The sequence below is a fragment of the Anomalospiza imberbis genome, chromosome 4 (genome assembly GCF_031753505.1).
Source record: "Anomalospiza imberbis isolate Cuckoo-Finch-1a 21T00152 chromosome 4, ASM3175350v1, whole genome shotgun sequence".
NCBI lineage: Eukaryota > Metazoa > Chordata > Aves > Passeriformes > Viduidae > Anomalospiza > Anomalospiza imberbis.
This window is the reverse complement of record NC_089684.1, coordinates 19584903-19656991: the sequence shown is the minus strand read 5'-3', so window position 1 is coordinate 19656991 and position 72089 is coordinate 19584903. Positions and strand designations below refer to the sequence as shown.

Genomic DNA, 72089 nt, shown 5'->3' with positions numbered 1-72089 from the left:
GACTGTGAAGTAGAGAGGACCCCACACCCTCACCTCTCTCTCTTAAACTGTGTTGTTACATGTCACTTAAGCTCATCTTCCAGCTATGTCTTCAGATATATATTTTTCAAAACTATATACTATATATACTTCTGTGTCTACATCTGGTCATCATGTGTACTTCTATCTATTTTGTTATACAAAATGAGCATTTTCTGCCAGAAAAACCCTGTTATTTTTATTAATCTCTAATGACAAATGAAAGCGCGTATTTTAAAAAGTCTTCTTTATAAGGCAAGAAATTGTATTTTCTTTTGTTCATTGCTAGAACCAATCTATTCTGACAGATCTGTGACACAGATAGAAAGCAGAAGCATCTCGAGTACTGACTTCTACATTTATTTTCTCAAAGCAAGGGCAAAGAAGCTAAACATTTAAAATGCATGCATTCCTCTGAAAGCTTTAAACCTATTAGGGCACATGCACGGCAACTTTGCACACAGATTGCCCCCAAAGTAAGTCTTGATTTTAGGACTAAGCCAACCTGGCATGCGAGAGAGGTTGCTGTCGATCTTTTATACTAATTTTGGATTAATTGTGATCTACAGCACTGCGTAAACATGCTAACCTAGTACTTCAGCTTCACCACAGCTAAACATTAATCCTTCTTAATGCTCTAAGTCAACTTTTAGTCCTTAGCAGAATTTACCTTAATCTCTGGCTAGGAAGCTAACTGATTTACAAAACATAATCCAAGAGCTCCAGAATCTTAAGGAAAATATGTAGACAAGCAATTAATCTACGCAGAATAATATGCTTCCGTGGTATCCTTCCTAAGGCAGAACTGGGAGTAATTCTTCAAAGATATCAAGGCCTGTAGTATAAAGGTGTCTTTCCTTTTTAAAGAAAACACATATATATAAAGGAAAAGCATGTTTCCTTTTTAAAGATAAAACACTTATATAAACTCAATTCTCCACATTGATTTTCTTACTTTTTTCACATCCCTTTATGAATGTTATTGATTGTTATGAAATGTTAATTTGGATGCACTTTTATATGCAATATACATTACTCAATATGGACAAACAAGTCTGTGGTGCTGAAATATTTAAATTTTATAATCTTTACCTCAATTTTGTGTAGCTTTATAGTGACGCTCTAAAAATCAGCTCACTTCAGAGAGCTTTGGTGGTAATTTGGAGAATGGTGGTTTTCTTGTGTTACTTTGGTTTTGGAGAGGGGGTGTTGGATAGCTGGGGAATGTCTGTGGGGTAGCTTTATGGCTAGGAGTATCTGAGGAAACCATGTGTTGAGAGGATGTTTTGCAACAGAGCTGGGAGAACTCCTGGATGAGGACCAGTTAACACTCCAGACTGCCATCACCCAAAATGTCAAGAGTCAAAAAGGGAAGGATGCAGAGTTCCATACAAAGAATATGGAAGAACTCAATTTGGTGTTTGTAAGACTCTTGCATATATATTATGCATTTCAAAGGTTGGTCTGCTCTGTAGCCTGTCTACTTACTAAAAATCAGAGTTGTCTTCAGTCCTTGCTGAGAGTCTCTGGTTATGGTACATCAGTGTCTGGAACTGCTTGATTGCTTTTCACTGCGCTCTCACACTTTAATTTCTCCCATTATCTTTATTTGCTTGTATATTTATTTTCCTCAGTCATGAAGTTTTTTTTCTTTTTAAGTTAATTTCCTAGCTTGACTACTTTTTCTGAATCACAGAGCTTTTGCTAAAAAGCCGAGGAACTGGATCTGTTCTAAGGAGGTCAGGGAAGAAGATGTAGTGACAACCAACACCTCACCCTCACTTACTAAAGCATTACCAAAATAAATGAGGCATGTTCATGCTTTGTGAATATCTTCTTAGAACATGAAGGAGAAATTTTTGCTGTGTGCTATTTTGTTCTTGACAGCTTTAATTCTCCAGACTTCTGACCTCCACCTAACAGTGAGAATCCAGTTTTCACTGAGATTTGTGTAAAATTTGGATTTTCCATAGCAAGTTTCAGGGCAATTTTTGAGGAGTGGAGTAGGGACTGCCGTGTCCACAGTGATGTGGATTTGTGATTCTGTCTTGTTGAGGTCCAAGCAGCCTGAAGACTGTTCTGCGCTATTCCTGCTGAGCTAGATATGTCCCTGAGAGAACAAGCCGCTGCGCAATGCAACCTCTCCTCCGGCTCAGCGGCTGCAGGAAGGTGCTGTGAGAGCGTCACCAGCCGTCAGGAGGGTGCTGAGCTGGGAGTCCCAGCAGCAGGGCCTGTATGAGTAGCTGTTTAACACATGCCAGCAAGCAGCAGGAAGGGTGCTGGCCACAGGAGCTGCCCCTCGGGGTTCAAGTTACTGAACTAAGCTGGCAATGGCCAGGACCTATATTTAAGTCTGGAATCTGTACCAGTGCAGTGGAAAGCTCATGTACACACCATCCTCAGGTAACCTCTCTGCCCTTTGCCCTGAGAAAGCCTCCTGATTGCTTTTCAGGGTCCAGCAGCGAGCAGCTCTCCTCCCATGTGGTGCAAAGCATACGGATAACTTTCACCTCTTTACACACTACGTGCCCCAGAGGGAGTCTCTTAAAAAGCCCCTCAAGAGCCGCCTGTCCATGGGCCCAGCACACCTTGTCCCTTATGGCTCTGAGCGAAGAGGTGCTCCCAGGGACCCTCCATGCCCCACCATCACCTCAGCACAGCCTCAGGCAGGGCAGCCACTGGCTGACACTTTCCCATGGGTGCAAGGGGATAAAAAGAAACAGAAAAGAGTTGTAGTTCACTGCCTTTAAATCCAAAGGGGAAATCAGGGTGTCTCAGGGATTTTGATTTAACTGGATGCAAAACTTCAGACCACTTTCTTTGGGTCAGTTTGTGACAGATTTTAGTGTTTTGACACTTCTACTCTCTAGTCTCCTTATTGACTGAGTTTCCAAGGAGCAGGATTTTCTGTAAAATTCTGTAAAAGACTCTGTAAAATCTGGGCTGATCAAAGTATTTAAAATACATGTATGTTGTGTCACAGCAGCATCTTTCTTGTGTCAGATATTTACACTTTGCTTTAGCCTGTTCTCTGATTGGCTAGCACACCTAACAGGAAAGGAAAAATATGTAATTTTAGGGAAATTCTGTTAAGGCTGAGCACAAATGGACTGGGATTCTTTTAACTATACCAGCTTGTCTTAAAGTGGTGTAAAATCTATGCTGATAATTCACAATTCTGTTTTTACCAAAGCTCTAAGTTTTCAAACAAAGGAAGCCAGATTGTTAAAGTTCAAGATTTGATAAGTTGCTCTCCTAATGTTTTGGAGTCTTACCCAAAATGTTATAACTTTGACATAAAATTGGCAGGAGAGTAATCCATTTCCAAAACAGTGTCTTGAATTCATTCATTTTTCAAAAAGGGGTTTCTGACCTACATTTGCTTGTCCGCACTTTTAAAATAGCTGTAATCTGATTTTGTTGTTTTGGTAATTTTTTTTCACTCTTTACAAGCTGGGCCAAGCACTCAACTGCTAAACAGAGCAAATATTTATCTGCAGGGCAGATATGCATAGTGGAAAGAACTGGTCTTAAAATGCATTGCTTTAGAAAATGAAGCTGTAGATAGAAGCTATCAACATTATATGATTCACAGATTATTGTGGGCATTTTTTTTTCTTTATGTATCATAATATTTGGAACTTCTTGCACTCTTGATGGAATCACCTGCCACGGTTTGTATGGCACAGATGACTTCATTCACTCATTGCAAATTACTGAAATAGATTTTGGAAGAGACCTCATTCAGCCTTTGGAAGGGAGATATGATGCCTGAAAATGCAGGCACTCAGGATCAGGTGTTTAGATAGACAAATTCTTTCCTTCTTGAACAGAAGCTAGAGTTGGGAGACATTGCATGAAGCCAGACAGGGAGAAAATTACTCTCTCTGGTCCTAGAAATAGGAGACATTCGGGGGGCAAGGTAGGTCTGGGAAACAGGTGCATTGAATGAAAGGAGTCTGAGAGGAAATTTCATCCCTATATGTTTACAGGGTGTTTTTTTGTCTGGAAGGTGATTTTGTTTCATGAGTGGGTCCAAGGAAAGTCTAGGAATTCAGGATAGCCCAAAGCAACAGGGCTTTGTTGATTAACAACTGCCTGATTTATTCCTGGATACGTTACTCGTGCTTATATCTGACTGCTGAAATTCATTAATTGTATCACTTATTGCACTAATTTATGTTCTCCGAGACCCGAGGAACCCGCAGCATGTTAAATGCCCACATGGCTCCAATGATTGGGATGACTGAAGGGTTGTTTATTTTCCCCTCTTGGGTTTGTGTTGCAGTTGTCACGCTGTTTGCCAACACGAACCAATTTCTGTGTGCTGCTGCACACACAAATTCAGAGCCCTTTGAAGGAAGGAGGGCAGAGATGACATTTAGGATGTTATGGTCTTGTTTGAGATTTGGAGGCATTTTATGCCTCCACAAGCACTTTATTCTGAGGGAAGTGAAAGGCTCACAGCTAAGAAAGGCTCATTTAAACTTCCTAGTAGCGATGCTACTTATTAATTAACTCTGTTTTGTTTTAATTCAGTTGGAGCTTCTTAGCCTGAGAAGTGCCAAGTGAGGCCCCACAAGTTTTCCTTCCTCTACATTAAGTGACCCTTGAGAAGAGGTGCAGAAATGGATCTGACTCCTACCACCTCATAATCTTGGTAGCTGTAAATCCTTTCGTCATGTACTGAAGGTTTATCAGAAACAGCATGGAAGTTCAGGTTCTTTTAATAGATACTTGTTATTGAGACAACATAATCAGCCATAATGATTTTTTCTCTTCTTTCTTTCTTTAACTTTTTTTAGGACCACTGATGAGTCTATAATAAACCACGTCATCTTTAGGATTTTTTAGGAACTAAGCTGGGCCTCTTTGGGGCATTTGATTTTTTGCTATGTGAGTGCAGCAACTTGCATACAGTATGATGCAAAAAAAAAATTATCTATTTCTAGAACTTTAATAAAGTTTCTAGGCCATGTTTCTTCAGACCATTTAAAGGGTTAAAAAAAAAGAGAGTAAAAAAAGTGAATGCAGCATGCTGTGCCCCTAGGTTTAGGTTAGGACCCTGAATGGTTACTAATTACATTATATTTTATTAGTTTTCACAGGTGACAAATCTTGACCCTAAAACTAAATACAGTTAATAATCATACTTAAAATTATGCCTGTAACATATAAATCTTAATCATAGTATCACTTCAGAACTGGAGGTTGCTAGGAAATAAACCCTTTGCTTGTACCTAAATGCTATGGGATATGTAACCTACAGGGAATGGTTGCTTAAGGCAGAGAAAGAATAGCATTGGTACCTTTTTGACAGGCAAATGCATTTTATGATGTATAACCCAGCTTGGTGTAATCATGTTGATGTGCAAATCATATGGTGGATGGAAAAGGGTGACATGTGAGTCACAGAAGCAGATGTAAGTGCTTGATCTGTTGTGCATCTGCAAGCCTTTATGTCATCTTCCCAAAGTCCTTCCATGTCAATAGGTATTGCTAAATGTCACTTCTTAAAGGGATCTTGTAATATTTGTATTTTTGACAGGTGTGCATGATTTAAAACATGGTTTTAAAATATTTTTTTTCCATTTAAGAATATATTTAATGTGGATTGTGAATATGAGAATATTGCATCTGCAAATAGTGATCTTCCCCTTCTTTAAAGGATGTCTTAAAATGCAAAAAAAGCAGAAGTATTTTCTTCCTTGAGGAAATAAAAACATATATGAAAAGAATATGTACTGTTTAAAGTTGTTTTGGTAATGTCTGTGTTTTAGAACTATGTGATGTTAGCAATAGTAGTTTAAAGTTTTTTCTTTTTTCATGGTAACAGTCGTCCCAGAATGATGGGAGGAAGACACATCAAGATATAATGTAAAGTATTCAATATTTTCTAACTTTAGCAGAAACATTGAGGTCATCCAACCCCTGTTTTATTTGATTTGAAGGTAATTTCATGATGAAACTCTTCTTACTGCAGATGTTTGTGAAAATACCTTGCCACTCTATTTTTGGTGTTCCCAGAAAGGCTTATTTGCTGTGATAGTCATACCAAAAATCTTCCAGGAAGGCCAAATACAAAAAGCATTAAAGAACTGCAAATACATGTGACAAATAGGCTCCAGTGTGTAGTGCTACATCACACCACTGCTTGAGAGGTTGTGAGAACAGTAATCAGTTTTGTTTGAAAAGGTCTTTTATTTGTACAGAATGCAAAGCTACATCCAGTTACATGTCAGCTACATGGCAGTTGTGTAACTGGCGTACTTCTATTTTAGGTTAGATCAAGTGAAAATAAGTTGAATAAATTATGTATAAATAGTTTATAATATTTAGTTTTTCATATACATGCAGATGGAGAAAAATGTGTGTATACACAAGCAATTTGCTATGATTAGCTGACAAGCTGAGGCATGATACAACACTTAATAATGTCTAGTAAACCTCTAAATGATGTCAGTGTATCACAGAGCTCTTTTCATGATATTATCAGCAGTCATTAAAGTTATTTATTGCTGTCATCATGCATTTCTGTAACCCGTGGCAACTTGGCAGAAAATACATTGCTAGCACAGCTGATGATAGATTCAGTTTCAGATTTTGGATATGACAATCTGAACATATTAATGGTATTTTTATGCTTATTGGCAAACTGTGCTTCCCAAGGCATGCTGTATTTAAAATACAAAATATAAAAATAAATAAAGCATTTTCACACTGCCTGTTAGCAGCATCCACCCTTTAAAAAAGAATGATTAATCTGCAGATTTTGGGGTGGCCTGTTGAAAGGGAAAAATTCACAATCTATGTTTTACAGATACAGGAAAGTGAGAGACAGAGACATTTGCATGTCAAGTTGGCTGAGGGGAGACAGCATTCTCAAAGAGGAGTGCTCCTCTCTTTGAGTACAGCTGCTGGTGCTGCTACTCCTTCCTACACCTGCACATGCTGCTTTGAGGGGAACACCTGTAGCCTCAAGTCTTTAACTCTCCCATTTGCTAAAATTATGGTGTTAGGAAGTTGAATTGCTACAAACCTATTCCAGCATTAAACTATGATAATGTTGTTTTTCAGGAAACACATGGTATTTATTCAGAAAATCTGTTTAATGAAGGGAGAAAATGGAGATGAATAAATCTGTTTTGTCCACGAGTGTTTAACTCAGACTAGTTGGCTAAACAGGATGAATTCAGCTTGGTGTGTGGTATGTAGGCTGTTGCTCTTCTTCCACAGAAGCATTTATTCTTGAGGGCTTTTAAAATGTTTTTGTATTTAGCAATAAGTTAACAGTTATACAGGTTTAAAAGAAAAAAAGAAAGAAGAAGAAAAAAACAGATATAATTTAAATCATTGTCAGATACTTTTTTTTTATTTTTTGGGAGGGGGATTTTTTTTTATTTGCATGTTTGGGAGTTTTTTTGTTTTTTTTTTTTTTTTTTTTGGTTGGGTTTTTGTTTGTTTGTTTGTTTTAATTTTAGTCCTCTCTGGTGAGATTAGTGTACATCTTTTAGAGTTTGCTAGTTTTGGATATATGGCTTTGTGGGGAAACTGGTATCTAAATATATTCCCCTAGATAAATTTATTTTTCTTTCACCCTGACTATAGGGCAGGGGCAAATGTCTTGTTAACACTGCAGTAGTCATCCTGTACAGAAATGATATGGCAAAGATGTGGCCATGATGTATTTGAAGAGTTTGGTTCCTTCATGAGACAGGAGCTATGAAATGCCTGAGGAGAGCCCAAGTTCAAATGGAGTTTGGTATTTTCACCTGTGATTATGTCCTGCAGGGCTTTCAACTTCAAATTTCTTCCCCTCTCAGGCTGTGGGGTTGGTTGGTGCTGCAGGAGCAGGCGCAGGCAGGGGCAGGTCAGGGAGATGGGCATGTGCTGTGAGCTGGAAATGGGAAGGGTCTCCAAACAGTTAGTAAAGCAAAGGGCAGGTCATATCTGAAGTGCAGTTCCACAACCCTACCAAATAATTTGGCTTGATTTATGCTAAATGAAAGTGTAATTTATGCTTGAGCAACATGCTCATCTACTTAGAATAAATACAAATTATTCTAGCTTCTGAGTTTTGACATAGTTTTTGAAGTTTCCTAAAAGTTATTATGATCAGATGAACTTAATTACAGGGTACTTTACATATACTCATCTGGTAAATGTCATACAACAGACAGTCAAGGGGAAGGTATGCAGGATTTTCAGTCTCCCTCTTGTTATGCTCCTTTATGTTGCCACTTGAGCTTCAAGAGTGCCTGTCTGAGCTATTCCTCCTGTAAGAAAAAGAACAATCCATCTGTCTCTCCCTCGCCCCCTCCCCTCCCCGTGCAAAATTCCCCAAAAAAGCAGTGCAAAACTCATACTGTTGCCTGTTCAGAAAGGGAATGTCTGCCAGTTCACAAAAATAACTGCCTGAAGAAATCCCTGGAGTGGGCAGAGCACCACCTCTCCATTGCTCCAGCAGTAGCAGGGAGCCTCTCCCTTGGGTGGCAAGGATGCAGTGTGCATCTCCTCTCTGGCAGTGGCAGTTTAGCTGCCTCTCAGGACCTGGGGAAGACAAAGAGGCTGGGATGGGACACGTCTGAGAAATCAAAGGGTCTTGCAGAAAGCTTGGCTGGACTCCCATCCTGAGAGTAGAGCCATAGTCTCTGCCTGGGACATGCTGGCCATGGAAGGTGAAGCAACCTCTCTTGAGGTGTGCCTGGCTCCTCCCAGGGATACTTCCTTTAAAATGTTGTTCCAACATCTACGTTACTCTTTTCATTGTGGCTCAGTAAACTTTGTGTTGGAGCTTCTAAGAACTTAGAATTTAAGCAGATTTTCTTTTCCTTTGCACAGAGTGCAGTTCAGTGCATGCATATCTTGCTGCTTCAGACTGGTGGAAAAGTGGCCAAGTGGTTTCTTTAGAACTGAGTCAGTGCAATTTCCAGTGGTACTGTATACATTAGCAGTGATAAGGATATCCTTTAATCTATAGGGTCATCTCTTCCTACTGTAGTAAAATACTTTCAGTGTGCATAAAGTAAATTAAGTTCCTTCATACAAAAAGGGTCTGTCATGTAGGGGGCACACACCACCAAACACTAACATGTTCATATTTCTTTTCCAAGTGATGCTACATGAGGTATAGCAGTACATATTTTTTCCTCTTGCAGCATCTAATAACTAATTGTTATTAAAATTTTAGTATGTATTGATGCATTACACTATGCTACATACTATAATTGAAACTGTATTTTTAGGTTAAAAAAGTGTCATCTGGAACACACTGAAAAAATCTATTCCAAAAGAATGTTCCAGAAATTGCTAAATTACCACTGTTTGTAGAAGTGTCATCACTCACAGGAAGAGTAATTGTTTTCTTGGAAAATTTCTGCAACTGAGACGACTGTTGAGACAACACTGGTAATAATTTCTTTTGCTGCCTTTCACAGAAAGGTAGCAATGTGCAACACTTTTTCTCTTGGCAGATTTTATCAGACTTCATGGAAAGTCCTGCTTTTTATTTTCTTTTTTTTTCTTTTTTTTTTTATTTTAAATTAAAAAACATCCTGACTAAATTGTGCCATCTAGTTAATAAGTAACAAGTGGCTCTAATAAGTCTGCTGTCATGTTTTTATTTACAGTGTATGCAAAATTAAGAGGAAGGGGGGAACAAATCTGGAGTGAATTTTCATCACCCATAATGGTTTTTGCTAAGAAAACAGTCTTTTAATGTAAACAACATCTGTATTTTTCATGCTATCTTTCTAAATAATACTTCTGTAAATAACTTGCCCCCACAGTAGGGCAACAGTTAGATTCCTTAATCTCTCAGTCATCCAGGGCTCTGTGCAGAATGCAGACTTCTAGCATATTTAAACATACATCTCTCAAACTTTTGATATCTTTCCCTCACGGCAGGATTTCAAAAGGTGGATGACTGCAAAATGCACTCTCATTCTCTGTGTTAGTGCTTTAACATTAGCCTGACTTTAATAGGCTGGGATGATTTCAGCTTATAAATCTTCAACTGGAGGATAAAGTTCAAGTAGATAAAATCAAACAGATGTTGGTGGGAGGATTTCTTCATGACCCATAAAAGTGCTATCATCAAAGCCTAGAATCATTTGTTTTGAATTATTACATTGTTATCAAAAGGACTGTAGCAGTCTGTTTGTTGAGAAATTGGATCTGTTTATCTGAAAACAGAACAAAGATGCCAAGCTAAGACATCCCTGGGAAAGTGTGGGTTAGCTGATGGCTGACACGGTAGGGTAGCTGTGAGACATTTTGATTGACAGCTGTCTAAATAACTGCCAGGCCTGGAAGCTCCTGTGTATGATTATATTATTGAAAATGGCATCTGATTAAATTTTTAAGTGATGTTTTTAAAAATTAAATATATTTTCCTTTGTTTTGAGTAAATGAAAGTTTTTAAAAATATTTTATTCCTTTTTTTTTGTAACACAGTGGTAAAACGAGTTTTACATTTCAGTAGTGATTTGAAGTCATGACTGAAAAGTGTTGAAGACTTTGTTGAAGTGACATTTCATGCTTTTACTTAGACTTAAGCACTATGCTGTTAAACAAGTTGCACCTGCATAAATGAAAAAAACATGTTCTTTTTATTACTCACTGAACAGCCTTTAGTCATAATTTATTCTTTAAAAAATTGGCACGTAAGGGACTTATGTACCAGTGTTTGGAGTGAATCTAAGACCAGTGCTCAGATTTAAGTGGACAGCATGTAAAAGCATGAGAAAATCACATTTAAGATCCTGCAGCTACTACATATGCTCCCCTGTGTGTATGTGCATACACAGCACAGCTCAAGCTCCACAGACAACAAGGACTTTATAAGCACCTTCCCTTCAGAAAACTGCTGACTAAAAACTGAAATTTGTCAGAATATTTGAGGAAAATATTTTGCCTCATATATGTACACTCTGTATAGGAGGACTTGAACTTTGCTGTGGAGCCCTCAGTGGGGAGTGGGCTGCAGCATCTCATGGTCCTGCGAAGATGTTCTTCTCCACTGTGATTCTTTCAGGGACACAGCTTCAGTGTGCAAACACTGGATTTTGAGTTTTCTTTGATAGGTATTAAATCTGAGGGTGAGAGTAAATGCTGTGAACTGGTCAAAGAAACGGTCTCCACTTGAAGCCACAGTGAGAGGTTCAGCCCCATCTCCCCTGGAGGCCAGAGAATTGTGCAGAGAAGAAGGTGAATAGTTTTCCTTAAGTTTTTTTCCAGTCAGAATATTTGCAAGGTTTTTCTATTTTCAAAATAAAAGTCATAATAATGCCTGAAAGAAAGGCATAGATGTGAGCCATTGCTCAACATTGCAGTCTTCAGATTTTCCCAAATGCTTTTGCTGGTTGAATACCTACACCTAGGCTATTTGCTGGCACTTTAGGGTCCTCTCCATGTTGTGCACAGAGGTTGCAGTGCACCTGGCCAACTATGACATGAGGTGTACTCAGGGCAAGTATTAGGTCATGAACAGGCATAGGGAAAATGTACGCAAAAATCAGGCTTTTCCTAGGGGACTGCCTTCTGTTTCCATGGAGGGTCAGTGTCATGCACAAAACTTTTTTGACTCTAAAGTTTTTGAAGTCAGTTCTCAACTGGAAGAAGGCAAACCTTTGGGAAATGCATGTTATGACACTGCTTTTTCTTATTGCAATAAAATGCCTTGGCTTAGTGTGCTTTTAAATGGCTTTCATCTTCCTACATGTTTCAGTTGTGACAGTGACTGTGGCTCTGTTAATGCTGCATCTGATAAAAAACAAGGACAATGAGTTTGCTGAGATACTTGTGACCATGTAAGGTTAAGCAAAATTCTTTCTTGAATTCAAACCCTATGTTTAAATCTCCAGGTAATGTTGAACTCTAATTTGCAAAGATTATCAAGATACTTACCTAGTGTATTGGAGATTATTTTAATGTTAAAAAGTAATAGCATTTATGTATTGATATTTAGTTTTTTGTTTTTTTTTTTTTTTTTTTAACTTTATTTTGGCATATCTTTTCAGCTTCTATCCAGAAGGCTTAATTTTAGAGTTGCAGCCTTGTTTGATGGAAACTTGCAGGCAGACTTTGGCCCAATCCTGCAGTGGTTTTGCAGTCTACTATGTCTGTATAAAGTTTGCCAGGCTTCAGAAACAGCTTAAAGCAGTCCAATGGGGAAGTCATGTATGACACATTGTTGATTTTACTCTAAGTGTAGAGAGAAATAGTTCTCCCTTTGGTTTAATATTTTAAAATTCCACTTTTTTCTCTGCTTTGCTAACACTGAAAAGCTTACTATGTGTAAAATACTGAGTCCTCATGGTCCATTTCATTATCACTATGAAGGCAAGTTCTTTCTTTCTAACAGCCATTGAGTCCAAAGAAAGCACAATGTGTGCCTAGAGGTGGCCCCTTCAAAAATGAGTAGGTGAAGGAGACATGGTTGGGAGCAGTTTCTGATGAGTGGGGTGGGGAGATGATACAGATGGGTGGAGAAGCTTGTTGAGATCCAGGATGCACACAGGACCCTGTAGCAGCTCTTGAGACTTGGTTTGCTGGAGTCAGGAAGGGGTATGGGAAGGGCCTCTCTTGAGAAAAATTTGGAGAATGCTTTGGAGCATGTCAAGGAGGTCTTTCTGGTGTTGAGGAACTACCTAGCTGGCCAAGACCTGGACATAAGCACTTTTTGGTGAGTGAGGCAAACTTTTGAGGTGCTCCGTTTTAAGTTTTGACGACTTTGTAAGTGCTACGCTGACAGTGAGGGAAAGTGGTGTTACATCTTCTCTCCACATGGTTACTAGAAAACCGAGAGGCAAAGCAAGACTGCTGTGCCCTCCCTTATGGCAAGGGGTCCTTCACAGAAATTAGTCAGGCAATAATTGATTATTGAAGTTTATGTGGAAGCTAATGTGACCAAAAGCAAACTCATCCTACTTTATGATCTTTCATGTTTGGAAAATGTATAATGGGAGAATATAAAATCAGTTCTTGCAAATTGTATTTAAATGCTTTGTTTTCTCTGAGGTACTGAAAGTGCTGATGGTGCACGTGTTTTTGTGTTGAGTGAGGACCTTTTAGCACAAAGCTAATGTATGAAGCAGAGATGATCAGCAAACATTTATAACGCCTAACCTCCTTGTGATTGAAGATGCTTTCTTACTTGCACTGCCAAGTCTAGTAAATTACTACAGTTTAGGGAGCTACTTTATAGTTTATGAAAAAACATACATTTACAGATTTTGTTGGAAAGGAATCTTGAAAAAGCATTTTCAACCAAGGCAAAAACACCGCACATTGTGCAAAGGGTCGAGGACTGTTTACTCTGCCATGAGAATGCAGAGCTTAGTCTCCAAGACTTTCCTCAGGTTAAATTCAGACTTCGTCCTCATATCAATTGGGAGTGATCAAAGTCACATGAGACAAATCAATCCAGAAAACAGGTAAAATTTCCTGAATTTTTGTTTGATTGGGTATGTGGAGACTGAATTTTTGCCTTTGTTTGCTTAGGAAATCTGTTCGTTTAAAGACCAGTGGTTACAGAAGAAAGGGTTGGTTTTTTTCACTTGTAATGTGTGAGTAGTGTAAGAGAGCTGGAAGGCAGTCACATCACTTGACTTGTCTCTCTTTGTTCCTAAATTGTGTGTTCTAGTTGTCTTCTGATGAAAGTAAGATGAGAAGTTATTCTGTGGAAAATTCTCCCTGAGAAAGTAGAAGTACTCCTGATACTTCTAGCAGAGTCTGGGTTTTGGGGAAGACACACATAGGATCTGACTGTTTTAAGGCCCAAGATAAAAAATTAGTTGTCTGGGGACAAGGTGAAGGTGAGGGAAGGAATGCTGCTAAAGAATGTTGTGGCCTGAAGGAGAAAATGCCCGAGGAATAAGTTATTGTAAACTGATGAGTTTCCTTTATCTAAACACCCTCTCTTAAGGATCTCCTTCCTCAAACTAAGTGATGTTATGTCTCAAAAGCAAGTAAAAAACCTAGAAGAAACCAGGTGGCACTGTGTTCCTAAGCCCAGAAGTAATATATTTTATAGGTATTCACCTTTTGTTGCTATCAATACTGTGTAGTAAAGCTCTAGGACTTGAAAGAACTCTTTCTTTTATGAGGCACCATTCTGTTATATATGTGCTATGTGTACCACCTACTGCACAGTCTCTCTGTCTGTGGTATTTTGCCACTTTCACTATTTTAGTTGCGAAAGATGAAGGGACATCTTGAGAAACCACAAAAATTATTCATAGTGTGTCTGTGTTGGCCTTTCAGGTTTTCCCCACATTGAGTTTGTTCAAAAGATCAGAGAGCAACATCATGGGAGCATATGCAGAAATGCAGAGCTTATGAAACTCCCTCCCTCCCTTTCAGGCAACACACTGTTCTTGCTCTCTATTGAAAAAGGACTAACAGTAGGTGTTTTCTGTCTGACACACATGCAGTGTCAGTTGCTAATAGACAGTAGTGAGTAGCTCTTATCTGAATAATAAAATCAGGATAGAATATTTCAGCTGGAAGAGACATATAAAATAATAGTCTAGCCCAACTGCTCGAGAGACAAAAGACACCCACCTTCAGTGAACAGTATAATTAAACAACTTGCCTATAATGAGCTGCCCCTCATGCTTCTGTACATTAAGATACAGATTATTTTTGAATGCTGCATTAGTACTGTATCCTTTCAGTGGTCTTCAAAGCTCTGTGAATTGTCAAGGCAATAAGTAGGTTAAAAGTAAAGACAAGTTGTTGGTGCTAGTGGTGGCCAGGGATCAGGTGTCAACTGGGACAAGAAGGATGAAATCTGAGCAAACTTGCAGCTAATTTCAAAGCAAAAAATAAATCTCTAAATAATCTTAGAACCAGTAGAGTGTTCTGAGGATTTATTTCCTCTGTGTATCAGTCTCCCCTCTGCCCCCAGCTTCCTGTGCTGGTCTTGGTAGGAGACTGATGGCTCTTTGCCTGTGAGTTTTCTGTAAGACTTGGGGGTGTGGTGGGAAGAAGGGCTAGGGGTGGTACTGTGTGGAATTCTCTTCATGAAGAATGCTTGCTTAAGTGAGGGTGTATTGAAGGTGTTTTCTACCCTGTTTGGCTGATTTCTTCTTCCCCTGAATATGAGGTGGAAAGGAGTCAACTTTTGCAGATATGCAAAATCAGTGATTAAGGAGGTTGACCATGGAAAAATATACCTTATTCAAGTGTAGTCAAGAAACAGTTCAGAAGACCGTTCTGTTATGCTCTATGGCAAACCTGTGTGATGATCCTTAAATAAGGAATTAATCTGTGGCATTTTAGAGAAAAAGGATGAAATATGCAAGATTGCAAAGGAGAAGGATAAAGTGTATGTTAACTTTTTCAAGTGTTGTTAAGATGTGCAAAGTTAATGAGCTTACTCAAGTAAATGAAGAATGGAACCAGAGCAGCCTCTGTGGGAAATTTTTCAAATGACTCCTGAGAAGCTTGGAGAGAAAATCATTGTAATGAAACTAGTGGAGGACAGATGAAATGGGATATGAGAAATTGAGTTCCTCAGTGAGACTGAAGAATGGGTAGACAATGGGTAACAATAAAATTATGTTGTTATCTTTCACTTGGACTATAATATCAAAGCAATAATTCACAATCAAGAAGTAAATTTAGCAGCCAAGACTCCCCCAACAAGATTTTGTAAGCTTTATGCAAGACAAAAAACCAAATCAAAGAGCAGGAAAGCAACTTGGTGTGATACAGTGTCACAAACAAAATAATGCCTCGGAGATGGAAAATTGCATTCAGATTGCCAAAGGAAATTTTACACAGCTGAAGATTTCAGGTAATAGCACTGAGAAGTCATTAAATCTGCAGCAACTGATTTTTAAAGCAGCCTCATAAATTAAATGACACCATATTCAAAGTACACAATGCACTGTAGCTTTGCTTCTGAAACTTTTGAAAAAAACCAAAGATTTTTTTCTAAAAGTCTAGGATGCTTCCAGATACCCTAGGCTTCAAAACAGAGAATAATTATTCAGTCTGTCAAGCATCTGTCTTGGAGAGTAAGTGGAAAATTGGTGTGTCTATGCAAGATAAAAAGAGACAGTGGCATGCTAAAGGGTCGATGCTGTGAAAGTTTGATATTTGTACTAATAGTCATGGAGAAGACATTTTACATTCAGATAGATCTGAGCAATCGACTTGTTAGAGATCTCCTATCAAACACCTACACTTGATTAAATATTATAAAATATTCTCTCTACTCAGTTCCAAATGCTACTGGTAGAAGAGCAGTTACCAAACCGCACTGAACACTGGCAGAGAAATAAATATTCTATGTGGGATGAAACCTTCAGCAGAAAGATCCTATTGCCACCCATGAGGTTTACAAATAGGCATGTGTAGCAGCACCAAGGGTGATGACATTCTGATGTATAGGTGCTGAGACAGCAGGATAGAAGCTGTGGCACATCATACACACAGCCTCATATGTCTGCTAGTAAAAGCCAGGGGAGTAAATCTAGAACTGAAATAAAACAATGAAATTGTGAGTGACTGTAGGTTCATGTGTGGAACAGTTCTGACCTCCTAAGAGCTAAAACTTGACCTCCAAAAGGTAAAAGCAATACAGGAAAGCCCACTACTAAAGATATTAAATCAGTTCAGAGATTATTAGGGTTTATAAACTCAGACTGAATTTTTTTTCTAATAGGACTCAGATGTGTGTGAGTTCCTGTGGCAACTGCTAGGAAGAGACTCATGCTGGAAGCAAGTCCCTTCATATGACATGCTGTACCCCACATGCTAATGGCTGATGACCACATACACCAGAGTTTCAGGTTTATATTGTAGTTGATTCTCTCTACAAATAGGAGGATAACAGACATTTCTGACTTTGTTTATTTTTTTAATTAAGCCCATGTTATTCAAATTGGGTTATAAGATGTTCCATCAGCAATGGCAATGATTGTTCTGCAATATGCCTGCCCTTTGCACTGTGCAAAGGAGCCTATCATTTGGTGTGGCAGTGGCATATTTCACTTGCTGAAAATGCAGCAGCAGCCCATGTGAAGGAGCCCAGTAACCAGCAGGTGATCAGAGGCTCAGGCTAAGCCCAAGGTATAGGCATGCTGCTTGCCCTGGTGTTTCTTTGCTGGCTCCACTCTTGTTCCCATTACAAGATCCCTGCTGCCAAAGAGGGGACATGTGCTGTCAGGGCTGTTGAAGTGAGGGTGAGGTGAAGAGAGGATGGCCTTTCTGACAAAAGAAACTGTGCTTGTATTTTGAGTGAGGAAGAATGGAAATTCCTGCAGTTAATGGAAAAGTTTTCTATAATGTCATGTCATGGATTCTTCCCTGTCCTCATTCCCTCTTGCTGTTAGGAGAAGCAGAGGAGAGTGATGAGGTAGAGTGAGGGTTAGGATTTTTCTGTGCTGGTTTTGCAAGTGTACATGTTCCAGTGAGGTATCAGTGATAAGGTAGGCACATGTAAAACTGCTCATAGTTATTACAGCATCATGGCTGTTTCCTTCAGGGTTGCCTGGCTCTAGGGCAGGTCAGTGACAGTGAAAAACTGATGACATGGAGCAAACGCTCAGAGCAGATTAAAACAGTTTCAAAAAAACCTCCAAAAATGCTGTAAGTGGTGGCCTGTAGATTGCTTAAAACTGAGTGACTGTAGCTTCATGTGTGAAAGAGTTCTGACCTCCTAAGAATGATATTTTTTTTTTTTTTTTTTTTTTTAATAGTCTTGGTGGGATACTGTGGTTTTAAGTTTGATGCCTGCAGCCAAACAGGTGGTGGCCCAGTCAGGCCACCAAGGCCAGCTCCTCTTCTCTACCACAGCCACAGTTGCTACAGATCTCCCTGCCATGCTTCAAACAGGTGATGGGGATTTGCTTCCATGGAAAATAAATTGCCACTGTAGAGTGGTCCTCACGCAGAGGGTGTTGGGTAGCCAGCCACAGGAGTGACAGGTTTGAGTTTTTTTCCAAGATTAGTCTAATTTACCAAATGCACATATATATTAAGTTTTTAAGTTTTTTGGGGTTGTACTGAAAGGCTGGATTTTGGATGGTGTTTTTATGAAATGAAGGCAGGAGGCTGTCTGAGGACTTGCCAGTCGGTGCCTGAGTCTCCAGTTTTCCCTTACTAGAGGCCCAGCCTTTTTCCCCTGCAAGTCCCAGATCTGTTGTAACTGCTTCATTAAGCTGCTGTGTGTCACAGTGGTGACTGCACAAATTTAAATTGGCTGGTTTTGTCCACAAGGGTGTGAAACTGGAGGACCAGGAGAACCAGCTCCGCAGCTGTATTTTCCACGTGTTGAGTGGGGGCTGATATAAACAAAAAGTTTTTCCTTCGGGGTTTTGGCAGCTCTTGCCCAATCTGTTGGAGAAATGGTTATGACTACTTCTCTGCTCTCAGATGAGGTTGTTGAAAACTTACAGCCTCTCTGGGAATTTCAGCTTCTTTCCACAGACTAGTAATAAAATCCAGTTTTATGTAAAGTTTAATTGCAGACAATTTCAAGTGTCAAGAAGTCTGTCTTGGCAGATGTAAAAAGGTGAGGAAAAAACCCAAACCAAACAAAATGCACCCCACCTCCCTTTTTTTTTTTTTTGTCAAATCTAAATACTTATTCATTTTGACAATATCCACAGTTTTTACAATACTTGACTGTCTATTTTAAGAAACTGCTCACAGCAGATATTAGCTACAATTTACATCATAACTTTTTCTGCTGCTTTCTTTGCTTACTTTCTAAACAAATATTTTTCTAAAATGATAATAATTTAGCCTAAATTATTCATTTCAGTAGTTTTATTTGTGCTATTAACTTTTTTATTGGTTTATAGCCTATGTTTTTGTAATGTCTTTTAGTTAAATGGCAATTGCAAAAAAAGTGACAGATATATGTTAGAAAAAGCCCTTAGGTGGGGAGGAATAAAATATAAAGTCATACCAATAGAAGAATTAATGAAGCATCAGCATCATATTAGAAGTGATTAAATGAACCAAAATTAATAGAATTTTTTTTCAGACCCCCTGCCCTGTTTATTTTTTAAAAAAGTATACCAGTTTAAAAATGTTTCTGAATGAGATTTTGTTTTAGAAGGTATTTATAGAAAGCAAGTATCATAAAAATCACAGATGATCAAGAGGATAGTCATGCATAGTAATGGTTGTGGTTTTTTGTAAAATGTTTGCTTTTCTCATTACAAGTTGTAGCTCTGGATATTCATACTTTCAAGATTTTTATGTCTAGAAGCGGCTTTCACAACCACAGACTTGATCATCCAGATCAGAAGCAGAAATAGCAAGTAAACAGCAAATGTTTTTGAACAGGCGGCTAAAATGAAGTGAAAATGGAGAATAAGTATGTGGTAATTACAGCTGGTTACAGATAGCTTTTTGTCTGGTATCACATTAAGGAAAATAATGTTAAAGTGACATTTTTTATTGAATAAACTGGTCACTGGAAATGTTTCTCCTGCCTGTTCAATGAAACATAATTTAATAAGTGCTTTAGAAGAAAAATTGCTTCATTCTACTGCCAAACATATTACATTCAATTGACTTGATTAGAGTTTTGATGACAAGGTATCAGTGGAAGTGGTGGCTTGGACTTTGAATAACAGAACTTTCCAGGAAAGGTGGATCTATCCTGAAACTGATATAATTTGGCAACTGAGTAATATGGCTCTGAGACTTGACAGATAATATTTATTATATTCAGGATGAGACTAGAATGTCAGGATGTCTATTCTGGGAAGTGCTCAAGATAAAAGAGGAGCTGGATAGTGTAATGGTAAATTTGAATAAGGAACCATGCTTTATTTTAAAATTTGCTGCTAGTTTTTACTCTTGGACATAACTCTCTGTCCTGGTTTTCATGTGGTTTTCATTGTTTTGACAAATAATTATATTGCAATTGTAAATCTCAACCAATCTATCCATGAGGTACAAAAAAGGGGTAGTAAGGTTAAAACAATTACATTGCAATTACATAGTGATTGATTTTGTTAGAGAAGAATTTTTAGCTAAGGAAGCATCAGACAGCGGTATGGTAGGAGTACCATCAATGCAGTTGTGGTCAGTGCATATGCCTATGAATCTCCTCCTGCTGCAAAATTTGCAAATATGCCATCCCACCTCCAGTGCAGCATTGACCAGTTGGTGACTGGGGATATATGCACGTGACAAGGATGCAAGTTCTGGGTGGTTGTTATTGAAAGATGTGGCCTGTATTTTAATGTTAGTGGTCATAATTGCTCATTACTTAGAGCTTAGTTCTTACTGTGAAGCCTCACTGAGCCTTTGCATTTCTTTCAGTTAAGTACATTATAGAGAATTGAAGAGATTTGAAGCAAAATATCTTAAATTTCAAACTTCCTAGTAAATATTTTGACAAAGTATACCTGATAAATGGAGATGACCTTGAACAGAATATTTTTACCTTTATTATTTCATTGCTTTAATTTGAATTTAGAAAAGGAAATTCAGTGCCATGGTAATTGCTGTAGCTATCATATTTCACTGTCAGTGCCTGTGATCATAGTGGCTCACATGCTTTTCCTTAACTAGGCAATGTGATGTTCTAGCTAATAAAAATATTTTAAGTAATGTTACTTTTTTTAAATGGGAATATTTAAATCGCTGTTTACACAGGTCATTGACCTAATTGGATATTTTCTGAAATGTATTTAAATCCTGAATAATTCTGCCTTTTAAGATGGATAATAACTGCTACCCTTAACACTCCAATAGCATGTAAATTCTTAGCAGTTTCTTGATTTCCAGGAGCTACCATTTCTCCCAGAGATACTTCAGTTTCTCAGGTTATCACATGCCTTCTGAGGGTAGGTGGAGGCTGTGGACTTGGTTCCTGTTCCATCCATTTCTGCCTCACATTCCCATTCTTTCCCTCCTCTACAAGGGAAGGAGAATGCTTGTTCTCTTTGTGCTATCAAAATTTGGGCATTGACTTTGGAATTGCCTAATGTAAGGCAGGCTTTCCATAAGCAGCCTAGAGTAAATCAGGTAATCTGTTTGGTTAGAGGATATAGTTGCTGTTGTCAGTTGCTCAGAGCTTGCAAAAACCTCAGCAGCTGCTGTTGGGTCTTGAGGTAAAGCACTGAAGCGCGCATCTCTTCCCTGCTCTATTCTGATCCAGTACTTTCATGAGTCAAGCAATTTTGTTTGTAGGTTTTATTGATGCTCCGTAGTATTTATGGAGGTAGTGCTGGGAAGAGATATTGTCTTGGAAACCTTGTTTCCACCTGTTGTGGATTCACAAGGCTTAGGGGATACGGACTGTAGGTCTGCAGATGTTAGGTACAATACACCTGGGTAGGAGTTTAAAGGAGAGAAGCAATGTGGAAACAGGTCTTTGAATTGCTATTGTGACTCTCATGTTGAAAGTTATTTTTAATAAGAACAGCAGACTCTATTGTGGTGAGTTCTGCCCCAAGAAGTATTCAGGAGGTGACATGACCCGAGTCCTGCAGGGCTGGGCGCTCTGCCCTCGCTGGGCAAAAATAGATGGCAGAATGCACATGGTAAGCAATTCCCTTCTTCTTGCCAAAGTGCATGTTTTCATCCCTTGTGCAGTTTAAAAAGCATGGCATGGGCTGATGTGTCACCGTAGCAGTTTCCTAGGAGGTGTTTCCTTCTGTCTTGTTTCCTTTATAAAATTTTCAGTGTTTCATAAGAGTAGTTAGAGTTCATAATTGATTAGTTGTGTTTAATTATCTTTCATTTATATTGATGGGAGAGTGAGACACAATAACTTTCAGAAATGGGTTTTCTGTAATTTAGTCCCGTTTGCCCTTGTGCAGCATAAACAAGTACACTAGCAATAGTAAGTCTTGTTAATATTAAATGTAATTGTAAAGATGAATGAAAATCTAGTGGTTTCCATGAAAAACTCTGGAATAATTTATATGACATCATTTAGTAACAAAATTATTAATTAGTTTTATATCTAATTATGCTTGCCTCTAAAGAAGATCTTTCTACTTCAATCTCAAAAATTCTCCAGTGGAACTACACATTTGGGAAGATGGTAATTAATTTACATGCTATTTATATGATAGGAAAAAAGATGTAGAAGCTGGGTTTTCCTCCTATTTGTAATGAAAGAGGTAATTATAACAAGGAAAAAAGCCTACTCATTTTATTAATGTAAATGTATGTAAGCTGTTTTTTTTGTTAGCGATATTTTGGAAAGATTTTTAAACTGTACTGTATCTTTTTTGCCCTGAGCTGTAGCAACTGACTAGTACTGAAGATAGCCTGATCAGGGACTTTATCATGGTAATGAGCCAAAAAGTCACAACTCTCATGTAACAGAATACCTTCTGACAGAGGGCTCAATTCTGAGAAGCATCCAGCCTAATGATATGGTTGCTCGGTAGCGAGGGTGATCTGTGGCAGTAGGGATAACTCATATGAGGCACTGTGATCTCCTGGGATGTTTTAGTCCTTTCTTTGCTCTCCTGAGGGCATCTGCATGCTCTTGGGAGCATGGGTACTTGAGCTGGCACTTCTTATCTGCTTTCTTTAGCAGTCTTTAGGTCCTCCAGCACTCATGTTGTTCATGTTGCCAAAACAGATCTAGGGGTGTCTCTGCACACTTGTTTGGTTGTGGTGATAGCTTTGCCAACCCCCAGGGGGGTTTCTATCACCACAGGAAAGACTTTGTATTTGGGCACTGTTGAAGAGGAACCTCTATTGTTCCAGACCTTGTAATCATCTCAAATGGTGTTTGACTTCATACTTCAACACAAATAAGTATAGAAATTTTGTGAGATGTTTGGCATCTAGAATCTCCAGTCATAGCCTGCTGTGATTTCTCTTTCCTATGTACCTTCTTCTGTCTTGGTATCAGGCAGCTCAAGATTCAGATTCATATCAAGTAATGAGCATGCTGAAGTGCTGCTTTGCTTTGAAAGTCCTGGTTCTTTGTTTCTTCTGATCTCTCCATGTTGTCACACACACTTTTTCCCCCTTTATTTTTTGTTTGTGGTTTCTTTTGTTTGTTTATTTTCTGCCTCAAATGTGATACTCACTCAAGCCACTTGAAATCACCAACCTGGTAGAAAAGAAATAATCTGACAAAATCAATTATAAATTAGGGCAGTTGAGCCAAATGCATTTGTAGAGTCAGTGCCACATCCATTGCAAAAGGGTGAAATGAGAGGATTGGGAGCAGAGACAGAAAGATAGGGAAAACAAGGGGCAACAATCCTCTCTGTGACCACAGCTGTTTGCAAAGCTGCATTTCTTTCTTATTCCTTCCATTACTTCCTCTTACCTGGTCCAGCTCAGTCTCTGTCTAAAGGAGAAAACAGGAAGTTAGATATCTTCTTACTTGAAGGCTAGTATTCCTCTGTATTGTGATAATAAAATATGTTTTTCAACACCTTTGGACATTCTCTCATGGTAAACAGATGTGCCACCAGATTTCATGGATAAGTAAAATGGGTTGGACTTAAATTATGGAACTGTTTGCATGACATTTCACAGACGGCTTTGGACTTTCATTTGTACAAAAAGAAATGGGTTTTACAGAAATAAAGAATAATTGAAACAATATCTTCTATAATTTATTAGAATTAATATTTTAACAATTATAACATAAAAAATGCCTTTATCCAGAGCATAAATTGCTAGGTGTCCTGTTAAAAAGGAAAAAGGAAAAAAAGCTGGTACTGCTAATCTCCAAATAGTGACTTCTATATCTAACTCTCCTGCGACTTAACAAAAATGTAAAAAATGACCACTCCTATCTCATATCAAGCAGAGCCACATGCTGGAGCTAGGGTGTGAAGTCTCTGAAAGGTGACCACTTAGTGTTTTGAGTCTGTTGAACAGGAAAACTGGCAGCTCTGGATTTCATAATTTTTTTCTTAAATGTGAGTATATGTGACTTTATAGCCCATGAGTATAATTGACTGCAGGTTGGTGGGACCTTTCAATATTACAGTTTGAAATAGTTTGTGTATGTTGGAATATAGCACCACATAGACAACTGCTCTACATTGTTCCACTCTCTTTCCCGTATAGATCCAAAAGGAATTCAAATTGCTTATGTACTGTAATATGTGTGAGCTTCTAATTATATATGTCACTGTGCCATGACTCAGTAGCATATTTCCTGTATATGGCAAACAAAGCAAGGAAAACTGTGGAGGCTTTGGGAATTCAGTCAAACTGAATGCAAAATACTCCTTGAAATGAGTGCCTATTTTAACTGTGATGGATGACTTTTGACCTGAAGTGAATGAAGCCAAGTTTTTGTGTATCCTGTTCTTAAAGTGAGAAGTGCAGTTCACAAGTTCACATCAGACAAAACAGCAAAGTAAATGAGAAAAATTTTCTGAAAATCAAGATGTGTCCAAAGATGTGCAAATACTCAGAGTGGGGTGGAATAATACGGGTTATGTTGGTTGGTTTGTTTGATTATGTGTTTTTTTGGTTTGTTGGTTTTTGGGGTTGGTTTGTTGGTTTTCCATTTTCACAGGTTCCCCAAATCTCAAAGGAGTTATACCAAGATCATGTCTCTGGCAGACCAGATACATAAGCTTTCCCCAAAACAATGTACCTTGTTGGATATTGACTGCTCCATTTATATGTAGGAAGAAATATTTTGGGGTACCACCTATAGGTAGAATAGAAGAGGGAATAATTTTCCATGCCCAGAAGGTGAATAAAAAGCAATAAGAAAGAAGCTAGGCAGGTGATGAATAACATAAACTATTGATGGTCATGTTGGAGGTCAAGGAGAGGAAGAAGACAAAATAACTTGTGAAGTTAAGAAAGTGGCAAAATTTGTAGTAAGATTTTAAGAATCTGACTCTATTACACATAATTTCAGAGGCATGAAAGCCATTAAGGTCCAGCAATGGAACCTTGTTTTTCTTTCTTGCTCACTTTCGATGATATTTGTATTCAACAAAGCAAATAAAATAGAACCTTTCAAAATCCTTAATGAGAATTTTGAATAGAAATTTGAAGCACTTTCAAAATGTTTATTCAGTAGAAATGAAGTTCTGAAAAATATTTTGGAGTCCTACATTAGCTGTGAAAAATGTACACTTCATTTACAGTTCTATTTTTTGATAAAATGTTTGTCAAATTTTTTTTTATATTGCAGCATAAAATGTAGTCATTTAGTAATTAAAATACTATACATATTTGGGGTTCCAATAGTCAAAATATTGATAAAATTTCTAAGGCTCTGGCTGTAAAGAATATGAAAAATGGGCAATCTAGTGAATTTAATGGAAGAAATGCAACAGCACAAAACTTAGTGACCTTATAAAAATAATTTTCTTTTAGCAGAATGTTCAACTATAGTTACGTGGGAAAATATATATTTTTGAGTTTCAAAAAACCAATTTTGTTATGAAAGCTAGTTTCAATCTATGCTTTCACATTGTGCAGAATAAGGTAATTCATGTCGATGAAATGCTTCTGTTCTCAAAGTCAACAGTTAATTTTAACGTACTGATGCAGAGATATAGAGAGAGTATACATCAAAGTTTATATGTAAACACTCTTTCTAGTCACATAATAAATGTTTATTAAAGATATGCTTTGTGATATGTTTCTTATTTAAATCATCTGATATTTACTTTGTTCAGTTCTTAAGACACGTTAGTGTCTATCTCCTAGAAATTCTTACTAAGTAAGAAATTTGGTGAGTTTGATTGTGAGTGCAAGCTGTTGTCTTCTGTTATTGCTTCTCCAAGATTGTACTTTGATTTTGAAGGTACCCTTCATATTGTCTGCAGCTACTGGTTGCTTGGCACCTCTTTGGAACTTTTTAATATTGTTTAGCTTATATTAAAATCAGTGGCCCTTTCTTCCTGTGTTTTATTTGTTGGACTATTCTTTTCCTGCTGGTACTTCTTAGGTGTTTATAGTAAATAGACAGGTAAGTGAGACTGATTTTGGTGATAGAGGAAGTTGCAATTAACATGTTTGCCTTTTGTTGATTTATAAATGCTATGTACTTCTACATATCCAGCATTCTTTGATTCTTTGTGGATGTGACTTTAGAAAGTGGTATTATTAAAGGCATTTGTTATTGCAATTTTTTATGTGTGGGACATGAAATTATTAATTTATGCCAGAAAAAAAGATCTTCACAAATGAACTCTGTGTGTATGTGCAGGATTATACATGACTTGGTCAAACAATTTCTTCTTATCCAGTCAAAAGTTGATTGGACTATTAATAAAAAAGAAGTAATTTTAATTCTTTATTCAAAATCAAATTCACTTTTGCAGGTTGTGTAAATGAAAGCTTCTACTAAGAAAAATGTGACAAATGTGAATGAGTTTTTATGAAGGTCAGACTTGTGTGAAATGAGCTGCTTTTACAGTACATATGTTGGGAGGGAGGGGGGAAGAATAGAACAAAAGCAAAAAACCCTGAACTTTTAAGGGATGATTAGTCTCTTGTTTCAGAACCTGAAAGCTAATTCTGTCAGTGAAGAGAATTTTCTAATTTTTCTTAGAAGCTAGAAAAATATTTTTTCATATATCTGTTTAGGAAAGGAAGAGTTCATAAAATTCTTGTAAATTAGTAGTACATACATGAAATGTAATGGCAGTGCTGAGAATATTTGACTAGAGACAGTCTTTTCCTATACTTTGGTAGGGTGAATATGAGGAAGATAGAGAACAAAGGAAAAGCGAGACGTGGGAGGAGAGATTAAGGAAAAGAAAGAAAACAGTGTATTTTATCAGTTTTCTTTTCATGAGGAATAACATGAAAATGAATAAAATTGTAGCTCAAAAAATAATTTTTTTACATTGCTGCCTTTGAGAAGAATACCCAACATTATTAGAAATTAATTCTGATGTTATCTTTTGAAGGTCAAGTGAAATTGTTCTTCTGGAGATAGACTACAAACCAGGCATGTTATCTGTTCAGTTAGATGCAACATGCTCCACTAAAAAGAGTGAAAACTATTCAAATTTACTTGGAGGAAGAATATATGTCTTCATTTTATTACAACATTTCCAAGTGTAACAATATTAATCTCTAGTTTTATACCTCACTTAGTTCTGCAAAGGCACATTATAAGACTTAAGAAAACAAAGATTAGAAAATGGGAACATGATTTTCAGGTTTTTTTGCAAGTAGATTCAGCTGTTCATAGTTTTTTTCTTTTCACATATTTATAAAATGCAGTGTAATAACCTCCGATGAACATTCAGTACAGGGAGAGGAAATTGATAAATGAAATATTTTATCTCTAACAAAAATATTCCAAATCGTGTGTTGTAATATCTAATGCATTTAATTTCTGAAAATTATTCAACTGGGACTTGGGGCATTTTTTTTCTTTCTTTTGTCGTCCTCTCTGCAGCACTCCTCCCCATCTCTCCCTCCCACATTTTTAGGTGTATTGTATGGAAATTACATGTCTTCATAATTTTAAATCTTAGGGTTTTAAATTCACCTCTCAGACCTAATTAAGTTCATCATGTTTCTTTAGAGGTGCTGAACTGTGTCTCTCAGAGAAGGGGCTCAGCAGTGTTCAGCCCTTCTGCAAATAACATACTGGAAATGTAGGCACTTTTATTTTAGATAGTTAAATATTGATTCAGAAGGCTCATCTTAAGCCTTTTCATTTGGAAATATACCTTTTGATGGGCTTCTTAATTTCTAAATTCTGCTCTTTTATAGCTTGAGTGGACCACTGGTGGGACTAAACTGGTGGGACAAATGGTCAAGTGGATGTGATTAAGGAACTGCTGGCTGATATGCTTAAGATGCTGATTCTTTTCATATTTGATTAGTAAAAATGGAAGTTGTGCTACCAAAACATCAGCCTTTCCTTTGGTATATGCCAATGTTGTAGCATTTAAATTACTATATTAATGTAAGAACATTTGATATTACACAGCAAAAATTCTTGAATTATTGCATAAGTATAAAGAAAGTTTTTCAGTTTGTGGAAAGGATATTTTAAAAAATGGAATATGCTATTTGTATTGGGGGTTTCTAAAGGTTAAAGATAACTTTGGATCAGAATCTGTGTGAATAAAGAACACTCAAACTAGCTAGTTCTTGTTGACATAGCTTGGCTTTATACAGTGCCATTAAATGATTTGGAGCATACAAGGGTATAGAATAATATAACTGGTGAGTCCATGTACACACATCCCTGCCTTGCCTTTCCTGCTTCCCCCTCTGCAGTGATGCTGCACCCAGACCCCTGCCTGTGCTGGTGGTGAGCTGCCCTGCCTGGCCTGTGCCCTGCAGCTCCAGCTGCCATCACACAGGGATTAAATGGCACGGGTAATCGTGTGCCGACCCAGCAGATCTGCAGGGTGTTTGTGCGACTCGCAGAGGTCTAGGAAAGGGGCTGTGCATCTTGTAACTCTGTGGGATTTATGTTGCTGCATAAACTTCGAGCAGAGGCTGATTTTTAATGTCAGTGCAAGAAATCAGACTCTGTCATATGGAGACAAATATTTCTGTAACTCTTGGCTGTTTCTTAGCTCAGTCTACGAGTCTTCTGAAATAAAAATTGCAAAACTGCAATATGTTACTGTAATATTTGTTATATGATAGTCTGTAGTGGAGAATAATTTCCTCTTCTCATTCATTCATCATTTGAAAAAACCAAAACAAACAAAGAAAAACCACAAACAAAGGAAAACCCCACCAAAATTAATCTGAAGTTTATAATAAATGAAACAGATAAATGGAATAATAAAACCAGGACATAAGATTATTTTTAATAATATTCTAAAAAATCTGGTATTAAAGTTGCATAAGAAGAAACTGTTACAGTAGTCAGCTGTATTGTAAATATTTTTGTTCTCATTGATATATTTAATATAAATTAAGCCATAACATACGTTAATTTACATTGCAATTCAGTTGTCCATTACAATAGGCAATAATTTATATACAATAGAGAATAAATTATATTAAAATTTTTCTGATTGCTGATGTATTGAATTGATTTTTATTACTTGTTTCCCTGAAAAAAGTCCAATAATCTTATAGAACAATATAAGCATATGGAAAGTATTGTTTTTTAACTCTGTTGTTGTTTGTAGCTTTGGGGTTCATTTCTCTAAGTTGGTGTACCCATGCATAGCTAATTACATTTTATGTTAGTGCATATAGCATTTTTATTTTCTCTGTTCCTTTCTTGTAAATCCTTCTGTGACTTAACTGTCAATTCAGATTTCAAAGACCAACTTTATATTAAAGCCACAATTTAGCATTTGAAAATTATTTTTGAAACTTTGTGGCAAATTGAATCAAAATGACTTCTAGAATTCCTCCTTGCAAAGGCAAGGACAGTTGTGTTTGCCATAACTATGCAAATAAATGATCCTTTCGGCTGCCCAACATAATCTGGTTGTGTCTTTAGAAAAAAAAACAGCAAACAATCAAAAATGCACACAAAAGCTTGCCGAACAAACAAAAAACCTCCCCAAATACACCCTCAAGAAAACTGATAAGCAGTATAAAGCCTAACTGTCAGTTATTTTGGGACTCGCCAAGGATGTGCTACTGCTTTCAAGCATTTTGATGCATGTATCTCTCTACGTTTTTGGTTGGGGTTTTTTTTTGTTTGTTTGTTTTTGGGTTATTTCTTTTTTCTTCTTCTTCATGCTTTATGTGAAATATTCCATCCTTTATTTGAAAGGTGAATTAACTTATGGTATGGTATAGTATGAAGCTCTGAAAATCACATGGGAAGCCTTAAATGGAAAGGCTTAGTCTGTACTATGAAGATTCTCATGTCCTTATGTTGTCTCTTGTTTAAAATAGTTTCATTTATAATTGAATCTGCACATCCCATTTCCAGTTTCATTCTCAGCTTAGTGCTAACAAAGGGTTAAGAGTTTAAAGATGGACCTAAAATGTTGAACAGGGATGCTGATGCTAGAAGAGGGAAATTTGTTCTGGCATGAAAAGTATCTTCAAGATTCATTTTATCTAGCAGAAATTTCTCCCTCTGTCATTCCTAATAGTTGGGAAGTTTGCTAAGAGGGAAGGGGGAGCATATATGAGCAAGGGCCCCCTCTTCAAACTCCTGAGCAGCAGATGGATTTTCTGGAAATACTTAGATCATACCAATAAATAAAGACCAGCACATGGTCCTAAGAAACAATGTTTTTGCATATATGGTAAAACAAATAATAATCGAGTCTCAGAGTCACAGCTGCAGTGGCACAATGACTCATAGTCTCTGAAGTGTGGGATACTCCCTTTATAAAATGGAGTGGAATGAACTGCTCTTCAGATGCAAAATCTTCTCTAAGACCCACAACTGAGCTTTGAACAGAAATGTTTTGACTTGTCAGCAAAAAGTGGCTTACTTCAGAAGTAGAAAGAAGCAGGGAGCAGGATGAAAAAGCATACGAGCAAGATATGAATATAAAGTGAGTTCTCTCCCTCCCTCCAAATTTTTAAGCAAGAAATTGAGATTCCTGTTTTGGTGGTTTGATCCCCTTCTTATTCACCCATCTGTATTAAAAAAATAATAATATTTAAGAAGTTGCTATTTAGATGTATTTTAATGAAGGTTTTCCTTGGGGCATTGTTCATGTTCAATCTCTTCAAACGCAAACGCTATAGAAAAAAAAGCTGTTTTCTGTACTCAATAAAGATTTTTAAAGCAGACAATAAAATTACTACAGTTTAACTTGGTTTTTATACATAGATATTTTACTGTAGGACTACAGCATTTGAGAAAAAAGAAAAGTAGTTTTAATTAGAATTGCTACTGTTTAGCAGCAGTTGTTACATGATGGCCCTGCATTATAAACAAGGTATATAGAGAAGGAACATGAAGTTTTTGTACTGGTATAATTGTAAAAAAGGGTCTGCCGCTGAATGTGCAAATCCTTCTTTAAGTCACTTTTTACTAGTGCTTTAAATCCTTGTTACTTTATGCCTGCTTATTCTTTAAAGTATAGCAGTTAGTTAATAATACCAATATATCATACTCGGCTGCTCGCCAAGCTGCTGTGTATGAAGTCTAAGCAACTTAACAGGACGTCTGCTTCCAGGGGTGCAGGCATGGCAGCCAAGGGGAACCCACTCTGCTCTAGCAGTGGTCCCTGGGGTGTTGCACAGAACCAAGTGGTTTTTTCCCACAGTTTAGACTGGATGGAAGTAAATGGAGTCCTACATTTCTCTCTTTATTTTTTATTAGTTTGGGAAAAGAAAAAAAAAATAGAAAAGGCAAAAAAAAGAAAAAAAAAGCAGCTACTTTCATTTGCAATGGTGCAAATAATATGGCACAAATTATGTTTTGAAAATCTAAGTAAGGGAGAGATTTAAAAGCCCAAAGAGGATCACTGTATGGCTCTAGATATGCCTGGTGGAACTAGAAAGAAAGTTTTCCTGGAGGAGCCTGTAGAAGGAAGGGATTGTCTCTGTACCTGATATGCTTTTGCAGTGTCAGTCAGCAGGAGGGCCTGTGGAAGCCAGAGCCATGGGACTTGTTGAGATGGATGTGTTTGGTGGGCTGTACATTGTGATGTTGGCTGTGCTATGCCAAGTGTAATCCTTAAACATTGCTGTAATAATGTGCCTCAAGTACAGGAGACTGCAAAGCTGTGTCAATCGGGGCACTCTCTCACTCCTGCTTTCTGATCACCTCTGTAGAGTGGAGCAGCCAGTATTTCTGATGTTCTATTTGTTGTAGCCCCATGCGCTTGGAAACAGTTTTTTAATATTTTGAATTATATCCATTTGGGAAACCATAATTTTTTAAGAATTTGTTCTTCAAAGATATCCCACAGTTGTGGACATATTTCTGTTTGACTTTGTGCCAAATGAAGGAAAGGAAAAAATTTTGACATAGTACAAAGTAACATCCCAAAATACAAACAGAAGCAATTACAGCTCAAGATGAGTTTTATGGGAAAAATATATCCGTATGCAAATAAATGATAGCCAATAATGGCACAGTCGTGAAATTGCATGCACATACAGAGCCTCCCTTACACAGTGCATATTTCTGTGCTTTTGCTGAAAATTCAAGGCTTTTTATAGGTACTGCTTTAGTAGTGTGATTTTTCATTCAGATGCTAGCAAAATTTAAAGAATCTCTAAACTATTTTAAAAGAGAAGCAGTGCTGTATTGTTTAGCAATCCAAAACGTAGACATAAAAAATCTCACAAACATCAACTCTATGGAGAACATGAAATAAATCTAATGGAGTCACAAAGATGTCATAAGGATTCAGATTTACACTTTTGGTGAACTTGAGACTTTTCTACTACTTATAAAGAAAAATGTTCCTAGACTGGAGCAGCGTTGCTTTTCTTAATAATGATACATTAAGATCATTATTATTGTATCTTTCTTACAAGACAGAATACTGTTTTCTCAATTCCAAAATATTCAGAACTTGTCAGAACTGTGTGTATAAAAATGTATTTTAAAAATCTATAGATCTATTTTTTTTTTTAAATTCTGTTTTCAAAACTGAAAGCATAATTCTGAGTTTAAATACTTTGGCCAAGTAGCAATGTTGTTTCTACACAGAATGTCTCTCTTGTTTCAAGAGTAAAAATGCAGTGTCTCTCTGTCTGGTCCTGTGCAACATGAAGCCTACTACTGGCCAGCACATAATTTTAGAATTTTAGGTGCCTATACTTGTAGCCCTGATGCAGCTGCTATGGATGTGTTTAATCTTTTCATAAGCTCATGCACATAAAAAAAATAAGAAGTCAGAAAACTGGATGCTATAAAACAACACTGAAAGAAGCACTCATGTTTTTAGTTTCTTAAACCATATCTTGATAAAATATTTAGTAAGGTGAACTGTGTCATGGGCAAATGCTGTGTGGGCATCTTGTTTTAATTCTGGTCTGCACTCACTAGCTCTGCAGGCTTGCATTTGATCTCTGAGCCAAGATAAAGCTCACAATGAAAACCAAACAGGGCAAATAAACAGAAATGCCTGCCTTGGTAAAGGGTGTCAAACAGAAGTATTCCACTAGGTCCTCAGTGTGTGCCACCAGGCACTGTTATTCTCACAGCCATGGTTCTGAGACAGCGTCCTTAGGCAGGAGTGACGAATTGTGGTAGCGGAGGAGACGTGGCTGCTGAACTCCAGGGAAAGTTGAGAGAGGCGGCTGCGGGGGCTCGGGAGAGGCACGGCTGCCCAGGGCACCACTGCCACTGCTGTGCTGCAAGTGTAGCTTCATTTGTAGTTTGGTTTAGGTTACCATGGCAGGCAAGGACGGACATAAAACAAATGGATTTTCATTACCTGTTCCCAAGTGCAACTTTTACGTGCCTTACCCATCTGAGTCTTGGGGTTTTATGTGCCGCTTCTGTAAAAATGTTTTTCTTAATTAATAATCCCTAAGAAACTGGTCATTATCAGTGCTTATGAGTACTTTGAAACTTAGGTACATCAGAGAATTATTTCCTCAAAGAGATGAGAGTTTGGGAGATGTTGCTTTTTTAATAGTTTCCAACTCTGTTTGTTAGAGCTAGAGTTGGACACCACTAGAACATTTGTTCAGGATAATCTGTGGCCTCAGACTGCTTTCCATCACTGAGGAAACATGAGAGACTAAGTTCTGCGAACTCTAACCTTCCCCTTGTCTCCCTGTCTGAAAGGATGAGGGAACACATTTCAGAGTACAGTCGTTTAAATATTTAGTAGTGACTTTACTGCTTACTGCTCTTCATTTCAAAGGGGTTAGCCCCAGAAATAAGCACAGCTGCTGCATACTTCAGGAGTAAGTGTTTTCAGGATGGCGTCTTAACACAGCATTTGTACAGGACTTGTATGGTATTAACAATTTTAGGTCCTGAACCTGCAAACACTTATGTGTTTCAGTGACTTTACTCTTGAGAACAGTCTAGCAGTACTCACATGAGTGTGATTATAGACACCAGTAAGTGCTCACAAGATCCTGGCATTAGTTTTCAAAGGGATTGTAAACTCTGTGGACCATTGCAGAAATATATATGCTGCAGTGACCTGCGAAATTATCACATATATATTTAACTATATGAAGTAAATGATGCATTCCTTGTACTCAGTTCTGTGAATGCTTAAAAGAGTAGATTTACTCATGCAAGTAAACCAAAGCAAATGTAATAAATGATACAGGATTGCTTACAACAGTAAAGCTGGACATATGTTTATGTGTTTGTAGGTCTGTCCTGCACACTTTACTGTTAAAAGATGTAATTTTATTCCATGTGTGGATTCACAAATGCAGTGCTCTGGATTCAAATACCATAAGAAAAATAAACAGATGAGTTTGCAGGGTGAAATAGAATCAACCAAAAATCTCTGCTGAAAAGGTGTCTGGTAACTGCAGTGAAGGTGATCACTAGAAAAATTAGGAATTTTGATTTTGTTTTTGATTTTTAAAAAATGAATGCGTATAAAATGTTTAAACATTAAATTATCTCACTGGACCAAAAATGGTCCAATGACATTATTAGTTCCTGCTTTTTTTTCTTCCCTGACTTCTGTTGGATTCGGGTGAATCCCACAGAATGTTACTTAAAAATGGTAATATGTTGTGTAGTTATGATTTCAATAGGAAATAATCAGCATTTCATGTTTCTGAGCCCTTAAAGATAAGAAAAATCAAGAAAAGGCAGTATCCCTGTGTTATTTAGTATATAAGCCAGATAATATAGAAGGCAACAAAACAAAGAGATCTTTAAGGTTTTTCTCTAATAGAAGTAACAGACACAATTCCATTGAAGCAGCTTAAATATTTCCATTGTGCTTTAAAAAGCGTTCTTGTGAGTTTGTCCCATTTGCTAGAGGACACAGAATGGATATACTGTGTCTGTTCAGCTGCAAACTAGGCTTTTGCTTTGCAGAGCCACCTGAACTTAAAATACCAATGTCTGAGAACTGAGTAATTCATTCTACTGTTTAAGAAAGTTGTGCTAACATATTAAGCATTTAAATATCAGGAATGGTTTTTTGAGCTATTATTAGAGAGTTACATGGGGACTGCTATTATGCTTTGTAGTTGCTATGGAAACTTTTTAATACCAGCAGTTTGGGAACAAGAAATTGGAAGTAATTTTTGCATTCCTAAATCCAGTTTCCTAATAATAAAAGAGACATATGTGGATTATCAGATTGTTACCAAAGCTTTCCACAAGATCTTAAGTTTATTAATCTACAGAAGCAGTAGAAAAAAATTATACTAATAAACTTTTACAAAGAAACAGGAAGAAATAATGATAACTATTTTTTCATCTTTTGGAAACTAATAAATTCAAACACCAGGATTTTAATATATTCTCACAAAAATGCATAGCTGATCAAAAAGTGGGTTTTGTAGAAACACCAAACAGCTTCTAAATTATTTTAATAAAAAGGTGAGATAATTATGACTAAAACCCACTAATTATTATGTGAAACATATATGCTTTTAAAGTATTTAATTTATCTTCTTTGTTCACTTCATGTAATCTTGTTGCAATAAAAAACATTTATTAATATGATGAAGATTTTATACTCATTTGGCAGCCTGATGACAGGGGTCTTTTATCTGTGGATTTCATGTGATAACATACCTAGAAAGATTGAAAAATGCTAAAACAGTTTTGAGAACAAAAATACTTGAGCTGGCTAATATTTTTTAGCATTAGGAGGTAAACTAAACCCACTGCAAAGTAATAATGGTTTTAATTTGTTTGAGAAATTGTTTTAAAAGTGGTGTTTTCCTGTAGAGTATTTAATTGATTCTTATGCATTAATGTTTTTGTTGTCAATTTCTAGTGATAAGATATTAGGAAACAAGATTTGAAGGGAGGCTTTTTTTAATTTAAATTTGAAAAATTGTCTCCCAATGTAAATTTATTACTAAAATTGTTCTTTTTTTGTTTATCCAGTTTCGTAAATGTTTGATTTATTCCTGGTAAAGTAACTTAATTTTGGCACACAAAGTCTAACTACTTAAAAAAATTTTATGGCATTGCTACTCCTCTCTTTGAAATTAATGGCTTTCTTAAGAATGATAATTGGAATTTTTAAAAAGTGACATCAGAAATAAAACGTTGACAAATGTAACCTGCATAGGTACTGAAAATTTTCTTAGCATATTTAATTTTAATAATATACTTTTGTTTCAAGCTAGTTTAAATGTCACCTGGAGGCTTTGTGTTTGAGGAGGCACCTAATATTTTATGAAATTAATGTTCAAAGTTGCCATAGCATAAAAATTTGAATTTAAATATTGATTAGATCTCTTCATTTTGCTTTCCTGCTTGTGAACTTGTCAATTGATTTCCACAGGGATACGAAAAATAGGTTTTAGACAGAGATAATCCACTATAATCCCAAAACAGAAATCAGAGGACAAAATGGTCACAGCAATAAATTATTCTTTTAAACATTCTTGTTACCTTGATTCCTCCAAAATTTTCCAAATCCCCTGCTTAAGGTCACAGGAAATATGAACCTCAACAAGAACTTAAAATAAGGAGGTTGATAATACATTTTTAAAAATTATCGGTTATTTAAAATAACATTATTTAATTATATTAATTACCATTTATTCTTTTAAATTGCTAGTCATATTTATAGTAATGACATTTTTTACTCTATCTCCATTGCATGGAAATTCTGTTTTCATTGATTAGATAAAGCTTTACAACATTGCATAAAGTTCAAAGTTGGCTCCAGTCATTTCACATCAATCTATACAAAAACATGTGTTCTCATAGACAGGTGGGCACAGACCAACTTCTGTGAATGGAGTCCTGCACTTGGAATTTTAAGGTGGGGCAGACTGACCTTCGTGAATGTTTTTTTGTGATTTTCCCCATCCTCGTTACTTCTGTTAGTCTAGAGTTAGAAAAGTTAATCTTTATGCATCATGCATATTCTGTCTTCCATGGATATATGATGACCGACGTTTGTTTGTAAAATAAACTGTTTTGCACCAACTACCATCTATTTAAGGAAGTCAATATTGTACACACATCATGCTCTAATATGACCACAGAGATGCAAATGACATTTTAGGAAAGAAGAGTAAAGATTTAGGAACAGGAAGTTGGTATAGTAAATACAGGCATTTTTGCAGTTGCCTTAAATATGCACATTAGTGATGATGGTAGGACTCATGTTTAAAGGGTTTGCAATATAATTTCTTGCTAGTAATCAATATATTTGGTAGAGGGAATTTGTAATTTTTGACATTATATAGATACTTTATGGACTAATAATAATTTGCAGTTGCAATTGCAACTATCATCCAGAAAAATTCCTGTTTAATTAGAGCATAAGTTACAAGTAGAAATTTCTGTTCAATAATATTACTTCAAGAAATTAGGATATAGTACAGTAAGAACATTTCACTGTACACTAATTTAAGACACGTAGTGAATCATGCAGCACACAAAATCTGGAATTTGAATTTTGCAAGTGTTTTAAATTTAGCTTTATTTCAGTGTAATTATTCAAATACTGTTAAAGCACACACCAAACTGGCTATGACACAAAATATTTTGTTAGAGAATGTGTGAATTGTAAGGATTCTGGCTGAAAGGAGGATTCAAAATCAATATGTTCTTGGAAGGGAGGTAAATTTGAGCCAAGCTGACCTCTCTTTGCAGCTAATGTACAAGCTAGGAATTATTAGTGTTCACTCAGTGAAAAGTTTTAATGCAAGCTGAAAATACTTATTTTAGAGCAAACATGGAAAATTGAAGGACTAGCCTTACCTATTTGATTAAATGCAAAAATGAGACTGCACGTAGGATTTTGTTGTGCTGTGATAGAACTTATTTTACCAGTCACTTTCATAACCTTTAAACAGCCTTAAATAGTACATATGAAAAACACATTCATAACAGATTCCCCATAGGGAATTTTCTTTGGTTTAAGAAAATTTTATTAAAGATTGGCATTGCAAATAACATTTTTCATAACTATATGTAGACCTGTTAAAATTTTTATTAAAACTGGAGTTTGGCCTGTTCTTTTTCATCATTCTATCAGATATTAAACTCCAGCAGCAGCTGTAGGAAATGGAGAAAGGGATTTTCAAAGGGATTTGAGTCTCCCTGTCTCCGTGCCTTTAGTGATCATATTATCATAACTATCACACATAACAAAGCTCTAAATCTGTAATTCAGATAAAGTAGTCAGGACTTTGAAATACAAAAATCCAAACATATGCTGTAACATTTTTTTTGCAATGCTGGTTCCTTTAACATGGATTTTGTAAACTTGGGGAGGTATCCAACAGATTTTGTATACAACACATGCTAAACAGCATTATTACTTAAATGTTTGATGGAGATTTAATTAAAGGTATGTTCCATTATACCTACAGTAGTTCCACTAAGAATATACCAGATACTGTTCTGCCAGATGTTGAGCAAACCACTAAAGGTTAATAAGAAATGATGTTAGGAGCTTTTTTTTGGTCTGAATTATGTAAGCTAAACTGCTGAGGAGGCAATGCCCATCTTTTCATCAGTGTGAGTCCTGTTTCATGAGGGGACAGCTGAGCATAATGCTGTATTGAAATGGTAAGTGTGAACACAATTCTCTGATGAACTTATAAAGCTAAAGATGCAATGTAATAAAAGATGAGGAGGCTAATCTGTAAAGAAAAAGCAATGCAGTGTGAAAGAAATGGTTTCTGACGTATTTTAAATATGTTTCTAAAGTTATTTACATTGGGAAGATGGTTTTGGTATGAAGTGCCTAGGGAAAACTGGAGATGTATTGTGAAAAGTTAGGAAAACTCTAAACCTCGGTATCAAACTGGCTTGTAAATGAGCAGTTGCATATATATTTATTGTAACACTGCCTTCTGCTGGTCACACCTCATTTATGATGTAAGTGAAAATGCTCGATAATAATGAGATGTGTTTATCTCGAATTAGTCTCAATATGAAATATTTGGTGCTTAGGAAACAATTATTTGGAGATAATGTGTATCTATCAACAATGCATCAATGATAAAACCATTGCATCTGCACTATACGCTTAAAATTTTTAATTTGATATTTTCTTGACCTCAGTTGAGTGAAAACTTTTCATGTATAGCATACCTGGGAGTTATCAAATCCTTACACTTTGTTGCTAAATTGATTCCTAGTTTTGCTTATTTCCATAGAGTTAGAATTTCTGCTTGTTTCTGGTTTTTCATCTGGTGGGCTTCGGATGTCAGAGAGCCTACACCAAACAAGACATCTGCTGAAAAATTTCTGTTTCATAACAGAATGTCTGTATGTAACAGAAGTTAGGAGACTGTTAGATCTGTGTGTTTATGTACACATTTTACTGACTGTTTTCATAAGCTGCACTTTTTGTTACTAAGTACTTTATTATACCTCATCTGGTCATTCAAAATACACACATATATTATGATAATTACTCCTTAGAGGAAAAATACAAGATTTTGAACATGGTTTCTGTTTTACTTTCTAGCATGTTAAACATATGTTCTTCTATAGAATCCAACAAGCTGCTGTAAGAAGCCTTTTCTGTTTCCTTAAGCATGCATATATGGTGAAAAGTTTAATGTGGACTTATATATATTTGACTGCATGTCTGTCAAAATTAAGGAAAATATTAATCACGGTATTGTATCTTCATCATAATAGGTTTAAAAGGTATGAAATTATACTCTATTTCTGTCTGACATAAAACTCCAAAATTAAAAATCAAATATTTGGTAGGAGTTAACTCCAGTTGCACAGAATCTAATGGTTAAACCACACATTTACTTAGTGAAAACATTGGCATGCATGTCTGGCTGCCTCCAGTAAAATTAATGACTAGATTGTGCAGTGTGGGAAAATTTTTATTTTACTTTGGTTTTCCTCAAGAACTGAAATCCTGCTTCAGTTGCCTGAGGCTACATTTTTAAGCACCTTTATTACAGCACAGATAAAAACCCAGCTATCTGACAAAATGCATTCTGTTTTATTACAAAGGATTACTTCAAAAAGCACAATTCTGTTCATTCTGGGAATAATTTAAACACCAAGAATCCCTATTGTATGGCAAATAAAATGTAATTATCCATAATGCATACTAAAATTGCATTTTAATGGACAAGACCTATCAGAAGATATGCAGATTGAGAAATTTCCATTTTTAAGTTCCTTCCAAGAATTTGTGGGCCTTGCCCGACTGCCCGAGGAGGATTGTACCCTGACTCCATGGGATATCTGTCTGAGCAGCAACTGCAGATTCCAGCCCTGAAATCCTCAGAGGATCCCTGTGGTCCCATCTGACCCTGGTAGTCTATGAACCTTAAGGTTTTAATAATCAAAGACCAGCCTAACCCCATGTGTGCATGTTTTTAAATTCCAAATCTCATCTTAGATGTAACAGTAATTAAAAAGTCACTTGCAAAGTGATAATGGAGTCAGACTTGCAAGAGAAGATATAACATAATGCATAAGAAAGTATCCATGGCTGTGCTAGGAAAGACTAGGTGCTGTTAAGATGTAAAAGGGGGAAGAAAAAATATCTGTAAGGTTTTAATCTTGGTGGCAGAAAAATAAAGTTTTAATGGTCACACAGCCCATCAGGAGCAATTTTGCATTAAAGGAGTTGCTGTTACCTTGTTATAGATGACATTTAAACTGAATTGTTTTTCCAGATTTACAGATTTTCAAGGAGATTCCTCATTCCTTTATATTTTTGTGTATTTCTCATTTGCAAGCATTTGTCTTTGTGATTTGTTCACTCGCATGTGTGGGCTCATTTGTGTGTGTACACAGCATACATGAGAATGAAAATCCCAGAGCGAGTTTGTGTTTGGGTGGTCACAGCAGCACATCAACATGTTTAAACCTGAGTGTTAAAGAGTATGTATCCAGAGAGATAATATGTGATAGTGGGCAGCATAATTCACTCTCATTTCCCTGTGTTAGAATGACTGCATAATTCATGAATGTCAGAACAAAGTCAAGCCAGGCTCGAGTCGCACGTGGACATCCCTAATGAATGTGCATACTACCTACTGCCCATCAGATAATACCTAAATAATAGATATTTCATGTGGGCGTTCCCTTCTCCTCCTCCATTTTAGTTGTCAAATTAGTTTTTCAATATTAGGCTTATAAAAGCTTTTCTTGCATTGCTCATGAGAAAGTGTGTGGGGACTCCTTAGTCTCGCTCAGGTCCCTATGTATGTTAAGGCAGCCGAGTGTATTTGGCACTCTACTTTTAGGTTTTCAGCAGTATCTTATGCACATCCCTATTTTTCCTTCAGTCTTGTGTCTGTTGGCTCAAACTTTTATGCTTTACCTACACATAATCTTATGCATGGTCCCTTTTCTTTTGGTGGTGTTTTGTTTTGTTTGTACCATATGTATTATTGTGCAACCTGTAATGAGCTATTTAGAAGTTCACTTACTGTATACAAACAAGTAGGAAAACAGCAATTGTTTATTCCTAAAATAGCAGCCTTATAAAGCCTTATAAGCCTGTTGTAAATGGCAGCCTTAATAATTAGGGTCCAAACAAGTAGATAATTGAGTGTGATCATCTATGTAATGAAACATATTTCAAAGGTTTAGAAATAGGAGTTAAATTTTATTAAATACATATATAGTACTTCAAATACCAAAGTACTGTAAGCAAACCAGCAATGGTATTTTGCTTTCCTTAACACATAAACATAAAAGCAATTTTCACTCCAATTTTTTTGTTCATTCTGTCTGGAATTCGGAAAGAATAAAGTAAATGCAAAATTGTTAAGTATTTTTCTTTCTCCTTAATTTTATTGACCTTATTTACTAAATGAAATATTATGTTGTTTATAGCACAGAAGTGTTATAATGTGGATAAAATCCTCCCAGTTGTAATATGGATTGCAGATTATACATGAAAACATGTGGATTATGATGATTAAATATGTATAAAATCAGAATAATCCATTCATATGTTTGTAAGGGCCCAGAGTCCTCCAGAGAGAGTCACAAATCCACTTGATGCTCTTGAGTGCTGGATCTTTTTTCCTCCCTGATTTTATCTAAAATATGTGTAAAAATTCAAAAGTCAAAGGGATCCCTGTTGGTTACAGCTAAGTAGTCTCAAACAAGTATATTTATCCTTCCTAGACTTGGTAAAGTCCTGTGCTTACATGTGTGGAGTAGTTTTGGTTTTGGGTTTTTGTTTTGGTTTGGTTTCTTGGGGGGAAGGTTTTCTTTTTGAGAATTCTCATTTCAGTAAGCAGCACCTGTCTTTAACTTTGAAGTAGGTAATTTCTGAGTAAAATCTCACACGCTTAGGGACATTCTCATGTGTCTGTACACAATGAGAAGAGGTTCTGCATATTTTGGGAGAAATCCATGAACTGTTTCATTATATTTTAAATAAAACAGCTTCTTTTAAGCCTTCCAACTACCTATTTTGTCCAGATATTCAGAAAGATGTAATATGAAGAGATAGGTAAAATAATTAAACCAATCACATGAAATACCAATCTAATTTGTTTGCATGCTTTTATTATTTTGTTTTTCTACTATAATTTCAAATTAGTAATCCAGAAATATATGTTATGCAATCTCAGGAGAAAAACAAAAAGGTGCCTAGAAATGTGTGTCATGTATGTGCCTATGTGCAATAATGCATGTAGTGTAGGGAGAACCATCCCCCATTATGGCCAGGTGTGACTCTTACCCTTTTTGCACCAGTTTTACACCTATATGATCCCTTTGATTGTTTCATACATTCCACTCACCTCTTCTAGCTTTCACAGGACCTGAGTGAGCTACAGAATAAACATCCTGCTGTGTGATTACTGTATTCCATAAGATTTTTTTAAAAAATCTCTTTAAAAGCATAAAACGTTTCCAGCATATTTCCTCTGCGTTGGTAAGAATCAAACAATTGGATTCCTTTCTTAACTAAAAGGAGTAGAATAAGTGTAATTTTTCAAGATAGCCACTGCTGTAAATCCTGTAAGCAATATTATTGTGATCATTTTGGGGGCACCAGACAGGTATTTAACAATTTGGTTCAGGTTGCCTAGGACAACAAAAATGTTACTATGCTGCATCTCAAAGCTTCTGAGAGGATGAAATAAGTTGTGACATACCAGTGAAGATTAAATTTGTAACAGATAGAACACCTTTGAAGTACCAGCTTATGATTTCACAGTGGCATTAGGAGACTTACTGCAGTATTTAAGCAGTTAGAAAGAATGCTGGTTATTAGTGTTTCAATTTTGTAAAATAGGATTTTAATGTCTTTTAAATAGCCATGACAGCAGTTTGTATTATCCAAGCGCAACATTTTTATTGCTGTGTATTACTTTTGGAGAAGAGTTTTTCACACTCCCATGTATAAAATCAAGGCACTTAAGCAGGTGAATACTTTTTGTCTGTTGTTCACTTTCAGCATTAAATAATACAGCCTTTTTCTTGTTTTTGTTGTTTTCCTTCTACTCTCTTTTCCTAGTTAGTGGCTTAGACAGGGGAAAGAACAGAAACATTCAGTGTTTGTCTCAGATAACACTGGAAGATCGGGTGTCCAAAAATATTCTAGGCTTGCACAATTTTACATATGGTAAATTACTTTAAAAAAATAATAGCACAATTTCGGATGTCAGATATGCCTTTATCATATGGCTTTATGACATGACATTACCAGGACATAAAGCTACTATGCTTTATGTCCGAATTGGGTCACATCAAAATTTCCTGTCATATCAAGTAACAGAAATAGAAACTTGTTCCTAAAAATAATGTCTAGAAATCTTCAAGTATTCATCAAACCATTTGAGGGGAAGCAGGCATGAGCCTCTTTCTCTGCAGTAATCTCTTAAGGATCACTAGGCTCCATATTACAATTTCCAGTGTTACTAATTTGTGAAAGTTACTTTAAAATATTAATCTCTGCATTGGCGGGATTTTTAAATGAGCCTCCAGACTTCAATGGGTTAATTTTCAATGAGGGTCGGGTTTTATATGTTTATGTTTTCTTAGCCTTGGTCAGGAGAAGTGGCTTTGCTTGCCCTTGTGCTGTGCCAAAGTGATAGGGTTTCATTCGTTTGAAAACCTAGCACATCCCAAGAGGTTACCTTGGTGTAGATTTCTTTCTTTCTGTATTAAATCGCTCATTGTCGCAAAGTGACTGGTGCTGCTGGGCTTTGAAAAGAACTTCTAAGAGGTTAAAAAAAAAGCTTCTGTATAGAAGGATTTTGCAGTTCTGCAGACAGAATACAGTTTGCAGCTGTTTGACTTGAGACAGCGATATGCATCTGATTGTATACAGTATACTAGGAGCCATGGATGCAGCTGGAATAGAGGTTATAAATTTTAAAAGCAATGCAGATTTTGGCCATTAATTGGCTGCTAATAAAAGCAAACTCAATGGGTTCTAACTGTGGGAGCCTGTAGCTCTGTATCTGATATCAGGAATTCATACACATTACACAGTTTTAGTGATTCAGACCACGACTAATTGAAATATGAGGCATACTGATCAAATTTAGCATTACTAGCATGCACTCTGGTTTGGGACTGTATGGCGACAAGGTAGCATTTATTACTTATTCTCCATAACACTGCCTGATTGAAATATCTAGCTATGTTGTCAGCAGAGGCCCAGCTGGGCTTTAGTACAGCTAATTAAGTCATTAAAAGAGAGGTCAAGCAATCTAACTCTTGCATACTAAACTACGTAAAAGTCTTTATTATTTTTTTTAATAAGTCAAGATTTGAATTTTTAAAGAAGTTTGTTTTAATAATAAATGCATTTGCTGACTGCTTTGTCTAGAGCTTGATTAAAATATGCATTTGTTAGCAACAAAGTGAAAACTTCTTGAGGAGTAATTTAATAAAAAAACCTAGCAGAACTAAATCTTGTGCAATTTTTTTAAGTGTCTGAAAACTAAGCCTAATTCAGGATGATAACAGAAACATGACTGTCCTTGTGCCAGCAGACAGAACCTGGCTCTCCACTGCAGAAGGCAACAAGGCACAATTTGTGCAGAAGCCACATGTGTTTCCTAATGGAATATCTGTTCATTGGCACATTGTGAGGAAGAAACACACTTAAGGGGACAGGTTCCATGAAAGCTAAGTACAGAAGGATGTTGGATGACTATTGTTACCTATTTTGTGAATTTAGATGCAAGGGAGTGCAAGGTGAAGTGAAGCAGCAACAATTTATTCTTGGAATTTGAGGAGCAAGTCTATGGGTTGCCTGAATTTGGAAGAGTAAAGCAGGGAAAGGATAACAGTGCCAGTGGTTGGTGTCAGAGATGCTGTGAGATCCTACTCTGTGGAATTTATCCTTCATAGCTTGCATCAATGACCTTGCATGTTTGTATCAGTGCAACACTTTGGCACGGGCGTCTCAAATATAACAATGACAAAAGTATTCCAGAGCTGCAAATGGCAGCCTTGTTGATTCTGGGATTCAGTGAAAGGCCTGTGAGGCACTCGGCTATTTCCTTGGTACATTTAGTATGTTTTGGTTTAGAAATACAAATTCTGGTCTCCCATGTCTTTCCTTCTATATGTTATGTTACAGTGACTGGGAAGAGACATCAGTAAGTTAGCTTGATTATGCATCCAGGGCAAATACCTGAGAAACAACACCAGGAAATGAGAAATTGTTGGGTTTATTTTATATTTTTTTCCAGGTTATATATCTTTTTTACAGCTAAAAGAAGCAAGTCTTAAACCCCCAAATCTCTGATATTAATCATGTGGTTCCTCTGAGGCCAGACTTTACTGCTGTGAAGTGGGAAAGTGCAACTCAGCAAGGCATATATTTCTAATGGTAGCACATATTTGTATTGATAGGCTGCATGTTTCCAGTGTTGCAGCAAATGAATCTCACCCCTCTTCTGTTTCTTTCTTTGTTTCAAACTTTGAAATTTGTTACTCTCAATCACTGAGTAAACCATGCAAATTGTAGTGTCTAGTTTAGAAACATGGTGCTTTTAAAAATAAAAATCATGACATAAAAGGTGGTTAAGAATTTGGAATATAGGCAAAAGGAAGCAAAGGTATTGAAGGGAAGTTAATAAATAATCCCAGAGGTTAGTTGTATAATATGTTTTTCTCTCTTCTTTAAATGATGTAGTATTTTTAAGAGAAAAGTATCTTTATAGAGTAAGAAGTGGGTTATGATAGTAAATGTTCTATTCCCTATATGTTTAAAATATGACACAAATCAATGTTATCTGCTCTTCCTTATGGTACAACTGCTGATTTACTGTGGATATTTTCCTGATTAGGTCTGTTTTATTCCTTACAACAAACATGATATATTTGCACCTCAGTTAACTTACCAGGAGGTACAATGGTAGGAGCAGAAAGGATGCTTTCTGAGCAGTTTAATGAACATCAGAAGATGCAGTATAAGTAACTCTACAGAAGTAGAGAGCTCTATGTGGTGTTGCCTTGTGAATTGTGAATTCATATTTTCTTATCTGAATATGGGAGTTGCTTCCTGCCAGAATTATTAGAGCACTTTACATTTTCTATTAAATCTTTGGAGAGATTTAGAAAATTATAAGCTATTAAATCATTATGATTACTGTAGGCAATGGATCTAAAATATATTGGATTTAAAAAGTATTTTCTTCATTACAATGGTGAGAGAGAAATTTTCAGAATAAAAAAAGCTATCTACTTAAAAAAAAAAGAACTTTTCTGAATGTTTTAGCTTTTGCATGTTCCCCTCATAGTGTTTCAGAACTTTGCTCTTTTTCATTGCTCTAGTTTCTCAAACTAAAGATGAGACCCAGATGCAAAAATACAAATGCTTTTATATATATATATATATATATATAATGATGTGCCTATTAAATATGAACTCCAAAATAAGGTGTGTGATTTTTTTTTAATCTGTTATTTTTCCCCCTCTTAAAATTAGTAAAGTATTGGAATAGGCACACATTTATTTTTATTTTGAGATCTTGAGCAGGTTGGAGCAGACAATAAAATTTTGCATACTGATATAAAAGAAAATTGCTTACATCAGTAAAGAGACATAGTTCATCATAACCTCAGTTAAGAGAATGTAATGGTAAAAGTGATGATATGTGTCTGACTGGTCCAGCAAAATGGACTGGAGCAGTAGCAGTGCGTCACAAGAATGACTCAATAAATGCTCTCTCTAGAACATCTACCTTACCTCAGGGTCTGTGTCTGATGATGGCCCTAAGTGTGTGCCAAGGAAAGAGCAAGAGCAGAACTAGTGTCCATTATAGCACTTTGTTTTAATGTCCTCTTGGCCTCTGATCATTTTAGAAGTTATCCAGAGCTTGTTACAGATTGTCTATCTAATGTTTCCTACTGGATTTTCCTTCCAAATACTTATTCCATCTTCCCTGGTCTCTCTCTCTCTGACAGCTATTTACTCTGAGCTGGTGGGAGACACAAAGTCAAAGTAAAGAAACACGAGCATACGGAAGCAAATTTAAGTGTGAATGAAGCCTAGCTGTAAGTATTACCCTGAGCTAGAATACTGTATATTCTTCATTGTCAGTGAGAACAGCAAGGTATAAATATAATGCATTGGGCTGTAATTATTGTTCTGATATTCCTGACACAATTGGTATCAGGGAAACTTACAATCTGTTCTAATGGAAGAAACTAGCACTGTTTTTACAAAGAAAATTGTGAAGTGTTCTCATAATCATTTGCTGTCTCGGCACTTTCTCCTAGAACCCGTCCTCCAAACCTGTTGAGATGTTTCCATGAGTATTATGCATATGGGTGTGCATCACGGCACTCTGTGTTGACTGTAATTAATAATTCATATTATGTGATCATATTCCACTGTTCTTCTAAGTGCAGAACAAAGCCATACACAGGATGAATCCCACAGCTGAAATCAAAGACAAAACCTCTATAAGCTTCAACACGGATTTCATATCATATCTCAGTACGATTGTTTGCATTGTAAAGATAACTTCAACAGCATTTTCTCCCCTTGAAGTTTGTGTGATACCTGGAGATACAGTTTCCTCAATGAGAATTATTTATTTTTTATTAGAGTTTTCAAAGTAATTTTTAGGTTATTTTTTACCATAGAAAAGAAAATTATTTGAGTAGCATTAGGCTAGTACATTTAGGCTAGATGGGAATATGCTGAGGTCTTTGTATTAGGGTTGTGTGTCTGCCTCTATTTATCTATGAGACAGAGAAAAGCTCAGAGACGGTTTTGTGGTTCCAGCAGAGGTGGGGTTCATGTAATAGAGTTGTGAGTAGAGTAGGATGATGTGCAGTGTTATACCTCTGTATGACTTCTGGGTGAATATACAGGAGTTTATTTACCTATTCCTTTTCTTCCCTCAAAAAGTACCATAGACACTCTATAGCAAAAGTACGGTGGGGCGACAGAGTGAAACACATATGTACTATGACAATGACCGTGCTCAGAAACCTTAAATCTCTCCTTCATGTGGGTAATGCAGCTCTTAAACAAGATGTAACATTCCTAATTTCCAAAATTATGCATATCTCAGTTTTCTGTTTTCTCACTGAGACTTGATAAGTATCAAGTTTTTCACAGCTTAATGTCTCTTGGTCAAGATAATAGATACAGGGTTAGATTTAGTCTTGTCCAATAAAGATGTTTTTTACAATAATATATCTCTCTTCTTGTTTCCTTTTGTCTTATACTTCAGTTCCCATGTATCATTATTAGTGGAAATAAAGAGTAAGATAATGAAAAATAACTTCATCAGTTAATCATAGTAGTTAACACATCTGGAGCTCATCATCAGTGCTTTTAGGCTACCAAGAAATGGCTAACCAGTGGAGAAGAGCTCCAGCCACAAATTTCATGGTCTCTCTCAGCAGTGTTGGTTCAACAGTGATGAAAAAATGCAGTATTTTAAACAAGCTATGCTGTTTTTCTTGAGACACTAGTCTAACTGACTAGTGCTACTAGAACAGGTAGAGTGATGCTAAGAAGTGCTTGAAACAGCAAATCTGTAACTTTAAAATCCTAAATTAGGATTTTGGGTGCCAGCTGAACTGTGGCAGGATGCTGTCCTATACACAGCCCTTGCCAAATGCTGTGATGCCCGTTTTCCAGTCTGGGGAGAATTAAGTGTGGTACACTCAAAGTAAAACTATTCCTCTTCCTGCCTCTGCCCTTAAAATACTTTGAGTTTCTGTTTGATAAGGCCAGTGGAAAAGATCATGAGCGTTTGGAAAAAAAGTTGCATTTCTGATGAAAAAGTATTATGTTTCATGTCTCCTTTTGGCTATAACTTTCCTGGGCAGAGCTGCCAGCCAAATTTATTCCTTTTGTCTTAAATCTGAAACCCATTAGGCTTACCACTGAAAATCTACACAGGCAATTTCCTTCCAGGGCTAAAGTACCTGGGTAAGTATTGTAAGCTTTCCCAGTCTCCCTTCCACTACCATTTCTGAAAAAGAATTTGTGCAGGCTCTTTTCTCCCATCTCTTTGCATAGGCTTCCACCCTGCTTTGCCCTTGCCTGAGCTGTTGCTTGCAATCACAGGAGTTACCCGTTCAGGCTGGTGCTGGGCACAGGCTGACAGCCCTCCTCTGGGAGCTGCCCATACCCAGGGAGCCTCAAAGGTCTCACCCTGACCATCATCCCATCTCCCTTGCAGAGTTGTCTCCCTTAGTCACTGTAAGTGACTGTTGAATACAGAGAAGGAGTGTGACACCTTTCCTTTCTGAGTTTCAGCCTCAGAGAGGGAAAGAGCAGAGCAGAGCTTTAAATCATTGAAGAGGAAAAATTTTAGAGGCACTCATGAATAATGATGCTAATTATAATAGCAGAATTCAGACAAGCTCTGAAGAGATTTTAATCTAGGTATTATAAGTGAAGTGGTCAGAAAAACCTGTCTTTACATAGTATTCAATATGCTTAAAACCCTGCCATTTTGAAGTTACTTATTTGTCTGTTAGAAACTGAGAGAATGCTGGAATAATATTCTTTTTATTTTTTCCTGTTAGGGGTCTGTGATTCTAGAGAGTTTCATAAGGAGGTTGTGATTAAGCTCGTGATAAGATACAGTATAATCAAAAATCCTGTCACTCTATCAGAGCAAGAGGTTCCCTCCGAAAGAGCCGTATTTATACTTCTAGAAAACATTTCTTTTACAATGTATTTTTTGTTCTGTCAGACATTTGGCAATATTTTATATTATATTTTGCAAGTCAAACACCATGGTATAGTCTAAATTCTTTGTCTGAAAGTCTTTTTGTTCTCAACCGTCAGAGAATATAAAAAAATCAGCTGTGGTATTTTCAGTCATCTCATATTTCAAATGCCTTTTACTCAGTTCTTTTACTACCAGTTGCTTGACAACATATAGATATAGTTACTTCATGTGAACAATGCCCCTGTGCAATTGGTGCTGGTATGTATTTTTCAGGGCATATGTTGATATACAGTAGTTCCCAGCCAAGTGAGTTTTTTTGAAAGGGCTTTGCTGCAGCACATTTTTACATGGTGAAGTGATGTTTTCATTGAAACCCTTCCATGACATCTTCTCTAGGTTGCATCTATTTTAAGATCCAAGTTTTAATAATCTGAAGTATGCTATGCCCTAGTGGAACAGCATTTTAATGTTTAAAGCATCTTTTACATGATGTTATCATGGTGCTACAATAAAAATGAAAGCAAACATAAAAACCTTGCCAAAACCATTCAAGAAAACATGAAAGCCTCTTCTGCTAAAATGGCTTTATTGGTGAAAGGGAAAATGAGAGCATTAAGAAAGAAAAATAAAAAAGTGTCAACAGAAATACTAAAAACTTTCTAGGTTCACTTTCACTTCATATGATAAAATAAATTATATTCTTTCCAGAAAACATTTATTTGAAAAGTTATTATATTCTATGGGAACTTGAAATCATCTTTTAGAAAAAAATTATAGCCCTGCTATATGCCATATGATAGTTGTGAGGAGCCTAGAGAAAGTATATGATTACATGGTAAATGCTACCTTTTTTTGTATTAATTTCTACAAAATCCCACTTAATTTCTGTAGAACTCCAGCAATTTTATGCTTACTGTATTCCTTTTTCATAAGGAATTTGAGATTATTGTTTTAACCTTTTTCCCCCACTGAGTGGACAATAAGTGAGAATGACTGGGTTTTTTTTCCTTAATTTTGTATCGTCAGCTCCATCTGCAATTTTACACATTTCATAAAAGGGATTAGTCATGAGTACATTAAAATAGAAATAAGTACATTAGTCTGGAGAAGTTTGAGCATGCTGCCTTTCTGAGTAGTGAGTGTTTATTTTTTTGGGCTATTTCCAAAAAATGGCAGAATAATTGTACAAGGAACTAACTCTGAAAAGCCCCAAATGTAAACATTACTGTAAATTTACTAGTCCTCAGGTCCCGGTTAATTTACTTGAAATTTAAGGATTTCTGTCATTGACATCTTTGTCTGTCAGGTAAATTCTCTCCATCTTAAAGAGAACAGGAAGTGTTTAAGCCTTTGCAAGTGTTTATAAATTTGCTCACCGTTGACTTTTAGTTCATTGGCATCAGGTACCTGGGGATTCCTTCTGTGTCTCCCAGTACAAGAGAGCAAGCATTTTATCTGTTCCATGTAGGGAACAGTCATGGGAGTGAATAAAAGCAGTACAGTACAAAATTGATAGGCTCAGTAAAACCATATATAGCTTTCAAAGTAGTTCTGACATGATTTCAGGTAGGATAATCCATCATATTTTTATTTAAGTGAATAATTTAGGGTAAGTAACCAAGACTATTTGTGTGGCAATAAACATGATCTCAGAAAATGTCTTGTATTAAGGGAGTTATGAACCTATTTTCAGTGTTGATCCTAAGGAGTTGGGTTTTTTCCTAATAGATCAAATACAGTTTAGTGGGTCACCAAACAGTAGATCTATACAAAAAAAAAGCTAGTTGATGGCAAACACAGAGAACAGATATGTTTTCAAGAAGGACTAGCTGCACTTGCAAGTGATGATAGATGTGTGTGAAATATAATCCTGATTAAAAATGCATGTGTGAAACTGCTTCAAAAAAAGTGCAGTGTCTGACAACATGTTCAGAGCTCCTTTATGTGAGAAGCACAGGGTAATGTAACAGCCCTTGTACCATTCACGTTCTCTTCATCTCTTGCTCAACTCATTGTTCCAAAACTTTCAGCAGTTTTAATGCTAAAGAGTTATGAATACAGAAAGCAGCATGAGAAATGGTAAGGGACTTGCATTGGAAGTAGAGATTTTGAAAATATACCTAAACCAGACTAATGCTCACATATGTCCAGCCTCTGCTTTTGTGTATGCTGAGGAGTGCCACGTTTGGGATCAGCAGAAACACATGGTCATTTGGCAACTGCTATGACCTGTCAGGTATTAAAATCCTCATGTGTGGGTTTTTTGCTAGCTGTTAACATCTGCATTGGAAATATTTATCAAAGTTAAAGCAGTGGAAACTGATAATGAATATTTGCTTTCAGGGCCAGATGAAGCTTCAGTCAAAGGGGCTGAGTGGCGCATGACAATCCTGGCACTGTGTAAGTAGGAGGTAGGCACAAATGGCAACCAGACAGGAAATGGGGTGGTCTGTGCTGTTTACAGGGCCAGGTCCTGCAACCATTTATACATATTCACATGCTTTTTGCTTTTCTGGGACATCTTTACTCTTGATCCTCCAAGCCCGCTGCTTGGATTTTGTTCGCAGGAGCTACTGCAAGTAGCAATTGACTGAATTATGAGGTTACTGAGAAGCTATTTATGTGTTTTCCCCTAACTGCTTCTGACTTCATTGACTGTGGACTTTCTGCATCTCTGGTTTTCCCTTAAAAAGGCTCATAACTGCAAGTGAGGATTCATGATTGCTTTGGTAAAGTGCTCCCTCTAAGCAAACACTGCAGGATAGCCAGCCTGGGGTGGGTAATGCTTGAAAGCTGCATTTTGGTGGAACTGTGCTGTTACAGGTGCCTTTAGTTGTAAGGTGAAAAAATGGAGCTGTGCCATGTCAAATGAAGCCTGGGGAAGAGCTATGAGTTTGAGAGGCATTTCCTTCCTCTCCCTCTCCCTTGCCTGCCATTATTAAAGGCCAGGGCCCACTCAGCTGTGCCGCCTGTGACATTTGAGATTCGCTGCTTTGCCCCTTCCTCACGCCTCGGAGGCAGCTTCGCATCCGACTGCGTGTGTGAGAGGGCTTAGTGCTGTGCTTGGTCCAACACCTGCAGCAGCCATTGAGGTGGAAAGCAGTCACCTGTGGGATTGTGGAAGAAAGAAAAGGGGTGTCAGCCCCTCTTGCACTGTGTGAGCTATTAAAGCAGCATATGGGGCAATTTTTAGAGGTATCCAGATGCCTACAGGTGCTGATAGGCACCCAAAGGGATTTTCCAAAGCTCACACTTTTAAAGGTATTTAGGCATTAATCCAACATTGGAACGTCTAATTCTCAATTTCAAAAGTGCCTAAGGGCCAGATTCTTAAAGATCTTTAGGTAGCGGCCTCCCCCTGAAATCAAACAAAAGTTACACCGAATGATCTTATTTCCCAGGACAGTATTCTTAAAGAAGAATATTAATGCACAAAAGACCCAATTGATCTGAATTGGGAGGATATCCACAAGTTACTGTACATGTCAGTTTTATTCAGAAATCGTGTCTTAAAAGATTCATTCTTGGATAAGGATCTGCTAGCTCTTTAGTTATCTGGCATGATGACAACTGCCTATTAAGTTTCTAACTCAACTCAAAATAACTCAACATTCATTACGTGCTTTTAATATATAATTTTTGTGAATTATAGAGGTTATGAGTGAGCAATGGCTAAGAGCCAGGATGAATATGATGTGTATTTCTGGCAGGTTGCACAGCCTTCCTGCCCAGCAAATTATTTCTTCTGTTATGACAATGTTTTCCCCACAACCTGAGGTTACAAACTTGATGCTGGTTTTATATGTATAAGTACGTATATGGTCAAGCCTCTAAACCTTTTCACTTTGCATGCAAGCTAAATTTTGAACACAGGCCTCAGAAAGGAAAAAAAAATTGCCCAGGTTAAACATGCAATTTCAAGCTTTTCTTTTTCTTTTCCTCTCCTTTGAAATTTAATTATATGCAAGTATTTCCATTTTAGGCTAATGCTTATAGAAGGAAATCATCCTGAGCACAGTAACCCATATGTTTATATTTGCCTATTATATTTAGCCCTTTATCCAGGGCACTGAGATCTGGCAAACTCTCACTGTGCAAAGAGACTTCAGTAAATCTCCCGAGCCGTGAGGAAACAGAGCTGTGTGGTTATCCCAGGGTGCTCTTCCTGCTGTGCATCCTGCTCTGACTACCTGCAGAAGAGAAACTGACTCAGGAAGTTAAGAAACTGAGGCAGAGGAGCAAATTAAGTCCCTTACCCTGGCATTGGAGCTGAGCTGGGAACAGACTTCAGCCACATGTTTAGGAGCAGGGGGCCAGGCTGCCTGCCTGTACCTGCCCCCTCCTGCTGCAGATGCCGCTGGCGCCTGCTCTGCTTCCCTGCACACAGGTATGAATGTCTCGGTGATGTGGCAGGGAAAAGGCAGGTCAGCAGTGTTTGGTGAAGTTCCAAAAAAAGCCTGATCTAGCAGCTGTTACTCACAGAGGGATCATGTGCAGCATCAGTCCCTGAAAGAGAGCTGAGGTAATTCAGTGCAGTCATTATTGCTTTCTTGATCTGCATGAAGAACAAGAAGCTGTAAATATCAGAGAGGAAAGGTATATGTTGCTTGCTTTTTCCTGCTGTCTCCTGTCACTGCTGGAGGGAGCTAGTTTGCCATAACTTATACAATTACCAATAGTCTTTTTTAATTTGACATTTTAAGAGCTGTGTTGGGCAAAGGATAATTAATAGCACTTACTTGCTTTGAAGTTGAGCTTTAAATTATATATAGCATAATTATGTCTAAAGCCTCTAACTCACTACTTACCCTAGTAGATATTTCATCTGTGTTTTACTGTAACACAGCTCCTTCTGTACAGCAGCACTAATTCTTTACCTGGACTACTTAAGCTCAGAAACATTGATTACATATTGTGATTTTCCTGCAATAACCTTAATTAATTCCTGATGTCCCTACCTTGTTTCAATTGTTTTGAGTTTCAGCTCAATATGAGGAGAAATAAAATGGTGGATGAAATTTCATAACAAAATTTGTTGCAGGTAAAAACCAATGAATAAAAATTACTGTTTTCAAGACCCAAACCCACCAACCTTCTAAAACCTTTAAGACCCTGAATACTTTTTCTAATCCCTGGGTGCCTTTTAACAACTGAAACTATTCTTTATTTTTTCATAAAATTGTCAATGGCTTTTCTTCAGATTTATCGTGGCTTCCGTTTAGCTTCAATAGTTGACTTCTGTGTTGAAGCGATATATGCACTAATACTTCTGCATGTGATTGCATTTTTTTTTCTATTATCCCGATAGCAGTGAAAATAAAGATGTAAAAATGAAGATTCTACTAGTATAACCTACATGGAAAATTGTACAGTTGAGGTTCATTTATTCATTGCACACACACTCACAATCTGCTTTCCAATAAATATGCAGACATTAGTGACAATGAAATATTGCTTATCCTTAGAATTCTGCAAATATTAATTTGCAATTGTCTTACTAGGTTACATCTATATTAGTATATGTTTCCTTTCAAATTCTAAAGAGAGTAGAGTCTCTAATTTATTTCCCATCTTGCAGTTGATATAAGCAGGCCTTTAATGCTGGTGATCTCTTTCTTAGTTACAAAAACACACTCTGAGTGCTTTGAGATTTATGTAAGAACCTGGAATTCAGACATGGGGTTTTACACTGCTTCTTCAGTTAAGATTAATTAGCAATTATTATTAATATAATTCGCAGTGTGAATAAAGTGTTGTCTTTCTAGTCTCTCTTGCAGTCTCTTTTATTTGGACTTCAATATTGACATGGCTGTGAACAGTGAGGGATGCTGTTGCTACCACAGTAACAAAAATTTATATTAAGGAAAGACAGATGGTTGCTTAATACTAAGCAAGGGGCAAATTGCAGTCTTGATTTAATTTCGGATTAGGTGATTTTAGGAGTAGGGAGGGAAATCAGTGACTGTAGAAAACACAAATGTACTTTTAAATATTTTAAATTTCTAATGAGCTTCAGCTTCTCAGCTGAATTTAAAATGAGTAAGCCTTTCACTGTGCCCTAGATAATGAATGAAGCTTGAAAACAGTGTTTACTAGAAAGATGCTGTGCTATCTGATGCAGCATTTTAGAGCATCATTAAAATAAACACCCCTAATAATAAAAAATACTGGATGATACCAAAAGTGCTGCCATAAATTTTTGTTTTGTTGCTGACAGAGTTGAAAAGGTAGATGAATATACTGTTTAGATGATAAAAGCAATATAACATGAAAAATCATATGAGCCCTATGATTTATCTTGAGAATGCAAATTTGTTGAGAGCCAATTCATTTAACTGGAAAATACAAAAGTTTGCTTTGTCCTTCTTCCCCTCTCCGTCTCACCCTCGCTTCATTTGGTTTTTTAAAAAATATTTGGATCTGAGAAGTTTGTCCAGAAGAGCTGAATGATTCATCCCTGCATTTTAATGGAGAAAAAGCAATTTCCCACTGCCAAATTGCACGCAGCAGACTTTCTCTTGAATAAGGATACGAGCTGGCTTTGGTGGCCAGCAGCTCCTAGGAAAAGGCTGTGTTGATGCTCGAGGTCAGATTGGCTGTCACGGGTATGGGGCTCAGAGGCAGCCATTTGAGGGCAAGTAATTCTTGGGAGTATTTGCTTCTGCAGGAGAGAAGCTTGGCCAGTCCTGGGCATGTTGTAAATAAGGATTAGACAAATTACCCTTTGGTTCTTATTGACCTTTCCAATATGGGCTATACATAGGGAGGTTGTATGCCTTAAATGGCTCGTAATACTGATTGTTTATATAATAAATAAATTTTCCAAGTAAATGTGTTTCTTCTTAACCCTGACCAATGGCTATAGAGAATGATAACGTGATTACTGGCCTATAGTCCTTAGTTAAATCATCAGTTTGTTAACTGCTGTTTGCAACCTAAACCCTCCCTCTGGAATGGACTTCTTTAAAGCAAAATGAAATAAAATAAAGGTAAGTAAAAGTAAATAGATTTTCCTATTGAAAGTTATTACTTCAGGAATGAAGAAGATGGATATTGATCCACACCATCCTTTGCCATTACAGTCAGGTTCACATAGATAGCTCAGACACTTTATTCTAAGCAAACAGCCATTTTCTCTTCTGACTTGGATTCCAGTGAGAATTGAAAAAAGTAAAAGGTTTGTAAAAACATTTTTCTGTCCTTCTTACAGGGACAATTTATGTTGAAGTAACAGTTTCTGAGATACTTGCACCTGTTATTGATTTATTTCTTCTTTGTCATGAACAAGCTCCTGTTTTATAATACAGTTACCCTTGTATGCTGCCCGAAGGTAGTTATTCAGAAATAGTTTTAGTACAAAAAAGTCCCAAAAGATAAAAAATCTTTCTGAATAATGGAACAGCCATTTGTCTATACATCGGGTTTTTTGCATCTTATATGGCCTGTCTCGGTAAATTTAATGTTTCTTTTCCAATAGTAGTAAAGAGTATGACATGACGTGCAATCGTCATAACCCTGCAAATGATGCTGGAATCTTTTAAGGTTCTTTTACAGCTTGAAAAATGGCCTTTGGAGTCTATGGAATGGAATAAAACTGAGAAAGTAAAACAAAACAAAGAGTAATTTTAAAGTGAATAAAAATAGCGATTTCTAGGTGCTGCAATCTGAAGTGCATGTGTTCTTTTCAGAAAAAAAATATGCTTAATTAAAAAAAAATCATTCTGTTAATGAATTGGAAGTGGACGTAGGGTGGAAAAATAAACATCTTTCCTGTATTAATATACACATAGGCATGCACAATTGTGTGCTTGTTTCATTATAGTATTTCCATTATTCCTCTACAATATACTATTTTATAGTTAGAGATTAATGTATGACCTCTGCCTTCTTAACTTCAACTGATTACTACAGAGAAATTCTTCTGTTTTTACTTTTTATCACATCTGACATTTTAGTGAATAATACTTGACAGCTACGAACATCTGCAAAAGTTATTGTTATCATAACTTGAGCTCAGCAGAGCTACTGTCACTGATTCTTAGGGGAGATTGCATTGCAAAAAAGATGGGGGAGTGTGTTTATATTCTCTTTTTAAAAATTCTTGTTGAATTTACATTAGAAAAATTTTATTAGTGCACTTTTTCATCAGTGAACACATGCCTCTTTTATATTTAAAAAGATTATGTATAACACATAAGTTTGCAGTCTAGCCAGGCTGCTTGATGAAGCAGTTTTCTTTCATTTAGATTTTTACACACATCATGGAATGACTAGGTTTGTTTGGTTTTTGGTATTATTTTCCCCTTTCCCTTTTCCTCACTCTTTTTTCAGTCTACTGGGCAAAGAGCTATTCGTGGGCTAAGAGTCTCAAAGCAGATTTAAATAGTAGAGACTTGTGAGTTATTTGTGTTAAAATAATTCCACTTTGTCCGATTGCTTATTCAGTATGCACCCGAGGACACTGCTCGAGTCTCCTTGAAGACAGCAATGGAGACAGCAAATGCAGATAGTCATTTATGTGCATATTACAGTATAAATCACAAAGATTAAGATCAGTCATTTTTGGGACCACTGCAATTTTGCAACCAAAAGCACTTAAATAATTACCTTTTTAAGCAACTTTTATTGACTATGTAGGAGGATAAAAAGTAATCTTACTTGTTTTAAATGGCATAAAGCAACCAAATGCCATTAACAGAGTGTTACATTTCTTATTTCACTCAGATTGCTGAAGCTTACCAGCAAGAGATAAAAAATGTATAAATTCAGGAGCACTGGCTAGCAATATCCCAAGCCATTGTCAGTGGACTCCTACTTTCCCCTGCCAAAATATGTGGAAGCATGCATGGATTGTGCTAGATTAGTACGAAGGGCTTGTTTCCGTGGCATTAGCCAGGTATCTTAGCAACAGGATCATACCAGATTCTCACAGTGCTCTGTGGTGGTGCATGTAATATCCTGGACATAATCTGTCTTTTAATTTTCTTTGGATTGTAGTGATATTACAGATACATGTGTTCAGTTATAGATCTTTATTTAATAAGAAGAATGCTTTAGCTGAAGATTTGTACTATGTCAGAAGTGGGCAACTCACAATAATGTTACCAGAGGTTTAGCCCAGGTACAGCCTTGTCTTGCATTTCAGATTGACAGGAAAACTTACTCCCTTCATTAAGATGTGCCTCGTAGTTCATATCTTTATGCTATGGAGACGGGGATGCTGCCAGAATTCATAATAATGAGAACGTTATTTAATGTCAGATAGAATGCAAATTGCTTGTACAATTGAAATGTCATCTAAAACATGCCACCGTATGCAACACCACTTTATTATAAGTCACTGAGAGCAATATCTTAAATTTGGAATTGCACTAATCCTTCATCTGCTTTTGTTTACCTTTCATCTATAATAGAGATGTCGAATTTCCTCCAAACTGCATTTGCATGTTTTAACTGCTTGCGCACACAGCTGAAAATGTGTGGGAGAGGCATGAGCAAGAACTTGCTTTTGATTTTCATCATTTTTTACTTGTTTGTTCAAAGCAAATTAATAGGAAAAGATAGCTTTCAAACACAAGACACAATGCCATGTCAACCCTTTTTAAAAAATAAGCTGAAGCTCCAATGAGAACATTTTTAATTTAAAGTATGAATTGTAATACAAATTTGATTGTATTGATTAAATTGTAATTGATTTTCTTGGTAATTTAGTTCAGTATAGTAGCTAGTTAACAAGTAAAATAACTTCACAAGATTAACTTGCTACACAGTAAGATGACATTTAATGTATTTAAGATTTTTGGTATACTTTTCCCAGAAAGAGATATCCAGAACAATTACTTTCTAAATGCAATATATGCCTGTGTGGAAAATACAGTTAGTGCACCAGGCAGGGCTGAACAACTTTGTTTAAAAATTTAAGTCCAGGAAGGAACCCTTTTAATTGGAAAGGTCATATTTGAAATCTTTGAAACAAAACCATGGTGGCATCTTCCCTCTCCTGCTCTGCCCTGGCAGCCATTCTTCATGTACTTCCATGTGATCTTCTTGAACAGCAAGAGGGGAAAAATGGAATCCTGCTTCCCTTTCTAAAATGTGTCTACTGTGTCTAAAATGTGTAGTGGGGAGGTGCCACTACACCACCCCATCTGGACACCTCTGCAAGTGCAACAACTACTTTCATTTTTTCCTTGACAGTGATTTGAGCCAGGGAAACCTGTTGTGAACACTCTGGGAATGATTTATGCAAAAAAATTGTGTCGATGGGGTTTTTTGAAGGTGCTGAACAGCCCCAGAGTTGGCAGGCTCTGGGCAGAGCCTTTGCACAGAAGCCAGCTGCAGCCTCTCATTCTGGTTGTCTTGTGGTCGAGAAAGAAAAAGAAGATACTGGGGACAGGCTATCAGATTTAGGAGCTGCAGGTTAGCTAAAAGTTTTAGCTTTTGATTTATTTAGTCTAAGCCTAAGGAAATGTTGGAAAAGTAATTTCAAAAATGTTCACCTTCAATAATAATAGAAGCTCTTTAAAGCTGAAAAACTATTATTTTAGGAAGTACATCTTGCCAGAATTGTGCAGTATTACTTAAATACAGTTTTCTTTCCCTGGACAAAAAGCATAACACAAGAAAGGCAAGGAATAATGTATTTTCTGTCTGGAGGTTCATCTTCCAAGTCCAAACTTACCATGGTAAAATGTATTCTGTTGTATCCATATGCTTTACTTCAGAGCCAGATCTCATTTTGAGGATGCACCTCTCAGTTCACAAGGAAGTTAATTATATTAAACTAATTAATTTAGAAATTGTCTGGATTTTTTTATTCAATGAGTGGTACAATGCTGTGCTCATTCCTGGGACATTCAACCCTTGCTCCTGCCTCTCTTCTGTTCCTTTTCTCTTCCTCAAGTCAGAGATTGGCTGAAACATCTACTAATAGAAACAGCCAGCCTTTAGGTAAAGACAGGGAAGAACTTGTTTGCATTTTCTGTGTAATTCATTTGCCTGGCACATTTCCCACTGTGGGACTTCTGACCCTTGCTTTACGATTAAGAAAAAAATGAGACCAGTTGTTTCAGTAGGAAACGTGGTGTCCAGAGAAGCTATGTCTCAGATACAAAGAGCACTTTGATATTTCAATAGTGCTAGCATTTGTTACAGAGAGCAAAAAGATTGTCTGCAGTTTTGCTTCAAGTGGAATAGAGAATATTCGAGTGTGGCTGGGTACTAAATAAGGTTTGCCTGACATCTTAAATGCATGTGGGATCAATTCTCCTGGCTGGAAGTGCTCCCATGCATATACTGCTGTGGAGAAATGTAGGAATTCGTTACATAATAGCCTTTCTCTTTGTGCTTCAAAGTTCGTGGAAGATAAATACAGCACTAAAAATGTTGGTAGAACAAAGCTTTATCATCATCTGAATGGAATGATGGCATGAAGCCTTGAAAACATGACCCAATGGCCTAAAGCAGGACTCTCAGAGCCTTAAAAAGACCATGTGTGGTGCAAGGCTGGACTCCATAATCTGATACATTAATTCTGCTTTAATGGAGATACATGAGGCTGCAGCCTGTAGGTTTTAGTTATTTGGGGTTGGGTTTTTGCGTATGTATAAGATTTTTAATTTTCAGTTAGAATGGATGCTCCTCTCAAGAAAATGGTGCTACCTTTTTTATTTAACTGGTTAATGGATTTCTGACCATGCTGAATACTGCTGTGCTTGTAAATCAAAGAAATGAGCCAGGTGAAAAAAATTGTATTCATACACAGGGCTTCAAAATTTTTTTTTATCGTTTTTCTTTCATCTGTCTTAAGGCCTTTTCTGTTGTAGTTGTTTTTATCCCTTTCCCATTGAAAATAATTACTAAGCTGTTCAGAAAGTATGAAAGAATCTATCTTTGCTTCCCTATCTGTTATAGATGCATGACTGCTGCAGAGCCCTTTCGCATGAGTCTCGTTACAAACCCAAATTGACTCTTTATTTAAATCCTAATTGTATTTGTGGCCTAGAGCTGTCAGCCAGTCTTACTCTCCTATGCTAGACACTAAGCAAACATATAAGCTAATGATGGCCTCCACTCTTAAGAGCTTAAAATCTTTAAAAGACAAGACCTCCCAGATAGATAAGACAAATAAATGGGCCAGGTAACAAAACTCAAATGCACATGTGCCTTTGCAGCTTTTCATCTTTGATTTTGTGGATTTTCTTTTTTTTACGGTAAGTAGGAGGGATGCTTAGGGCCACCTGTCCTTGAATAAATTCATACCCAGAGATCTGATAATGAATTAGTATCTTTGTTAGTTTCTCAGCCCCTTTTCATGGGGAACTGACTGAACAATGAATTTACACTGAAATTTTTTTACCTGTTTTTAGGAGGATTGTGTTAATTTACTGACTTCACTGAGAGCTTAATATCATCATTTGTTTTGTTGGAACCCTTAAAAATATTCTTTTTCCTTCTTCATTGATCTCTCTCAATTTCATAAGCCTGAAATTGTTTCCTTAAGGCAACTTAATTTTTATCAAATATGATTTCTTCCTTAAAAGGTATATTCACAGATGTTGTTTCACATTATTCTAGGCTAACATACTCTTGTATTCGATAACTCTCAGGGAGAGTTATCTGAGAAATGTTAGACAAATGAAAACTATTAAATGTGCCTGCAGCACAGATGCTAATGCCCTTTTCAGCTGATCCCTTAGGGGAACTCAACACCCTGCTCTGAGATACTTCAAGGGTGAAATGTGATGAATTTAACAAAGTTGAGAGGCACTATAAAATAATTTGGAATGTGAGGAAAAAAACACCATAGCTGTAAAAAAGTACAAGAAAACTAGCTTCTGAAAAGTGTATTTTTGAGCCTTCAGTTGCCTATTTTTCAGGGCCCTTTCCCATAAATTTGTTTACCACATTCTAAAGGTTAGGGATTTCTGAATGATGGCAGAAAACATCTAAGTAACCTTCTGAATGCTGTGAGGTGAAGGGGAAAAAAGCTCTTAATTGAATTTAGAGTTAATTTGAGAATGGTATGGCTACTCTAATTAATCAGGCTGCAGAGAACACTATTTCAATTTGCTATTCTAAAAATGTTTTAATTATATCTTCCTGTTAATTATCATCTTTGGGATTACAGAACCCGACTTTTAGTTTTATATAATAGAAATGGTAGACCTCTTGGTTTGCAATCAGGCAGCTGATTTTTACAATTCCATTCTAAAAGTTCATCGCTTGGTCTTGAGGTATCCACTGTACTCCTATTGAAGAAAGATAACATTACTTTGTATCTGAGTACAAAGACATATTTATGCAAGGTTAATTAATTTCTTTGGTGAATATGCCCATCATAGCATGTACAGCTGATTTAATTTTTATTAGTGATTTTTTAATTTATCATCAATGAAATGCTCTTTTCCTTTGCTTTGTTTTGTTTCCTCTCAACTACCCAACAGTCTGTTAACACTGGCATGCAGCACGCTGGCTGCTTTCGGGGCAAAGAGGCAGATTCAGTGCAGGAGATTTAGCTCTTGCATCATGACAGCACTTTGGGTGGGACATAAGAAGGCAGGAAGAACTTGAATGGTAATAAATTGGCTCTTAAAAGGAAGTTGAGTCATATGTTTAGACTTGAGTGTGGAAGACTTGGTTAATGAGAGCAAAGGGACCAGAAAACTTGTGACCTCTCATTTTCCACCAAACATTGCCCAAACCCCAATTAAGAAAGAATGAATACTGGCATTCTACTCTTAGGCCCATATTTGTTACTGGATTTCATTCAATAATTCGCTCTCACAAAGACTGTAATAACATGCACCTTTTTCATAATCTGCACCACTAAGATTATTGGTTTTAAAGTTTTGGTAGCTGGAGCTATTCACATTTGCGAAATCCCATCACCTCTTACTGTATACACTGGACTAATATCAAAGGTGGGTTTTTTCCTCATGAGTAATTAAAGACACTGTGACACTTTGACTTTTTGGGGATCTTTTCTTGCTGGCTTCCTGAGATGTTCAAAAAACATTATCACTAAATGCAGAAATATGACTCATTCTTGATCACAAGATGAGCTGTAACAAAATGTTTGCAAAGATTCAGCCTATGGAGACAGTTCTGCTGTTTCATGGGAAACAATCTGGAGGGATCCTTGTGAGCTATGGGGCCATGGAATAGAGCAGGTAACTAATTTTGCCGTATGTCTGATCTTAAACTGGCTCCGTCAAACTAGGCTTAGTATGCCTGTGCAGGGAGCTTAGCCCATTTAGCTGAACCATATGAAATAAAAAATACTATATTTGTTTGATCAACGCTCTGTTAACTCAGATTGTTAAATAGCAGTTCCTTTGAAAACGCTTCCTTACTTTGAAAAAGATGCTTTTACACATGGAGGCTGATGATAAAAGAACTGAAGTAATTTGTTTGACACATTGGAGTCAGTGAATATCATTATAAAGTAATACTACTACCAGTATCTGTTGGACTTTGTAAATCAATGTTCATTTTTACCAAATACTGTTCAACAAATACCAACCCCAGAAGAGGTGACCCTTTTAATTCCTTAGTATAGGCTACAGTTCGGTTTGATTTACGGAAGACCAGTAGTCTATTTATAAAAGATGTATCTGCAAGATGCCCTTTATGAGAAACTTGGCTTTTGGGACACATTAATTCTAAGTGCAGATGCAACTTTCATGTTTTATAATATAGCCCTGACAGCTGTAATTTCAGATTAAAGATTTTTCATTCACATTCCCATCCTGATTGCACTGCATGGTCCTTATATTACCTTATTGTCAATAGCAAGTGTTCATCCTATTGGGAGTCATTTAATAACCAGCTGCCATTTAAAGTGTAGACAGAACATTTGTCTCAGCCAGCTCATCTCAAGTGTAGTTTCTCTGCATGAGGAGCTGGGACTTCTTCAAGAAAAACAACAGCTGGACCTCACTATTGTTCCTTGCCTCTTCTCATGTAGTGTCAAGTTAAAACAAACATGGATAGTCTGTGAATTTTCTGATTGCGTTTGTGGCATTGTTTTTTAAATTAATTTATTTTTCAGGAATGCGGTAGTATCCTCTCTATGAAATAGATTTGCCCTTTCTTATTCTAGACAGATCTGCAGTGCTGATTTAGCACTGGTTAAAGATGTCTGCTGAAAGTTAACCAACAGCAAGATTTTAGGTTTTGTGCCACTCCACAGAACTTCTGGCTTCCTACATCATTATTTCCACTGTAGCAAGCTACTCTGCTTTCAAAGTATTTTAAAGCATTTTTTTTAAAACAATAATTTAAGGGCATCACTTTATTTTCAGATGTGATTTCCCAGCCAAAGTCATTGGGAAATAAGTATAACTGAAAATGTATATGAAAATGTATATGAAAATGAATTCATGACTGGTAACGATTTTTTTTAGAACCTACCTTTTAAATTTCCTTAACTTGACAGCTGGGGATTATCCTTTGTGGCAGTGATCTGTAAAAAAAAAAGAGGGGGAGGAAAGGCTTCAGAAAAAAAAAATGACTCTTTCATGGCTAATTAAACTGGAATACAGATCAATCAGCAGAAATAGCTGATGAATTTATTATGTCTGTGCAAGCTTACTGTATCCACATGTGTTTGATGTTCACTAAAATTACTATTCCCATCATCTTATAGGGTAATCGTTTACCTTAAGCTTTACCTTTATCTACAATATTGATCTGAGACTCTCGGGCAAGTAATGGAAGTTTGGGTTTATGTAAGTGTGCAGGTTATAAACACTAGAGCCATGACAACTTAGAAAGCCGGTCCTGGTGATTAAACCCTTTATTTTTCTTTTCAGATCAAGTTCTCTAGGTCGCCCAGGCTTGTAAACCTATGGGTAAGCTTAATTAAGTTAATGGAAGGATGGATGAAGAGGTGTAACCACTGGGAAGCTCTTTCAGCCTGGTTTCTATAAACATTTTACCATGTAACTTTTGTCCACTTATCATCATACACTATGTCTTACAAAGACTTCTGTTGGTGGACTCAAACATACGTAAATTTGAATGCATTATAAATGTTGGAAAAGTGTCCAGTAGCCAGGGGTTAAAGAGGTATATGTATACCACAATATTGAAACATTCTGAAAATCAGTTTTGAAATTTGAATGCTTTTGTTCAGTTATATTCAACACCAGAATGCTGTGGTCATGTAGCTGCTGACATGTAGTTTGTTTTTTGGTTAACTGTCATAACAGACTTCCCCTCATTTCTGAAGTGATGACTGGGGCCCATCTGAAGTGTTACAAACATGCCTGGCAGTGGATTCAAAACTTTTAGAGATTTTAGAAGAAATTGATGCCTGTCCTGTATAGAAACTTAATTGAGTCATGTAGAAAAAAAAATTATTAACATATTAGTAATTTAAATGCCACATATGATGGGCATTTTGCATGAATAATTTCCTGGTTCTTTATTTTGAAAAAATAACTAATAAAAAGTACAGATACTTTTCCATTGCCCGATCTAATAGTTTCCCCTTCCCTTTTGCCAGGCCACCCTAGAGATTGGTTAAGTAATCATCCTTCAAGTACTGTTTTTCAGCTCACCTCAGCCTCACAAGATAAGAAACTCAACTCTCCCCCTGAGCTCAAACTCAAGCTAATTTCTGTGAGGCTACTAAGATTTTCTTTTCCATTCAATCAGTGGTTCCAAGCAAAAAAGAGCAACATTTGGACTAGTGTCCAAGTCACGTGTTACTTGAGCAAAGAATGAAATTAGCTACTTGCAGTGTACGTCTTCCGACTGCAGATATGTGTGAATAATAAATGATATTGTCTTTGTTAACAAAGGGTCAGAAGCGAATCCAGTCTCCAAACAGAGTAGTCAGTAAGGCTGTATGCAAAAGGTATGCAGAGGAGGAAGCAATCTTTCCCCCTAAGTGTCTAGGAGAGGAGAACTCACTCTAGTGTGCCACTCAGGTGGTAGCAACGTACAGGGTGGATTTTAGAATTCCTTGGATCTTCTCCCTAAACTTCTCCCAACATCTCATTCTTTTCTATAAACTGTAGTATTCACCCAAATCACTTCCACAGTCTGCCGGACCTGGATGCAAAACTTGGTGATTCTAGTTCACTTAGTACATGTTAGAGCAAAGTATTGAAGGGCTGGCGAGCAATAACAAACATCTGCATAAAGCTGGATAATGCTTAGTTAATGATGGTTAGCACTCTTCCTTGATAATCCCATGAAAAATGCTATTTATGTTGTTTGTCAACAGTTGCTTTTGAAAATGTAGTCATTCTGATTGAAGATTCTTGAACAAAAAAAAAACCCAACCAAACTTAAATTACTGTTAATTTTAAGCAACTGAATTTTCATTTTTAAAAGGAAGAGAGCAATACCCAAGACTGGCCTGCACACAAACCCAAAATTTCCAAATTCTCCTGCAACAGAAGGGGGAAAAGCCTCCTCAGCATTTCCTGTTCATCCCTCCGCTGGCAGGGCTCTAGTATTTACTGTAAACAAACTATGCCGTCCTCTGGAGGTTAATGGGGCTGTTGATTGGTGTTTGCTCATCACAGCAGGATCTGGTGTGTGATATCTGCTGCTCCTGTGTATGGATGAGTGTGGGCTGCCGGTGGGAGGTACAGCCTGCCGGAGGACAGGGAGGGGGGCTCGGGGCTTGTTAGCTCTTTGTGCTGGGTGGAATGGGAGACCTTGTTTATTTAGCATTCTTAGCAAGTCCTCCAGGACCCTTGCAAAGTCTACTAAAGTAGAATTTCCCCCATTCCCGTGGGTCTTTGTAGAAGTATCTAGCTGTTGAAAGACCAGACAAGATAGTTGCATACTTACTTAAAATAACCTTCCTGCATCTGATCAAACATCTACTCTCATCTGAAACAGCTTAGGACCTCCATAGAGGTTTATTAAGCAGGTAGCAATTTAGAGTATGTCCCTGTCAAAGAGTTGTAAGAGTTTGTTTATATTCTCTCATGAAATAATGAAAATACAGAAAGATTTCCCTGATGTTAGGGGCTTCAATCAGGTTTGTGTTCCTAAGGACACAATTTAAAAAAAAGGTGCTATTAAATTCTTAATTAAATTACTATCACATACATACAACAATCAGAAAATTAGGAGCCTATTTACAGACTTATGTGTCTAAATACAAGAAGCAAAACAGATGATTTGGCTAAAAAGAAATGACAGAGAAAGGTGAGAAATAGTGATTTTCATCTCAATTTATTTTATATTTCTTTCTCACTTTCAGTTTTTCTAATTTGATAGTCTGTTGTGCTGCTGATAGAAGGACATAATGGGGTATTTTTGATGGCATTTTTAGAATGCAGTATTTGTGTTAAGAGAGAATTCAGTTTAAACCATTTAAAGCAAGGGAGGTTAGAGCATATTAGTTTTACTGATAAGAATGCTTTAGAAAATGTTATTAATGATGAGGGTTTCCTTTTTATTTGTTTTCTCCTACTGAAAGAAAACCTTTCAGTAGCAGGCAAATATTTGGGGTAAGCCTCCCCTCAAATTATTTTATGTTTGTAATTTTTGTTATATATATAGATATATTTCAAATTCTCTTTTGGTCTTCTCTAAATTTATTGTTAATTTTCATGCTGCATGGCTGAGATCCCTGGTCTTATCAGTGCATAAGTAGGAGATGTGAAATTTTTCCTTTTCCTCAATACTAACCACTGTCGAGAAGCTGCACCAGTGCAAAAATTTGCTGCTTAAAGCTGGCCTGAGCTCAAAGCTCATATGCCACCATCTCCTTTATCCATACATGTGAGAATACCTGCAAGGTGGATGCACCTGAATGCCAACATTCAGAATTTAATGTAACTGGTAATGTCAAGAAGAAGCAGCCCTAATAAATGTTTTCTCTTTTGTGATGTTTCTACAAGGTTTTGTCTTATTTAATAGTATTAATGAAGTTATGTACACGAAATGGTTTTTAAAATAAAGCAGTGTACCTCAAATCTGAACAGATATCTAGGAAGCAAAATTAAACTGAAGGTCTGCAGGAGAGAGAGAAAGTCTGTCAAGAGATTTGAAAGAGAACAAATCCATTCATTTATGATCTCTTCTGAGAAGGTAAACCTGTTCAAAGACACTGAAGACCTGTTAGAAGGAATCACAGAATGATTGTATGTTGCAGTGGAGATCATTATAAGGCAGTTTCTAAAAATGAGACAGAGTCCTTTGTTACTTGGATACTTTAAAAATATTTTTTAAAATTACTTGATAATGTTTATATCAATGTTAAGATAACATATAAAGCCTGTTAGCAATAATAATGAAACACCCTAAGGATGCAGTGCTATATATGTCTTTCCTTGGCATTGCTCTGCCTAACTGCCTTTCAGGATGATGTTGCACGTTATACTTTGAGCTTAACTAGCCCCAAATCTGTTGCAGTGTCTCTAAAAAAGAGAGCTTGTATCCCTTCTTCCCTTGTCTCCTGTCTGATGGCCATGTAACCCTCCCTCTCTCAGAGGAACTTGAGCTGATTCCATTCACTAAGCTGGCAGAAAAGTAAACCCACCAAAAAGTGTCTGTGTGCTTTTGCAGGGGAAAGTGGGCTGAATTGGCTCAGCAGAGACATGCTCCTGCTGGCACATGGAAAGGGTCAGGTCAAGCCTGAAGAAGGAAGAGTAGCTGAAAATAAGAAGGGAAGGAAGATCTTCCTGTTCTGGTGTCTGCAAGGTATTATGTTGTCTATAATGTGTAATTTCATTCTCAGTTAAACTGACATGTTGTTTGTAGGGCTGCTCTGTGAACAAGATGATGAATGTAGGGGGCAAGCTGGGTTTGCTGTCAAAAGAGGCATTTGTGAAAATGCTTTCATGGACTAGGATCTCTTTCAGTTCTTCAGTGTTCTGACTTTCTGTGTTTGGTAACACAGGCTATTCAGTTTTTCTAGATTTAATGTGGATTTCTCCCTTTTCTGACATTGGGAAGGGAAATCTTGGACAGCTAGAAAGTGCTTGGAATTTAACAAAAGTTGTTTGACATTATATATAAAAGTGAAAATAGATTCTATTATTTTCTTACAGGTTTTGTTTCAATTTCACTAGGTTTTTTTCTTCCTTGGAAGGAAAAAGGATTGATAGATTGCAATAAGAAAGTAGCCAGTATTTTTACCTTACCTGAATATAACCCATCCATAGGGCAGATCAAAAAATATAAAAAAAATATTAAAATTTAATGATCAGTGTTTATGCATGTAGGACTCAAACATAAATAACAAATAAGAGAGAATCTTTTTAGCATCTAATTGGTGCCCTCACCTGCTGCTAGATGCTATCAGACCTGCTAAAGTGTTTGTGAGTAGAATATTTCACCCCCTAGAGGCCAGTTTACCAAAAGTGGATATGAGTCATCTGCGGCACGCCCCCCTCTTCCCCTTGAGATAACCTCTCGCTTATTTCATCTCATGTTAGAGCATGCTTCAGTGGCTGTTGACCAGAGGTGCATTAACTTTACATGCTTTCCAAGACTCTAGAAAGTTGGTTTATTTAAACAATGTAAGAACATTTACATTTTCAAACATAAAATACTGAGGAACTGTCTTTTTCATCAAAGAACTTGAAATTTGTTGACATTAAAAATAATTTCATTAGGAACAGAAATATAGAGAACATTTTTGGAAATTTTCTTCAAATGTTAAAACTAAATTCCATGCATTCAGTAAAAGTAGTTCTGGCTTTTAGCAGAGAATGTTAGGGCATATTGAAGCAAAAAATAATCAGTGATGATTGCACGGAGTTTGAGGATTGTCCAGCCTCAGTTATTGCCCCTTCTTTTTCCATATCAATCCCTACGCATTAATGAATGGATACTTCTTCTTCGGCTTTACTGGGACATTCACAACTGCCTGGAGTGCTTTGCTGGGACACTTTTTGGCCTAACTGCCCTGTCAGTTACAATTAAAAGAGTTAATATGATAGTCAAAGGTCATAAATTGCTTGTGGCTAGTGTTCGCTGCTTGTCTCGCACAATGGCAACCAGGAAATTGCCCTGTCAGTTACAATTAGAGGTGTTAATATGGTGGCTAAGGGTCAAAATGCTTCAGTAGGAGGAAGGAGTTGCAGAGAACATTTGGTTTACATTAAGTGACGGTTCAGGAAAACTTTCCTTAAATGGGATGGTCACTAAATAGCGATGTATTTCAATGTGAGTAGGAGCCCTGATTAGGGTTTCTACTGCATTGCTCTCACAATATTAAGAGTTGAAATTATGCCATTTTGGGGGCTTCCTAAAGTTTACAGAAATGTCACACTGGTGGAAAAAAGTTAGTAGATCACATACTCTCTGGTGAAATATTTTTTAGAGATGCAGTTATGATACAGGAAAAAACAATGAAGAAAAATAACACTACTGTTTATTATTGAAGTTTGTGTGCACAAAATTAAATGAACCAAGGTACTGAATTTCTCCTTTTCAGGTGGGTTTTCCCAAAAGACCCTTGCCTCATGTAATTCTCATTGACTTTGCAGTAAAAAGTCCATTCACCTGGATTTTAGAAACAGCAGGTCAAGATCCATTCACCTGGATTTTAGAAACAGCAGGTCAAGCCCCATCTTTTCTTATACTATGGTTTTCTCTCTATTTTATATCTATTTCTTCAGAAAGTGTTATTCCACTATGGCCAACTCCACTTCTACTATGGTCAGCTCCACATTTAGAGATGAAATGAAGCAAGTCAAAAAGAATATCCACTCTTTTAACATCCTTTGGATTTCAAAGTGTAACTTTGAAAATGGTTTTAAATGCTACAGGTAAGAACACTACTCTTGTTCTTGTATTTTCACTATAAGGTGGTGATACTTGATTCTTGTGTATACAAAAGGTGAATTTTTTAGTGTATCCACAAAAGTGCCTGAGCAGCCAGGTGGTTATCTCATGCTCTGCTCTGGTTTTGCTTGGCTATAGAGCAGAAATGGTGTAAAGCTATTTGTGATATGCTCACACAGAAGTGGGAGATATCCATGACCTTTAGGGTCTATAATCTCTTTAATATCACAAATTGAGTCATTATAATCCCAGGATATACATAG

At 36.7% G+C, this 72089-nt stretch overlaps 1 long non-coding RNA gene across 1 annotated transcript; it reads left to right on the top strand.

Moving 5' to 3' along the window:
- Positions 1 to 16697: 16697 nt before the first annotated feature.
- Positions 16698 to 47415, top strand: LOC137473368 (uncharacterized). Its single transcript, XR_010998730.1, has 3 exons — positions 16698 to 16820; positions 23786 to 23897; positions 47324 to 47415. It is a non-coding gene; the product is annotated as an uncharacterized lncRNA (long non-coding RNA).
- Positions 47416 to 72089: the final 24674 nt, after the last annotated feature.